This window comes from Scyliorhinus torazame, unplaced genomic scaffold (assembly GCF_047496885.1).
Source record: "Scyliorhinus torazame isolate Kashiwa2021f unplaced genomic scaffold, sScyTor2.1 scaffold_550, whole genome shotgun sequence".
NCBI classification, from domain to species: Eukaryota; Metazoa; Chordata; class Chondrichthyes; order Carcharhiniformes; family Scyliorhinidae; genus Scyliorhinus; species Scyliorhinus torazame.
In genome coordinates this window covers 1-70,000 of record NW_027308277.1, presented here as the reverse complement: position 1 = coordinate 70,000, position 70,000 = coordinate 1, and the positions used below count along the sequence as shown (strand labels likewise).

The 70,000-nt window shown below is 46.1% G+C and overlaps 1 protein-coding gene across 1 annotated transcript; it reads right to left on the bottom strand.

The window, feature by feature from the left end:
* Positions 1-28,527: 28,527 nt before the first annotated feature.
* Positions 28,528-57,497, bottom strand: LOC140406475 (NADH dehydrogenase [ubiquinone] flavoprotein 2, mitochondrial-like). The gene is made up of 7 exons (XM_072494503.1): positions 57,410-57,497; positions 51,805-51,867; positions 50,099-50,215; positions 40,874-41,042; positions 37,608-37,717; positions 36,806-36,882; positions 28,528-28,721 (listed from the first exon to the last, which is right to left on the bottom strand). The coding sequence occupies exons 3-7, from the start codon at positions 50,153-50,155 to the stop codon at positions 28,628-28,630; spliced, it is 507 nt and encodes a 168-aa protein (XP_072350604.1). The 5' UTR covers positions 50,156-50,215; positions 51,805-51,867; positions 57,410-57,497; the 3' UTR covers positions 28,528-28,627.
* Positions 57,498-70,000: the final 12,503 nt, after the last annotated feature.

Genomic DNA, 70,000 nt, shown 5'->3' with positions numbered 1-70,000 from the left:
TTACTTTATTAACAATCCAATGCACAGCAATTTGGTTCTGGAATCCGACTTCTGTTCACCCGTAACAATCCAAGTCTAGGCTGTAGCAAGCCAGATTTTTCCCCCTCACCTGATATTCTCTCACTTTCGGCAGGGTTACTCGTGTAACTATTTATCCTGCGCCCCACCACACCCTGGCACTAAAGTTAATTATACAGTTCCTACCACCATCCAAGTGGGAATTTAATGAGATTTGAGTTTGGTCTGGTTCAATTACTGATGGTTGCTGCACAACATTAGTATTGCATGTAACACGATGTTGAGGGAGAGTATTTTCTCGGACTTGCATAGCAAGTATAAATAGCATTTTGTTTGAGCAGCTGGATAAAACACGAACCAAAATCGGCAATAAACATTAGCTAAATCTCATTACTTGTTTAAAAATGCTTGTGAAAGCATTCCAGTAGGATCTGCTTTTGGTGATCTCTGATCTAATGCTCAAATTATGCTAGTCACAATTTACCTAAATTGACTGCGTTTTCCATTTCGGGTTGTCACGCACTCCATTTATTTTCTACAACCATCTGATGTAGTTAAATGCCAGTAAGAAATCAAGATTTGACCATAGAAAAAGACCAGTTGGCCAATAAGCTGTAAAAACCCTGATACGCCACTTCTGTTTCTAAAGTCAGTGCTTAAAAACTGCACATTTGAATTTTGTTCCATTCTTTGTTAACCTACATTGATTTGGGCCTAGCTTTAAAAGCAATAGATTGAATAGGTGATATTGTTTTTAATTTGTATTGCTTTTAAACTTCATAAACATCTAAAATAGTGTGGACTTGCAGAGAGTGCATGGTATAGAAACCAACCCAATTTTCTCCTTGAGTTTGCACCAGTGTCTGGTTTTCTCCCACAGTCCCAAGATGTACAGGCTAGATGAATTGGCAATGCTAAATTGCCTCTAGTGTCCAAAGGTTAGTTGGGGTCACGGAGATAGAGAGGGGCATGGGCCTGGTTAGGATGCTCTTTCCAATACTGACTCAATGGCCGAATGGGGCTGTTTAGCACAGGGCTAAATCGCTGGCTTTTAAAGCAGACCAATGCAGGCCAGCAGCACGGTTCAATTCCCGTACCAGCCTCCCCGAACAGGTGCAAGAATGTGGCGACTAGGGCTTTTCACAGTAACTTAATTGAAGCCTACTTGTGACAATAAGCGATTTTCATTCATTTCATTTTGCACTGTAGGGCTTCTTTGATTCCAAGTCTCCTATTTTATCTACCTCACCCCAGCCTTTCACCCATCTTTTGTCTCCCTTGCATTTAATGTTTTTTGTTTGAAACCATCTAGGCTATATCACTTCCTGGTATTAATGAATTCTACATTCTAATGAGTAAATACATTTGTAATTTCCCTACTAATTTGCAGCATGTCTTTTTGCCCCCTAGTTTTGGATTTTCCCTCCATTTCTTCTCTTTTTCTAAAGAAGGAAGCTATTCCAATATTTCCAAATAGTTACAATCACTCAGTTCTGACACTATTCTTGTAAATCTCTTTACACTCCGTTTTTATGTATGGAGACCAGAACTGTGCACATTCCTTTACTAAGTGTGGTCTGCCAAGGGTCCAATGCGTAATAAAACATCACTAATATTGAATTTATTCCCTAGAAATAAACCCCAGTACTTCATTAGTGTTTTTAATTGCTTTGCTAATCTGTGATGTGGCTTTTAGTTGGTTCACCTGTATCCCTTGATCCCTTTGCTCTTTTATACCATTAATTTCCTTATTTTTTTTGAAAAGCGATTTGTTTCCTACCAAGTACATCCAAGTTCATTTATCACTTAACTAACTGCATAGAGTCATTTCTAATGTCTTGTATTGCATTCTTATTGCATTCTTCCTAGTTTTAGCTATACCGGATTGGATTTCTTGTCACATGTACAGAGGTACAGTGTACAATTCAGACGGATCATTCCATAATGTATAGATGATAAATACATAGACACAGACATCATTGCCAATTTGATAAGATGAAATCATTAATGTAAATTATGAATGTGGTTCCAGCATTGATTGTTGTGGAACACTGTTTTTCTCTCTCCAAACTGAATAAATGCCATTTACACTTGCTATATTTTTTAAAGCCAAGTCATGTAATGCCTTGATTTGAATGAAGTCCCAAAGCATTTGAGGCAAAATAATTGAAGGACATCAAGCAATGCTGGTAAAAGGTTTGGGGCCACAATGAAAGCAAAATCAAAGGAGTAGGTTTTGAAGGAGGGAAGCGAGGAGGGAGGCATGGAATGCAGGGAGCCTTCCGGAGTGTAGAACAGAAGCCTCATTGTCAGCCATGCCATCTAGGGTGACTGCTAAATAAATGAATAAAACGACAATAGTCAGAAGTGGAAGGTATTCTAAAATAGTTTTCATTTGTATACCTTCACTTCTTGGATTACAACTTGCATAATGAAATGTTGCATTCAGATTAATGTACGGTGGCATTGAACGAAAGAATGCAGAATGGTTGTGCGTTTGCTATGTTTTTGTTTTTAATTAATTTTGGCCACTAGGCAGTGGATCAAATACAGCTGCCTATTTGACTTAGCTTCCTTCCTTTTATCACTGAATACATCTAATGTTGTGAAACATCTGACTAGGAAAGTCCCAGATTGATCCCATTTGCACTGTTTTTAAGTTTTGGAGATACTGAAGGGTTGCATACACTTGCAGAGCCATACCCTGTAGCATGTGGAGATCGGAGATATGGCAGGAAATGGTTTTGAGTTGAAGCAGTTTCTGTCTCATCTGTACACTGCTTTCTTTTGGAAATTTGTTATATCATGACCCATCACTGTTTAATAAAGCCCACTTCAGTTGGTGCAATTTTAGATCCCAGTTTTAAATACAATAAATATGTTCCCAGTTCTGAATTTTTTTTCATTATTTCACACTGGGTCACAAGCTTTTTTAAAAAATGTATTGATATTTTTCAGTCTGGGTCATCTCCGGTCCTCTCAAAGGCCAGGTTATTTTCACAAAGCTGTATTCTGTTTTTATGATTTCTGTAGCCTGATAAAGAGTTCTGTATTAGCACTTCTAATGCTCCTCCATCTGAATTGATTTATATGAAGTACTGTATGTACCGGTGTAATAGGATTCCATTGGTGTTTTTGTGCTATCAACCCACTTAGTTGCTTCTGTTCCACTCTATGCCCAATTTCCTCTATATCCAATGTCCTCCAAACGTACTTGAACGCTTTTAGGCAATCCTTTGTCCAACCAAAAGGTTGCTCTAGTTATAAATAATCAACATGTTAAATTGATCAAACTGCAACAGTCTTTCAGTTACTGTTGATATACGTTTTTTGCACGTCGAATACTTTTCATATGCTAGTTCACATTGCCCATTTGTAGATGTACCTTTTTAAAAAAAAAAAAAAAAATGTTTTTATTCAAGGTTTTTTCAATTTTTTCAAAACACTCCAAAAAGGAAAATAATACAAAGAAAACAGGGCAATATGCAAACAAAACAACTTAACCCTCCAAATGATTAACAATTTAACACCCATCTCAAAGCAAAGGGGGCATGCGCCCCTTACAACAAAAATAAATCCCCCCGCCCCCCCGGTTGCTGCTGACCTCCACCTAATGTTCCGCGAGGAAGTCAAGGAACGGTTGCCCACCGCCTGGAGAACCCCTGCAAGGACCCTCGCAAGGCAAACTTATCTTCTCCAACTTAAGAAACCCCGCCATGTCGTTGACCCAAGCCTCTTTACGCTTTGGGGCTTCGCATCTCCACATTAACCAGAGCCTTCTCCGGGCTACCAAGGAGGCCAAGGCCAGAACTCCGGCCTCTTTCGACTCCTGCACTGCCGGATCGTCCGATACCCAAAATATCGCTATCCCCCAGCTTGGTTTTACCCGAGTATCTAAGACCTTGGACATAGCCTTTGCGAAGCCCTTCCAAAATTCCGTAAGCGCCGGGCATGTCCAAAAGATATGGGCGTGGTTTGCTGGGCTCCCTGAACACCTCACACACCTGTCCTCTACCCCAAAAAACTTACTCATCCTCGCCCCTGTCATATGTGCCCTGTGCACCACTTTAAACTGGATCAGGCTGAGCCTGGCGCAAGATGAGGACAAATTGACCCTGCCCAGGGCGTCAGCCCACAGGCCCTCATCCAGCTCCTCCTCCCACTTGCCCCTTCAGCTCCTCCACCGAGGCTTCCTCTGCCTCCTGCAGCTCCTGGTATATCTCCGATATCTTACCCTCCCCGACCCACACGCCCTGAACCACCCTGTCCTGTATCCTCCGGGCAGGCAGCAGTGGAATTCCCCTACCTGCTTTCTCACGAACGCCCGAACCTGCATATACCTAAAGGCATTTTCCGGCGGTAACCCAAATTTCTCCTCCAGCGCCCTCAGACTGGCGAAAGTCCCATCAACGAATAAATCCCCCATCCTTTTAATTCCTGCCCGGTGCCAGCTTAGGAACCCACCATCTATCCTACCTGGAATGAACCTATGGTTGTCCCGTATCGGAGCCCAGACTGAGGCCTCTACCTCCCCCCTATGCTGTCTCCACTGCCCCAAAATCCTCAATGTGCCCCCCCCCCCCCCACTGCGCTCCAAGAACAGCCACTTAACCCTTGGGGTCTTATTTGCCCACATAAATTCCATAATGCTCCTGTTTACCTGCTTAAAGAAGGCCTTGGGGATGAGAATGGGCAGGCACTGAAAGACAAACAGGAACCTAGGGGGGGACCGTCTTCTTAACGGACTGCACCCTACCCGCCAGGGAGAGTGCAACATGTCCCACCTCCTGAAGTCTTCCTCCATTTGGTCCTCCAGCCGTGCCAGATTGAGCTTATGCAAGACCTCCCAACTCTTGGCCACCTGGATACCCAAATACCTAAAACTCCTCTCCACCATCTTGAGTGGCAGCTCCTCCAACCTCCTTTTCCTGGCCCCTCGCATGCACCACAAACCGCTCGATCTTCCCCACGTTGAGCTTATATCCCGAGAAGTCTCCAAACTCCCTAAGGATCTGCATGACCTCCCCCATCCCCTCCATCGGATCCGAAATGTACAGCAGCAGGTCATCCGCATATAGTGAGACACGGTGCTCCCCCTCCCCCCCGAACCAACCCCCTCCAGTTTCTGGACTCCCTCAACGCCATGGCCAGCGGCTCAATCGCCAGGGCAAAGAGCAGGGGAGACCAAGGGCACCCCTGCCTCGTTCCACGGTACAACCTAAAATACCCTGACCGCAGCCGGTTCATCGATACACATGCCACCGGGGCCTGGTACAGCAATTTAACCCACCCTATGAACTCCTCCCCGAACCCAAATCTGCCTAACACCTCCCACAGGTACTCCCACTCCATCCGGTCAAAGGCTTTCTCCGCGTCCATTGCCGCTACCACTTCTGCATCCCCCTCCTCCGAGGGCATCATAATCACATTCAGGAGCCTCCGCACGTTCGTGTTCAGCAGCCTGCCCTTCACAAGCCCCGTCTGGTCCTCATGTATCACTCCCGGGACTCAATCCTAGTGGCCAAGATTTTTGCCAACAGCTTGGCATCCACATTGAAGAGCAAAAATCGGCCTATAAGAGCCATACTGCAGCGGATCCTTATCGTCGGGGGAAGGATTCCCTTTTCCTTTGCCTCATTAAAGGTTCTCAGCAACAACGGGCCCACCAGCCCCGAGAACTTCCTGTAGAACTCAACCGGGAACCCATCTGGCGCCGGGGGCTTGCCCGCCTGCATACTCCTCAACCCCTTAACTAGCTCCTCCATCTCGATCGGAGCCTTCTACAGGCCCCAAACCCTCTACCCGCCCTTCCTCCACCCTTGGGAACCTCAGTTGGTCCAGGAACTGCCCCCCCCCCCCCCCCCCCCCCCCCCGCCCTCGGGGTTCTGACTTGTACAACTTACTATAAAAGTCCCTAAAGACCTTGTTTATTTTAGCTGGACTCCGCACCGTGTTTCCCCCCTCTATCTCTGACTCTCCCAATCTCCTAGCCGCCTCCCTCCTCCGCAGCTGATGCGCCAACATCCGACTTGCCTTCGCCCCATACTCACACACTGCTCCCTGTACCCTCCTCCACTGGGCCTCAGCTTTCCCCCGTGGTCAGCAAGTCAAACTCTGTTTGGAGGCTCCGGCGCTCCTCCAGCAGCCCCTCTTCGGGGGATTCCTATCCACCCTCAGTATCTCCCCCACTAATCTCTCCCTCTTCATCCTCTGTGAGCCTGATTTAAATTCGCTCCCCACCGCCGCCGCCGACCGTCGTCGTCGTGCGGGGCGTGATCCCAAACCGCAATGGCCGAATACTCCACCCCTCCACTCTCGGGACTAGTGCCCTGCTTACCACAAAAAGTCTGTTCGCGAGTAGGTCTTGTGCACATGGGAGAAGAAGGAGAACTCCCTCGCCCTTGGCCTTGCAAACCTCCACGGATCCACTCCCCCATCTGATCCATAAACCCCCTCAGGACCTAGGCCGCTGCTGGCCTCTTACCCAACCTCCACCTAGACCACATCCGCTTCATGAACCTTGCATCGTCCCAGTTTGGGGCATACACATTCACCAGCACCACCTGGGTCCCCTGCTGCCTGCCACTCACCATCACATATCGACCCCCTTTATCCGCCACAATACCCACCGCCTCAAATGCCACCCGCTTACCAGGATTGCGACCCCCCCCCCCCCCTGTTTTTCACGTCAGCCCAGAGTGAAAACCTGCCCCACCCATCCCTTCCTCAGCCTGGTTTGATCCGCGATCTTCAGGTGCATCTCCTGTAACATGGCTACGTCTGCCTTTAGCCCCCTTTTAAGTGCGCAAACACCCAGGCACGCTTGACCGGCCCATTCAAGCCTCTCTCGTTCCACGTAATCAGCGGGATTGGGGGACTCTTTTCCCCCCCCCCCCGCCGGACTAGCCACCTTTTTTAGGCCAGCCACGTGCCCGCACTCTCCAGCCCCCCAGGCAGAGGCTCCCCGCCCCGACTCTCCCTCTTACCTTCAACTCCCCCTCAGTCAGCACAGCAGCAACCCAGTCCCCGCCCCGGCCAAGCAACTGCTTAACTCCCCTGCTCTCTTTCTCCCCCCCCCCCCCCCATTGCACTCCCGTAAGTCAGCTGACTCCTGCTGACCCCGGCTGCTCCCACTCTGTCTCCGATCCCCCAATTGGATTCTCTCTCAAAGTCTCCAGCCCTCCCCCCACTAAAATGGGGAGGCCAAAGTCCTCTCCTCCCCCCCCCCCCCCCCCCCCCCCATAAACCGATGTGGACACCAAGCCAGTGCTGCCTCGGGCCCCGCCCCCCCTATTCGTAGGAAAAAGCCCGCGCTCCCTTCCTTGGCTGACACCGCCCCCTGTGGCGCCCCTCCTTCCATCTGCAGCCTCACCCCCAATCCCCGAAGGCCCAGGGTCACAGGCCCACACAACCCCAAGAAAACGTGGGGGACAAACCCCCCCCCCCCCCCCCCCCAAACAAGCCCACATAAAGAAAAAACATCGCCCACTCCCAGCATCCCCCATAACATGCTACAAACCATTAATTTGAGTCCAACTTATCATTTTTGATAAAGGTCCACGCCTCATCCGGCATATTAAAATAGTGGTGACGGTCCTGGTACGTAACCCACAGCTGCGCCGGCTGTAACAGCCCGAACTTCACCCCCTTTCCGTGGAGAATTGCCTTGGCCAGGTTGAACCCTGCCCGCTTCTTGGCCAGCTCTACACTCCAGTCCTGATCGATGCGGATTTCGGCATTCTCCCACATACTCCGCTCCTTCTTCGCCCATCGCAGGATTCCCTGTCGGTGAAGCGGTGGAGCCTAATGACCACGGCCCTCGGCGGCTCACTCGCCCTCGGCCTCCTCGCCAGGACCCTGTGCGCCCCATCCAGCTCCAGGGGCCTCAGGAAGACTCCCGCGCACATCAGCGTACTCAGCATCGTAGCCACATACGCCCCAGCATCCAACCCCTCCACTCCCTCAGGGGGACTCAGAATCCGCAGGTTCTTCCTCCCTACCTATTCTCCAGGTCCTCTAACTTCTCCTGCCAATTTTTTATGCAGCGCCTCGTACGCTTCCACTTTGACAGTCAGGCCCAGGATCTCATCCTCCTCATCAGAGGCCTTCTGCTGCGCCTCTTTATCGCTGTCCCCTGCATCTTCTTGGTTTCCACCAGCCTTTCAATCGACGCCTTCATAGGGGCCAACATCTCCGCCTTCAATTCTGCAAAGCAGCTTCTCAAAACTCCTGCTGCTCTGAGACCACTGAGCCCACGCTGCCTGGTCCCTGCCCGCCGCCATCTTGCTTTCTAGCGCCGGTTCTCCTCTCTTCTCTAGTGCCACTTTTTTGACCGCTCCGCTCCTGGTCCACTCCATACAGTGCTGGGGGAACCTCACTGCTTCTTCCCACACCGGGAATCGTCGTCCAAGTGCCGTCTGTTCTCGGCGGGAGCTGCTGACCGTGCGACCTACCCAGGCATAGCCGCAACCGGAAGTAGATGTACCTTTTTAATCAATCATGGGATGTGGTGCCATCGGCAAGATCAATATTTATTATTCATCCCTAATTACGTTTGGCTCCACCTTGGACCACTGAAATCTGAGTTGCAAGTACTTCCACTGCTGTTGGTTTGGGAGTTTGAAATGCAGCATTTCAAGGGATGGTAAATCTAAAAGCATATCTTTGGGATACTTGGCCCTAGCATTTGGCCACACATTGTTTGTGTTTTAAATATGGATCTCCTCCAAATGGGTGGAATAAAACCAGTTATCTCGGCCAGTTAGCTTAACATCTGTCATTGGGGAACATGAGTCCATTATAAAGGATGTGAAATACGTAATATTATCAAGCAAAGTCAGCATAGCTTCATGAAAGGGTAATCGTGCATGACAAATTTATTAAGAATTCTTGCGATAGTAACAAGCAGGATAGATAAAGAGGAACCAGTAGATCTGATATTATTAAATAGTCTTTTGTGCAGTATGAGCCCATATACTATGGGGTAGTATATTGGCATGGTAGAGGATTCGCTAACTGATAGAAGACAGAGTTGGGATAAGGGGGACATTTTCAGGATGGCAACCTGTAATTAGTTGAGTGCCACAGGGATTGTACTGGGACCACAACTATTCACAATATATATTAATGACTTGAACAAAGAACAAAGAAATGTACAGCACAGGAACAGGCCCTTCGGCCCTCCAAGCCCGTGCCGACCATGCTGCCCGACTAAACTACAATCTTCTACACTTCCTGGGTCCGTATCCTTCTATTCCCATCCTATTCATATATTTGTCAAGATGCCCCTTAAATGTCCCTATCATCCCTGCTTCCACTACCTCCTCCGGTAGCGAGTTCCAGGCACTCACTACCCTCTGCGTAAAAAAACTTGCCTCGTACATCTACACTAAACCTTGCCCCTCTCACCTTAAACCTATGCCCCCTAGTAATTGACCCCTCTACCCTGGGGAAAAGCCTCTGACTATCCACTCTGTCTATGCCCCTCATAATTTTGTATACCTCTATCAGGTCTCCCCTCAACCTCCTTCGTTCCAGTGAGAACACAAACGTTCCAGTGAGATTTGTGGGCAGCACGGTAGCATAGTGGTTAGCACAATTGCTTCACAGCTCCAGGGTCCCAGGTTCAATTCCGGCTTGGGTCACTGTCTGTGCGGAGTCTGCACATCCTCCCCGTGTGTGCGTGGGTTTCCTCCGGGTGCTCCGGTTTCCTCCCACAGTCCAAAGATGTGCAGGTTAGGTGGATTGGCCACGCTAAATTGCCCATAGTGTTGGGTGGGGTTACTGGGTTATGGGGATAGGGTGGAGGTGTTGACCTTGGGTGGTGTGCTCTTTCCAAGAGCTGGTGCAGACTCGATGGGCCGAATGGCCTCCTTCTGCACTGTAAATTCTATGATAATCTAATTCTATGAAACAAACCGAGTTTATTCAACCGCTCCTCATAGCTAATGCCCTCCATACCAGGCAACATTCTGGTAAATCTCTTCTACACCCTCTCTAAAGCCTCCACATCCTTCTGGTAGTGTGGCGACCAGAATTGAACACTATACTCCAGGTGTGGCCTAACTAAGGTTCTGTACAGCTGCAACATGACTTGCCAATTCTTATACTCAATGCCCCGGCCAATGAAGGCAAGCATGCCGTATGCCTTCTTGACTACCTTCTCCACCTGTGTTGCCCCTTTCAATGACCTGTGGACCTGTACTCCTAGATCTCTTTGACTTTCAATACTCTTGAGGGTTCTACTTGGATGAGGGAAGTGAATGTTTTACTATTGCCAAGTCTGTGGATGACACACAAATAGGTTGCAAGGCAAATGGTGAAGATGACAAGAGTCTACAGAGGGATATAGACCTGTTACGTGAGTGGGCAAAAACTTTCAGATGGAATATAATGCCAGAAAATGTCACTGTATGCACTTTGGTAGGAAAGATAAAGGAGCTGAATATTATTTGAATATAGAGAGGCTACAGCATAGGGATTTGCGGGTCCTCATGCATAGATCACAAAGCTAATATACAAGTTTAGCAGGTAATGGGGAAGGCAGTTGGAATGTTGGCCTTTATTTCAAGAGAAATGAACTGTGAAAACAAGAAATGAGAACATGATTCTGGGGGGGGGGGAACTCAGCAGGTATGGCAGCATCTGTAAGGAGAGAAAGCAGAGTTAAGGACACCATGTTAACTCTGCTTTCTCTCCTAATAGATGCTAGCAGACCTGAGTTTTTCAGTATCCTGTTGTTTCAGGTTCCAGCATCTGTAGTATTTTACTTACTATAAAAATAGGTACCAAAGAAATCCTACAATGCAGAGGAGGCCATTTGGCCCTTCGAGTCTATAACAAAAGAGTACCATACCTAGGCCCATTGCCCTGTAACTGGAGCATCCAAAGGAAACCCACCCAGACACTGGGAGGGCGGCAGAGTGGTTAGCACTGCTGTCTCACAGCACTAGGGACCCTGGGTTCAATTCCAGACTTGAGTGACTGTCTGTGTGGAGTTTGCACTTTCTCCTTGTGTCTGTGTGGGTTTGCTCCGGTTTCCTCCCGCAGTCCAAAGATGTGCAGGTTAGGTGGGGTTACAGGGGAAGTGGTAGGGTGCTCTTTCAGAGGGCCAGTGCAGATTCAATGGGCCAAATAGTTTCCTGCAGTGTAGGGATTCTATGGAAGTGCAAGATTTTTCATCAGTAAGGGAATTAAAGGTTATGGAGGTAAAACGGGAAAGTGGAGTTGAGGGTTATCATAAGATCAGTCAGGATTTCATTGAATGGCGGAGCAGATCGATGGGCCAAATGTAGTCTTCTGCGCCTATGTCTTATGATCGTTGTTTACAAAAATTAGCAATCTGAAATGATCCTATGACATTTAAAATTAATGTGAATTTAAAATATGACATGACTTTTCATGTAGCTGTTTAAGAATTAATCTAAAAGTCGCGATCCTGATCAATAAGGTGTTTGAGGTAGGTAGAATAGTCTTGGATGTGGGAGGTCAGTACATTATGGTCAGTGGGAAACTGGAGGGGGTGCAGGTGGTATTAGTAAATGTGTATGCGCCAAATTGGGATGATGTGGAGTTTATAAAGAGGACGCTGGGGAAGATACCGGACCTGGACTCGCACAGGTTGGTCATGGGAGGGCCCAGCAGTTATTGACCCTGGCTTGGACCGGTCAACCTCGAAAAAGGGCAAGGTGCCAGTAATGGCAAAGGAACTAAAAGGGTTAATTGGGGGGGGGGGGGGGGGGGGGTGTGGGGGGTGTGTCCATGGAGATTTGGGCAGCCGAGGGTGAAGGAGTTCTCTTTCTACTCACACATGCATAAAGTGCACTCCTGGATTGATATCTTTATTTTGAGCAGGGCCTTACTGGCAGGGTTGGTGGACACTGGGTACTCGGCAATCACAATCTCAGACCATGCTCCGCACTGGGTTGACCTGCAGGTTAGTAAAGACAGTAACCAGCGTTCGCACTGGAGGTTAGATGTGGAACTTTTGGCTGACAAAGGGGTTGTGCGAGCTGCTGAGGAAATGTATTCGGAGCTACCTGCAGGTCAACGACACGGGGGAAATTTCAGCAGCCGTGGTCTGGGAAGCACTGAAGGCGGTGGTCAGACGGGAGCTGATCTCGATATGGGCCCATAGGGAAAAGGTGGACAGGGCAGAGACGGACCGACTGGTAAAGGAGTTACTACAGATTGACAGGAGGTATGCGGAGACCCCAGAGGCAGGGCTTTTAAGGGAACGGCGGAGGCTACAGGCGGAGTTCGGTTTGTTAACCACAGGGAGGGCGGTGGAGCAGCTGAGAAAGGTGAGGGGGGCGATCTATGAGCATGGAGAGGAGGCCAGCAGAATGCTTGCCCAGCAGCTTAGAAAGAGGGAGGCAGCCAGGGAGATGGGGAAAGTAAATGACAGAGGTAGGAACCTGGTTGGCGATTCAGCAGGGGTGAACAAGGCGTTTCGGGATTTCTACAGTCGGCTGTACAGGTCGGAACTCCCTACGGGGCCGGAGGGGATGAGTCACTTCTTGGAGGGGCTGAATTTCCTCCCAAAGGTGGACGGGGAGCTGGTAGAAGGGCTGGGGACCCTGATCAGGTTGGAAAGATAGTGGAGTGTCTGAAGGCCATGCAGTCGGGTAAAGCCCCGGGGCTGGACGGGTACCCAGTGGAGTTTTATAAAAAGTTCTCTGGGATATTGGGGCCGGGGTTGATGAGGATGTTCAGTGAGGCAAAGGAAAGAGGGGTGCTGCTCCCGACTATGTCACAGACAACAATTTCACTGATTCTTAAGCGGGACAAGTACCCGGAGCTGTGTGGGTCCTACAGGCCGATATCCCTGTTGAATGTAGATGCCAAATTGCTGACCAAAACGTTGACCTCCAGGATTGAGGATTGTGTTCCGGACATTATTGGGGAGGACCAGACGGGGTTTTTTTAAGGTAGGCAGTTGGTGGCCAATGTAAGAAGGTTGTTAAACGTGATCGTGATGCCCCCTGGAAGGTAGGGAGATGGAGGTAGTGATCGCAATGGATGCAGAAAAGGCTTTTGATCGGGTAGAATGGAATTATCTATGGGAGGTACTGGGACCGTTTGGATTTGGGCGGGGCTTTATTGACTGGGTCAGGTTGCTGTATCAGGCTCCTGTGGCATGTGTACGGATGAATAGGCCAACATCGGGCTATTTTAGACTGAGACAGGGATGCCCCCTCTCCCCACTGTTGTTCGTGCTAGCTATAGAGCCTCAAGGGGCTAGTCTGGTGGGGGTGGTCTCGCTTAATGCAGACGACCTGCTTCTGTATGTATCGGACCCGATAGAGGGGATGGAAGAAATCATGAGGATTCTAGGGGAATTTGGCCGGTTTTCGGGGTATAAGCTAAATATGGAGAAAAGTGAGATGTTTGTGGTCCAGGCGAGGGGACAGGAGAGGTGATTGGGGGAGCTGCCGTTTAGATTAGTAGGAGGAAGCTTTAGGTACCAAGGCACTCAAGGCGCGGGAATGGGACCGGCTGCATAAATTAAATCTGGCCCAACTAGTAGACCAAATGAAGAGGATGAAGATTTTCGGAGATGGGACGCGCTTCCGTTGTCACTGGCTGGGAGGGTGCTGACGGTGAAGATGACGGTCCTCCCGAGATTCCTGTTTGTATTTCAGTGTCTCCCCATCTTTATTCCGTGGTCCTTTTTTAAACAGGTCAACAAAGTGATCGCTGGCTTTGTTTGGGCGGGCAAGATCCCGCGAGTAAGGAAAGTAATGCTTAAGCGGAGTCGAGGAGAGGGTGGGCTGGTGCTGCCAAATTTTAGTAACTATTACTGGGCGGCGAATATAGCCATGATCAGGAAGTGGGTGGTGGGGGAGGGATCGGCCTGGGAGCGTATGGAGGCGGCTTCATGCAAGAGCACCAGTCAGGGGGCGTTGGTAACTGCGCCTCTTCCATTCCCGCCGGCACGGTACTTCACCAGCCCCGTGGTGGTGGCGGCCCTGAGAGTCTGGGGGCAATGGAGGAGACATGGGAGTAGAGAGAGCATCGGTCTGGTCCCCAATCTGTAATAATCAACGGTTTGCCCTGGGAAGTATGGATGAGGGTTTCGGATATGGCGGAGAGCAGGGATTGAGAGGATGGGGGATATGTTTATAGAGGGGAGCTTTCCGAGTATGAGGGCGCTGGAGGATAAATTTGGGTTGGCGAGGGGAAACAAATTCAGGTATCTGCAGGTGCGGGACTTCCTACGTAAACAGGTGTCAACCTTCCCGCTCCTACCGCTAAGGGGGATTCAGGACATGGTCGTTTCCAGAGGGTGGGTAGGGGAAGGGAGTGTCTCTGACATTTACAAGGAACCTGAAATGAATGAAAATGAAAATCGCTTATTGTCACAAGTAGGCTTCAATGAAGTTACTGTGAAAAGCCCCTAGTCGCCACATTCCGGCGCCTGTTCGGGGAGGCTGTTACGGGAATTGAATCGTGCTGCTGGCCTGCCTTGGTCTGCTTTCAAAGTCAGCGATTTAGCCCTGTGCTAAACAGCCCCGGTGTGCTAAACAGCCCCGGAACCTGTGGGGTCGGAGGTGATGCAGACCGAGGCACTGAAGCGCAAGTGGGAGGAGGAGCTGGGAGTAGAGATAGAGGATGGTCTATGGGCGGACGCGTTGAGTAGAGTCAACATGTCCGCAACATGTGTGCCAGGCTCAGCCTGATACAATTCAAGGTCGTTCATCGGGCTCACATGACAGTTGCCCGGTTGAGCAGATTCTTTGGGGTGGAAGACAGGTGTGCAAAATGTGTGGGATGACCAGCGAACCATGTCCACATGTTCTGGCCATGTCCGAAGCTTCGAGGATTTTGGCAGGGGTTTGCGGACGTCATGTCCTCGGTGTTAAAAACAAGGGTGGCACTGAGTCCAGAGGTGGCGATTTTCAGGGTGTTGGAAAACCCGGGAGTCCAGGAGGAGAAAGAGGCAGATGTTTTGGCCTTTGCTTCCCTGGTAGCCCGGAGACAGATACTATTGGCATGGAGGCACGCAAAGCCCCTGAAGTCGGAGACCTGGCTATCGGACATGGCTAGCTTTCTCTGTGTGGAGAAAATCAAATTCGCTTTGAGAGGGTCACTGTTAGGGTTCGCCAGGAGGTGGCGACCATTCGTCGACTTCTTCGCGGAAAATTAATCGTCAGCAGAAGGGGGGGGGGTTAATTTAGCTTAAGAGTAGGGGGTTAATAAAGGTAGGACCTGTAAGGAGAGAGGTGGGACCTGTAAGGAGAGAGACGGGGACTTCTGGTTGCGGCTATGCCGAGCTAAGTCGCACGTTCGGCAGCTCCCGCTTGGAACGGACCTTTGGGCTCTTTTCTGGGCCCCCAACTGAATTTCTTCGACATTTCCTGGTGTGGGAAGAAGACTGCAACGTTCCCCCGACAGTGTATGGCTTGGACCAGGAGCGGGGCGACTAAAAAAAGTGGTGGTGAAGCCAAAGGAAGTGCGAGGGAAGAAGAGCAAGATGGCGACGGGCGGGGACCAGGCAGCGTGGATGCAGTGGGCGCAGGAGGTTATCCAGCGCTGCTTCAGGGAGCTCAAAGCGGACCTGCTGGAGCCGATGAAGGCTTCTATTGATAAGTTGCTGGAGACCCAGACGGCCCAGGGGGTGGCGATCCGAGAGGTCCGACAAAAGATCTCAGATAATGAGGACGAGATCTTGGGCCGAGCGGTAAAGGTGGAGGCGCACGAGGCGCTCCACAAGAAATGGCAGGAACGGTTCGAGGAGATGGAGAATCGGTCGAGGCGGAAGAATCTGCGGATCCTGGGCCGCCCGGAGAGGCTAGAGGGGTCGGACGTGGGGGCCTATGTGGTCACCATGTTAAACTTGCTGATGTGAGCGGGGTCCTTCCAGGGGCCCCTGGAGCTGGAAGGGGCCCATAGAATGCTGGCGAGGAGGCCCAAGGCTAACGAGCCGCCACGGGCGGTGTTGGTGCGGTTTCATCGGTTCGCTGATCGGGAGTGCGTACTCAGCTGGGCCAAGAAAGAGAGGAGCAGCAGGTGGGAGAACGGGTTGGTTCGAATATATCAGGACTGGAGCGCTGAGGTGGCGAAGAACAGGGCCGGGTACAACCGGGCGAAGGCTATGCTGCACAGGAAGGGAAGTTTGGCATGTTGCAGCCGGCGCGACTGTGGGTCACCTACAAGGACCGGCACTATTATTTTGAATCCCCGGAGGAGGCATGGGCCTTTGTTCAGGCCGAGAAGCTGGACACAAACTGAGGGTCGGGTGTGGGGATGGTTGGGGATTCATAGAATCATAGAATTTACAGTGCAGAAGGAGGCCATTCGGCCCATCGAGTCTGCACCGGCTCTTGGAAAGAGCACCCCACCCAAGGTCCACACCTCCACCCTATCCCCATAACCCAGTAACCCCACCCAACACTAAGGGCAATTTTGGACACTATGGGCAATTTTTTTTTTTTTTTAGCATGGCCAATCCACCTAACTCGCACATCTTTGGACTGTGGGAGGAAACCGGAGCACCCGGAGGAAACCCACGCACACACGGGGAGGATGTGCAGACTCCGCACAGACAGTGACCCAAGCCGGAATCGAACCTAGGACCCTGGAGCTGTGAAGCATTTGTGCTATCCACAATGCTACCGTGCTGCCCTTGTGTTGCTGTTGTTGTGTTACATTTTGAGGGGGGGTGGGGTTCTTTGTTGTTCAGTTTTGGTTCGGTTAGGGTGGGTTGGGCGCTGTTTTGGTTGGGTCTGTCGGGTGGGCTCTTGGAGGAGGGCAAGTAAACGGAGTAGGGGGTGGATGGCCGGTAAGGGGGGATGGGGCCCTGCAGGGGAGGGTGAGGCCCCAGTCGGGAGTGAGGGGACTGGCCCTGTAAAAGGAGCTGCGACAGAGGAGGCGGGGCTGGGCAGGTGGAAAGCGCGGGCTTTTTCCCGCGCTGAAGGCTGGTGGGGAAGCGGGGTTTTTTTCACGCGCTTGGGACGGAAGGGGGAAGCGGAGAACCTGCTGGTGGGTAATGGAGGGGGAGGGGAAGTCCCACAATGGGAGGAGTCGAAGGAGAGGCGGGAGCGACCGGGGTCAGCAGGAGTCAGCTGACTTGTGGGAGTGCAATGGGGGGAGCAATGCAGCTAGGAGGGGTCCTAGCTGAGGTGCGGGGGGGGGGGGGGGGGGGGTAGGGGGGTAGGGGGAGAACCGGGTTGCTGCTGGTATGGTCAAGGGGGGGCTGGAGCGAGTAGAGGGTGTTGGGATGGGGGTCTGCCGCCGTGGGGACCAGGCCGGGCGTGGGTGCATGGCTAGCCGAGGAGGGGTTGTGGCTAATCGGCAGGGGAGGGGGGGGGGGGGGGGGGGGGGGGCGGGTAGCCCCCTGATCCGGCTGATAACCTGGAACGTAAGGGGGCTGAACGGGCCGGTTAAGTGGGCCCAGGTGTTCGCACACCTGAAGGCGGATGTGGTCATGCTCCAGGAGACACACCTGAAGGTGGCAGACCAGGTAAGATTGAGGAAGGGGTGGATAGGCCAGGTGTTTCATTCGGGGCTGGATGCCAAAAATCGGGGGGGGTGGCGATCTTGGTGGGAAAGAGGGTGTCGTTCGAGACGTCGAGCATTGTGACAGACAATGGCGGCAGGTACGTAATGGTAAGTGGTAAGCTGCAAGGGAAAAGGGTGGTGCTGATCAACGTGTACGCCCCGAACTGGGACGATGCAGGTTTTATGCGGCACATGTTGGGTCGGATCCCGGACTTGGAAGTGGGGGGCCTGATAATGGGGGGGGGGACTTTAACAAGGTGTTGGATTTGGCACTGGATCACTCCATGTCTAGGACGGGTAGGAGGCCGGCGGCGGGTAAAGTGCTGAGGGGGTTTATGGACCAGATGGGAGTGGTGGAGCCTTGGAGATTTGCAAGGCCTGGGGCTAGGGAATTTTAATCTTCTCGCACGTTCATAAGGCCTATTCCCGGATCGACTTTTTGTTATGAGCAGGGCGCTGATTGCGAAAGTAGAGGACACCGAGTACTCGGCGATAGCCATTTCGGATCACGCCCCGCATTGGGTAGACCTAGAGCTGGGGAGGAGAGGGACCAGCGCCCGTTGTGGCGCTTGGAGGTGGGGCTGTTGGCGGACGAGGTGGTGAGCGAACGGGTCCGAAGAAGCATAGAGGGATACCTGGAGGCAAATGATAACGGGGAGGTCCGAGTGGGGATGGTCTGGGAGGCGCTGAAGGCGGTGGTTAGGGGAGAGCTGATCTCCATTTGGGCCCACAAGGAGAAGAGAGAGCAGAGGGAGAGGCTGGTGGGGGAGATGGTGAGGGTAGACAGGAGGTATGCGGAGGTGCCGGAGGAGGGACTGTTGAGGAAGAGGCGCAGCCTCCAGGCCGAATTCGACCTGTTGACCACCAGGAAGGCGAAGGCGGAGGCGCAGTGGAGAAAGGCCCAGGGGGTGATTTAAGAATATGGGGGAAAAGGCAAGTCGGATGCTGGCGCATCAGCTTCGGAAGCGGGATGCAGCTAGGGAGATTGGGGGAATTAAGGATAAGGGAGGGGGAGGGGGAGGGGAGTGTGGTGCGGAGTGGGGTTGGCATCAATGGAGTCTTCAGGGACTTTTATGAGGAACCGTATCGGTCCGAGCCCCCACTGGAGGGAGGGTTGGGCCGCTTTCTGGACCAACTGAAGTTCCCGACGGTGGAGGAGGGACTGGTGGCGGGATTAGGGGCCCCGATTGGTTTGGAAGAGCTGGCCAAAGGGATAGGGAGCATGCAGGCGGGGAAGGCACCGGGGCCGGACGGTTTCCCAGTCGAATTTTACAAAAAATATGTGGACCTGTTGGGCCCGTTGCTGGTTAGGACCTTCAATGAGGCAAGGGAGGGGGGGGCGTTGCCCCTGACGATATCCCAGGCACTGATCTCCTTGATGCTGAAGCGGGACAAGGATCCCCTGCAGTGTGGGTCTTGCAGGCCAATTTCATTGTTAAATGTAGATGCCAAGGTGCTGGCAAAGGTCTTAGCCAAGAGAATTGAGGATTGTGTGCCGCAGGTCATCCACGAAGACCAGACGGGGTTCGTGAAGGAGAGGCAGTTGAAGGCGAATGTGTGGAAGCTCCTGAACGTTGTTATGATGCCGGCGAGGGAGGGGGAGGCGGAGATAGTGGCGGCGATGGACGCTGAGATAGGGTAGAGTGGGGGTACTTGTGGGAAGTGCTGAAGAGGTTCAGGTTTGGGGAGGGGTTCATCAGGTGGGTTAGGCTGTTGTACGAGGTCCCGATGGCGAATGTGGCCACGAATAAGAGGAGGTCGGAGTACTTTTGGTTGCATCCCCTGGGTTCAATCCCCCCCCTGCTCTTTGCGCTGGCGATTGAACCCCTGGCTATGGCACTGAGGGAGTCGAGGAACTGGAGGGGGCTGGTGCGGGGTGGGGAGGAGCATAGGGTGACGCTCTATGCGGACAACCTGCTGCTATATGTGGCGGACCCGGTGGGGGGAATGCCGGAGGTATTGAGGATCCTCAGGGAGTTCGGGGATTTCTCAGTGTACAAGCTCAACATGGGGAAGAGCGAGTTGTTTGTGGTTCACCCAGGGGACCAGGAGAGGGGGATTGGCGAGCTCCCACTAAAAAGGGCGGCGAGGAGCTTCAGGTATTTGGGGGTCCAGGTGGCCAAGAGCTGGGGGGCCCTGCTTAGACTTAATTTCAAGAGGCTGGTGGAGCAAATGGAGGAGGAGTTTAAGAGGTGGGACGCGTTGCCGCTGTCCCTGGCGGGTAGGGTGCAGTCAGTCAAGATGACGGTGCTCCCAAGGTTTGTGTTCCTGTTCCAGTGCCTCCCCATTCTTATCCCGAAGGCCTTTAGGCGGATCAACAGGAGCATAACGGGGTTTGTGTGGGCGCGAGGGACTCCGAGGGTGGTAAGTGTGTTCCTAGAGCGGAGTAGGGGTGGGGGGGGGCTGGCGCTGCCCAACCTCTGTGGGTACTACTGGGCCGCCAATGCGGCAATGGTGCGCAAGTGAGTGATGGAGGGGGAGGGGGCGGCATGGAAGAAGTTGGAGACGGTGTCTTGTGAGGGTACGAGTTTGGAGGCGCTGGCAACTGCGCCGCTGCCGCTCCCTCCAATGAGGTATACCACGAGCCCGGTGGTGGCAGCTGCCCTCAAACTTTGGGGGCAATGGAGGCGGCACAGGGGGGGGAAATGGGGGCCTCGGTGTGGACCCCGATATGGGGGAACCACTGGTTTGTCCCAGGGAGAATAGATGGAGGGTTTTCAGGGTGGCACAGGGCAGGGATAAGAAGGTTGGGGGACCTGTTTGTGGATGGGAAGTTCGCGAGCCTAGGTGAGCTGGAAGAGAAATACGGGCTGCCCCCGGGAAACGCCTTTAGGTATCTACAGGTAAGGGCGTTTGCCAGGCGCCAAGTGGTGGAATTCCTGCTGCTGCCGCCACGCACAGTACAGGACAGGGTGCTCTCGGGGGCGTGGGTTGGAGAGGGGAAGATCTCGGCAACATACCAGGTGATGCAGGAGGATGTGGAGGCCTTGATGGAAGTGCTGAAAGGTGAGTTGGGGGAGGAGATCGAAGAGGGGACGTGGGCAGGTGCCCTAGGGAGTGCGAACTCTTCCTCTTCGTGTGCGAGGCTCAGCCTCATAGTTTAAGGTGCTGCACAGGGCACACATGACCGGGACAAGGATGAGCCGGTTTTTTGGGGGTGAGGACAGGTGTGTTAGGTGCTCAGGGAGCCCAGCAAACCACACCCATATGTTCTTGGCATGCCCAGCGCTGGAGGAATTTTGGAAGGGCGTAGCGAGGATGGTGTCGAGGGTGGTAGGATCCAGGGTCAAACCGGGCTGTGGGCTCGCAATATTTGGGGTTTTCAGAGGAGCCGGGAGTGCAAGAGGCGAAAGAGGCCGGTATTCTGGCCTTTGCGTCCCAGGTAGCCCGGCGAAGGATTCTTCTTCAGTGGAAGGATGCGAGGCCCCCAAGCGTGGAATCCTGGCTCAATGATATGGCGGGGTTTATTAAATTGGAGAGGGTGAAATTTGCCTTCAGGGGATCGGTGCAAGGGTTCTTCAGGCGGTGGCAACCGATCTTGGACTTCCTGGCAGAACGATAGACATTGGTCAATGGCAGCAGCAGCTCGGGGGGGGGGTTCTATTTTATTTTTGTTTGTCTATACTGAGGGATCTGAGGGGGTGTGTATGTTTGCTATGTGTTTCGGCAGGTGTTAATATATTATTTATGTAAAGGGGGGAGGGGGCAATGGGTTGTTTTGTTTTGTATTGTATTTAATTCTATTGGATTCCTTTTACATTTTGTTGTTGATATTTTGTGAAAATGTTAATAAAAATTATTTTGTTTTAAAAAGGACGGCTTTTGCACTGTTTATAGTTTCATGTACATTGTTTATTTTGTTGTTGTTACAATACCAAAACTACCTCAATAAAATGTTTATTTAAAAAAAAAAAGAATTAATCTAAAACCCAGCATTAGGAATTATTTGGAGTCAAGAAATCTTTTCCACAGGCCACGTGTCCCCTGTTGATTAGGTAGTCAGCATTTTATAGAATGTTAACGGTGCTGGGAACCATGTGAGCAGCTATTTTAATTAGATTCCTAGCCCCTTGCGTTTTTGCTGTTAAACCTGTTTTCCATAGCTCTGTGGTATACTTGGAGAGTTTTATCTTAGTTGCTGAACAACCTGATCCAAAAATGTATCATGCCCCCCCTCCCCAAAATTAAGACCCTCATTTGGGTTAGAAAGGTTGTGTTTCGGTGTGGCAGAGAATTGGTGTGATGTCAGAGGACTGGAGAGAATGTACCTCCTCCTTCAAAGATGTAAGGATAAGCTCAGCAACTGTACGCCAGTCAGTTTGACTTTTGTGATGGGAAACCCTTTAGAAATGATAATTGGGACATTAACTGTTACTGGGACACTATGCAAGAAACAGATTTTGATGGAATGAACCCTAAAATGTGCATATACATGGGTGATACATTTACAATCTTTGAATCTCCAGCCACATGCAAGAATTTTCTTTCAATTTTATATATTCCATCCCATACTCGAGATGAACCAATCAAAGATACTCCTGTTGATGAACTAGTTGAGATGTACCAATGGTTTCTCCGCCAGTTTACCCTAAACCTACCATTATTGGTTAATCTACTGGTTGGTTTAGGGGCTCGCTTAGCACGGCTAAATAGCTGGGTTTTAAAGCAGACCCAGGCAGGCCAGCAGCGCGGGTTCAATTCCCGTACCAACCTCCCCGAACAGGTGCCGACTAGGGGCTTTTCACGGTAACTTCATTTGAAGCCTACTTGTGACAATAAGCAAATTTCATTTCAATTCATTTTCATTTCAGGTGGGGATTTATGTAGTTTGTTCGGCCTTTTCAGCAATCTTGTAAATAACTATTTGCTCACTTTGCATATAGGTCATAAGAGCTATTCTGCAGATCATTGTTCACTATGCATCAGATAAACTTACAAATGGGCCACAGCAAACCACTTCCAGACCCAAAGTGCCTGCTCCACCCTAAAAAACCCTGGAAACCTGAAGCAGCTCAAATAAGGCAGCACGATAGCACAGTGGATATCACCATTGCTTCACAGCTCCAGGGTCCCAGGTTCGATTCCCGGCTTGGGTCACCGTCTGTGTGGAGTTTGCATGTTCTCACTGTGTCTGCATGGGTTTCCTCCGGGTGTTCCGGTTTCCTCCCACAAGTCCCGAAAGGTGTTATTAGATAATTTGGACATTCTGAATTCTCCCTCCGTGTACCTGAACAGGTGGCGGAATGTGGCAACAAGGGTTTTTAATACAGTAACTTCATTGCAGTGTTAATGTAAGCCTACTTGTGACAATGATAAAGATTATGTAAGATGCTCAGTCATGCTCATAATGTGGCTCATTTATACAAATGTAAATTCATATGCAGGGATCTATTCTCCAAGCAATTCATACTTGGGGACCTTTTCTCCGCAAGCAAATGATATGTTCAAGCCTTGTGCCTCTTCTGATTTGCCGGGGAGCCTATAGTTTCCTGTTGCTTTCTTCTTGCCAACATCTTGGCCAATTAGTCGATGTGCATCCTTTTGTCCTGTTGAAATTTGGCATTCTTGCCTTTGTCCTGATGGGCGCAAGACAAAAAGCTTTGGCAACTTCATTTCCGCAATATTCAAGTTGTGTACTGCCAAGTAACTTTTAAACTTGTGCTTTTTGAGGTTAGAGAGTTGATGAGGGTAATGTGATTGTGGTGTACATAAGCTTCCAAAAGGTTTTTGATAAAGTGCCACTTAATTGGCATGTCAGCACACCATTGACGTAAAGGGTCAGGAGCAACATGGATTCAAAGTTGGTTGAGTGACATGAAACCACAATAGTCAATGGTTGTATTTTGGACTAGAGGAAGATGCATAGTGGGGTTCTCCAGCATTTGCTGTTAAGATCCCCTGTGGTATATATTAATGGCCTACTTAGATGTACAGTGCACAATTTGAAAATTTGCAGGGGACAAAACCTGGTTGCATTTTGAACATAGGTTTGTGTGGAATGGATGGACAGCTCCGTGCACAGTGCAGGTTATGTACCTCCGTATAAAATGTGCCGAAATTATTGAATGTGTCAAGGCAGGTTGAAAAGTTCAGAAGGAGCCAAAAACCTGAAGCAAACTGGAGGCAGGGGTGTGTAAGATTAGGCAAGAATGTTTTAATATTTGCAGATAATCTTCACTTCTGGAACAACAGCATTCCTTCCTATGCTTCTACTGTAGAAATATATTTGACTCCAAGATCAGCTTCTAACCACAAAGCCACATCACTAAGCTGCCAATTTCTACCTCCAGCATTGTCCAACTCTGCCGCAGCTTTTCTGTTACTGGAACCTTCATCTATGCATTTGTTAATTTGGTTATTCCAATAAACCACTGGCCAGTCTCCCACATTCTACCCGCCCATAAACATGCTGCCCTTGTCCTAACTTGCACCATCAAGTTGACTGGCTCCTGGTTAAGCAACACCTCAATTTTCAAATTCTCAACCTTGTTTCCAAGAATTCTTTCCTAAACTTAACCACCTCTTCAAAATCTACCTCTTAGACCTGGTCATCTACCCTAATGTAGTGTCAAACATTGGTACCCCGTGAAGATTAATAGACATGTGAATACATCGGAAGACAACAACATCTGCACTCTACTGATTTTCTGACTGCATAGTTAGCAATGAATGAGACCAAATGCCCTAAAATGTTCGTGTAGATTTTGAATCATGTCTTAAATGTGACACCAATTGATTTTTAAAAGTCAGTTCACATTTTCGAAGTAGAAATCTAGAATGATGCCATAGCTTGGATTATCAAAAATGTTTACAATCCCATTATAAAATATCTGTTTGGCAAAGATGTCAAATTGAGTCAATGACATTGACAGCTTCAATTAACACGATGCATCTGAATTTATACAATGTTCCCTTGAGTGGGAAATTGACTTACAAACTGAAACAAAGGTCCACACCAGGTTTGGCACCACTTCTGTGCCATCTGCAACTCTACATTGTGGCGACAAGTTTTTGAGTAAAGTCTGGGGACAGAAATTCTGAAGTCATATAAATCTTATATTGCTGTGAATCGCCTGTAATTCACCAGTGATTGAAAATCATTGCTGTAATGCTGTTCCAGGTTTTAAAATTTTGTTTTAAGAAATAAATTCTTCACATGCCCACCTTCTTAATTTTGCTGAGTTATACTTGGTAACTGTACAGCAGTGGTGTTGCTCTTTTTAACCCCGATTAGGCTGCTACTACTCGTATGGGCTCAAGAATCTGGAATGCAGCAAAATTGGGAATATAATTTTTTCCAAGCTTTAAATATATGCTCCTATGGGTTATTAGATTTATCGAATTAGATCTAGCTCTTGGGGCTAAAGGGATGCGGGAGGAAGGCAGGATCAGGGTATTCATCTTGATGATCAGCTATGATAATGAATGGCGGAGCAGACTCAAAGGGCCGAATGGCCTCCCGCTCCTATTTGTGTTATTATAATTTGACATTTATGGTGATGTACAAGTAGGGAAATCAAGAAATAAGATTTGTTAACTATCACGTGCCATGGGTGGCACAGTGATTAGCACTGCTGCCTAGGGCGCTGAGGACCCAGATTCGATTCCAGCCCCGGGTCAATGTGTGGCGTATGCACATTCTCCCCATGTCTGCTTGGGCCTCACCTCCACAACCCAAAGATGTGCAGAGTAAGTGGATTGGCCAGGCTAAATTGCCCCTTAAAATTGGGTACAATAAATTTAAAAATCATGTGCCATATCTGATGTTCCTAATATGAATAGTTTCCCTAACCTGTGCTTGTACTGTATCTACTCCGAGATATAAGCCCAAAAATGAACTGGTCTAGCCATATTAATACTGTGACTACCAGAGCAAGTCAAAGGCTAGGAATTCTATGGCGAGTAACTCGCTTTCTGACCGCAGGACCCCTCCCAACCATCTACAAGGCGCAAGTCAGGAGTATAATGGAAGACTCCCCACTTGTCTGGATGATAGCAGCTCCAACAACACTCGAAGGTTGACACCATCCAGAACAAAGCAGCCCACTTGATTGCTACCCCTTCCACAATCTCTCCACCACTGACAAACAGGGCAGCCATGTGCACCATCTATAAGATGCACTGCAATAACTTGCCAAGGTTCCTTCGACAACACCTTCCAAACCTATGACTGCTACCATCCAGAAGGACAAGCGGGGGAACACTAGCTGGTGGTTCCCCTCCAAGTCACTCACCACCCCGATTTGGAAATATATCGCCATCCCTTCACTCGCTGGGGCAAAATCCTGAAATTATCTCCTGAACAGCACAGTGGGAGTACTGGCACCTCGGGGACTGCAGTGGTTAAGAAGGCAGTTCACCACCACCTTCTGAAGGGCAACTTGGGATTGGCAATAAATGCTGGCCTAACCAGAGACGCCCACATCCCGTAAACAAATTTAAAAACGTTTAAGTATATCTCAAATTTTCTTATTTCCAAAAACATAAGGAAAAGTACAGTTAAATAGCCTCACTTAGCTTCTGTTTAGTGAATTTTAAGTGGATTAAATTCATAATTCTAAGAAGGATGGAAAGGGCAGAAATATTTAACAAGTCTTCAACAAATCAGTTTGCACAATTTTCTATTTGATGCCCTTTGCCTATAAAAGAACATGACGTGTGTATTAAACTCAGCCGTAAGTAGATGATCATAAAGCTCCAGCTAATTTTATTTTAAATGTTAACATGATCTGGTCAGAATCATGTTTTCTAAAATACACTCTAGATTACTCCTCCTTTCAGAAGGAAAGGCATTGGGGCACAAGGAAAAATATTCAAATCCCTGTACTTTTGGAATAGCTTCACACAATTAGAAGGAAAAAAAAATCTTAGTTGTCCACCTGGATCTTTCAATTCGTTCTTGGAATATGTTGTTTGCTGGTAAGGCCAGAATTTATTGGCCATCCCTAGTTACTGTGGTGGTGGGCTGCCACCTTAAACCACTGATTATTTTGAATGGTGACCCAGCAAGCCAGAGGGCAGATGTTGATGTGGGGCTGAAATCATCTACACCAGACCTGATTAAATGTTTACATTTCCAGACTTGCTTTATGCAGAGCTCAGATTCTCAAACTGTTGGTGCCATTTGAAGTTTTCTGGAATATTAGTCCAGTATTAATCACCACTGCTATACTGTTGAAATTCAAAGTATTTCGTGGACGTAGAATCTACAGTGCATCTTGTAGATGGGACACACTGCTACATGTATGGGGGGGAAGTTTAAGGTGGTGGGTAGGAATGGCAATCTAGCAGTCAATTTTGTTTTGAGTGGTGAGCCCCAGGATGTGTGGCATGTTTTGGATAAGCAGCAGTTATTCACCATATGATACTCCACCTCCAACTTGCATTTATGCATTAGAGCTGAACGCTGCAATAATCTGCAAACCACTTCTCTGCGTGGTAGGACGATATTGACAAAGCAGCAGTTTGTGGAGCCTTGGACACTACTGACAAACCTTTACTCTGGGTCTGGGCTCCAAATTAATCATTATTTATGTTAGATATAATTTCAGCAGTGGGGATTGTTTCCCACTGCCCTGAAACTTACAAGGGATGCTTGAAGCAGAGTGGCCCTGACAGCATTGATAAGTGCTGCTTGATACAATGTAAATAAAATGTCACCACAGTCCCAGAGGATCATAGGCTGCTGTCTCCTGAGAGAGAGCTGACTGGTGGTGATTTAATCTGGATTGGGTAAGGCAACGCTCAGCTGGTATAGGAACTGAACCCATACTGTTGTCACTCTGCATCCCAAACCAGATCTCACATCTTCAGTGTCGAGTGATGGGTAGTAATTGACTTGATCTCCTTTTGCCTTGCACCATCATCCCTTTTCATTTAATCTCCTGCCTTTTGCTCATCAGCAATATTCCATTTTGGGCTTGAGGGGCCAGTTGTAATGCTATTTGAGGAATTTTATGCACCCCCATTACCTGTAAACCCACCAGTAGGGAAATGTAAAATTCTGCCCAGGATTCTTCCCATTTTGATTTTCTCCTTGTCCATGGTCTTCCTGCTTACATTTGTGACTGACGTGGACTTCTAATCCCTCAACAACCCCGACCATAATAGCCTTTGGACACTCACGGCTTCTTTCTTGAATATAGGTGCAACTAGTTTACATCAGTTCCTTGTGATAATGTCCTCGTACCAACCATCTGAAACTGCTTCAAGGACCTTCCCTCCATTGTAAAGTCAATTTGAGTTCAGCAGTCCATTGATGAATGGCACATACTTTTCCATTCAAAATTAACATGTGTGCCTACAAGTGTCAGGCAATGACCATCTCCAGGAGTCCAAATGCTTCCTAGACTTTAAAATGGCATTACTATTGCTGAATTCCCCACCAGCATTTTACTATTTGAAGGTTTACTATTTTAGAAACATTTGGACCAATCCCAAATGTCAGATTTCCTCATGTGCAGATTGAATTTTTTATTTAACTTTTTTTTTTTTTTTGCAGCCTCCATTTAATGTCAAAACACTGCTTGCTGTCCTGTGGAAATATATTCAATAAGAACCAATGCTTCACTGTTCAGTACTCAACAATAGAATTGGCAGTCTAAAGTCAAAGGATCCACACATTTAATTTTTGTCCAACAATTGTATTGAAACTAGTGGGTGCCAAAAGTAGCTACACTCATACGATGTTTGTGTAATGAAGAAATTAATTTTTTCCAGCTGAGAGATCTGTTTCAACACACTTCATTGATGGAAGGGCTGTGCTAGAATTAAGTTACATGGGGAGAAGGACAACTAACAGTAGAGTGCCTGAAATAAGGGGGAGATCCAAAGCAGTAGGAACATTTATTCAGGGTAGGTGGAAGAAACCACCAGATTTTGGGGTCCTTATTTTGCAACTTTCTGTCAAGCTGAAAATGTTCTGGAAATGAGAGAAAACTACATCCAGCTTTGAGTTCTGTGATTCATGAGTGGAAATAAAATTGTTTGTATTTAATAAAACAAACGTTTAAGATGGTATGAACATTTTTATATACATTTATACCTTGTGTACACACAGAGAACACCATAATTTCAAGACATTGATCATGTAGCTGGAACAAGCTGGTTAAAGACCTGGCTGCATTCCAAAACCTGGTCCCTTGGGTGGTTCTAATAGTGAAGTTAAACCTTTAGCAGGCTCACAAGAAAAACGTCCATTCCTAGAAAGGACAAAAGATAAACTGAGTCAATATGTTCAAATACTATGCAGTAAGGTTAGTTTTAGTAAAACACGCACCATTCTTCAGTAAAGTATATGCTTGCATAGAGTAGTACAGACATTGGTACTGCCTATCACAGGGCTAAGCCTCAATTTCAAATGTTAAAAAAATATGCATTTTTCCTGAATATTTTGTAACATTGATTAGTACACCAACAATTTGCATTTATGATGCCTTTAATTTGGTGAAAAATCTCTAGGTATTTAACAGGAATTTGAAACAAAATCTACAGCCAATGTGGAGATATTAGGTGGCCAAAAACCTGTCCATGAGGTGGGTTTTAAGGGAGCATCTTAATGAAGAGGTAGAGAAACGAACCAAAGACTCTGGCTTTGACCATCCCAGTATTTAATTGGGAGGAAATTTCTGCTCTTGTAGCACTGCTGTCTCACAGCACCAGGGACCTGGGTGACTGTGTGGAGTTTGCACTTTCTCCCTGTGTCTGCGTGGGTTTCCTCCGACAGCCTAAAGATGTGCAGCTTAGGTGGATTGGCCATGCTAAATTGCACCCTTAAGATTAGGTGGCTTTGTGGCAAGGGAGTGGGCCTGGATAGGATGCTCTTTCAGAGGGTCGGTGCAGACCCAATGGGCAGAATGGCCTCCTGATCTGTAGATATTCTATAGTGGGCAAAGAGGAGAAGAATGAGGAGAGATAGCAGTGAGCAGTGGAGACTGGATTAGATATTTTTAAAGCTGAGTTATATAGAGTCAAAGGGTATAAGAGGGTAGACAGGAAGGTATTTACGGCCACAATCATATTTGAGGGGAGAGGGGGGGGGGTTGAATGGCTCTAGTTGCTTCCTACTAGTTTCCTCCCACAAGTTCCACAAGACGTGCTGTTAGGTAATTTGGACATTCTGAATTCTCCCTCGATGTACTCGAGGGGCCGGTATGTGGTTACTAGGGGCTTTTCATAGAAACTTCATTGTAGTGTTAATATTTATGTCCTGCTCCGAATACATGTTTTGTATGTATTTCCTGTATTAGAATAACAGAGCTACAGGTGCACTTGTGAAGATTTCTGTACAGATTTATTAGCAGACCAACTTTAGCTTTAGTGCCCCCAAACAGCAGATTATTTGAAATTTACTTCCTTTCCAACAAGCTTTCCTCTGGCACCAGTTGGTGGCCTCTGGCTCTCTAAATGTCTATTTTGGGAATACAGCTAAGCAATGGCTTGCAGATGAATTCCAGGAATTAAGAGCTCTGGGCCTCAAAGATTTTACACTCGCCACCCTAAACTCGTTGAGAATTAAAACAGATTAAACAAATGCTACGTTTATAGGTTTCCTAATGGTTAACAAAACTTTTTTTCACAACAGCACAGTTTGCACAATTTTCACCACCCCGTGCATCATATCTGCTTATTCAGCATTAACCATCGATAATCAGGAAATAGTTCAAACCATTTGCCATTGCATTGGTGCAAATTATAAAGCATTGCATACAACTCAAGTATGCCAATCATTTTGCACTTTGATCAAGTTATTCTATGCTTGCAAGTAGGACTTCTATTTTGAAATCAGTTGTTTTTCCCACATGGAGAAGAAGTTTGAACAAGTCAAAATTACTTTAAAAAGCCCCCAGAACTCTTGCACTGCTGCATATCCTCTTGCTGAGCTCGACACCCTCCAAGTCAGTTTTAGAATTACTGAAAATGTGTTTGAAAAATGACCCGAATACATGAACATGGTTGACAATGCTCCCTACTGCTGAAATTAATTTTCAGGTACTCTTAATTTTTATAGCAGCAATTCTGTTCTTCGCATGCAGCAAGTAGACAATTTGCGTCCATACAAATATGTCCATTATAAACGATAGGACTAACTCCCTTCAGGTCTGAACCTTGTTATTCACATGACTGAATAAGGCAAAACTGATTTAACTGAAACTTTGGAACAAAGTGTGTGCTTCAAATAGTGAACAAAACTGACTTGTTACAAGTTCATCTGGTTTATTTACAGTACATGGAACCAAATTTATACAGGCCTACGTTAGAATGGATGAGACTGATTTACATAAATCTCTAAATATAAAATGTGGGTTTATGAAACGTGACCCAGGTTGTCATTGGTTAATTTAAAGCTAGCAAGTAAAACAGCTGCTGGGACATTGTTCAGACATGCAGCTGCCTGTCTTAAATACTGAAATGCAACAGAAGTTGTTTAATGTAACTGCCCCATCCCATGTCTGTGACAGGAAAACAAGATGGAAATTAAAATGTCACTGTAGCTGCTGTTGGTTTTTAATGACCCTTCACGGGTTTTTAAAAATTGAGACAATTTCAAAACTAATTAATAGATTTGTAATACAGGAGAAACACTTGCAGGATTTTATTAAATTTCATTACAACCATATTTCTTTTTTTCTCAATGCTACAAGGATTAAAAACATCCTTTTTAACAAGGTCAAATTCTCCTTCCCCTGCACTGCAGAAAGAGCACGAGAGAAGAATATCAGTAATAATCTCCTTCATCAAAAACAGAGCATTGGTTGTCCAGACTGACATGAATATAATCTCATACACCCAAACCTAAATTACCATCTTTAGGGGAATAAAAAGGGGGGGGGGGGGGGGGGGGGGGGTGGAGAGGAGGGAAAAGAGAGTGGAGAGAGAAGAATGCAGAAATTCTCTCATCGGGCCTGGCTTAGAGTTTTGCACTTCCCTTAAACTAATTCTGTCTGCAGACCTGTTTCAGCCTAGTGGCTTTGCCATTCAGGCTTCAATTAAAATGCAACCCTGATCCATCTGATGCAATACATCTTCGGCAGGTGCACTTTCTTAGAACTACGCATCTAAAATTACTCCAGGATAGAATTCCCTCGTGTGAAAGGTCTGCACCGACCGTAGGCCCTATTTTTGTAACCCCATCTAATCTACACATCATTTTTTTCTATAAATTTAGAGTATCCAATTATTTGTTTCCTAATTAAGGTGCAATTAAGCATAGCCTATCCTGCCGATCTTTGGATTGTGGGGGTGAAACCCACGCAGGCAAGGGGAGAATGTGCAAACTCCACACGGACAGTGACTCAGGGCTGGATTCCAACCCGGGTCCTCAGCGGTGTAGGCAGCAGTGCTAGCCACTGTGCTGCGTCCTAGCCCTAACCCCAACATTTTTGACATCCGAAAATCCCTTCCAAAACCCGCTCAACCTCGGACATGCCCAAAACATGCACATGATTTGCCGGCCTCCCTGCACACCCCTGGAAAGAACAGACTCATCCTGGATGCCATCCATGTGGGCCCTTTACACCATCTTAAATTGGACAAGGCCTAATCTTGCACACGACAATGACGCATTCACCCTCCACAGAGCTTCACTCCATACTCCAGCCCCCAAAGCCCCCTCCAACTTACACCTAACCTTCTTCACGGGAGCAGTCTCCCTCTTCAACAGCTCGCCATATATATCCGCAACTTTGCCCTCGATCTCAACCTTGGACAGAAGCTTATCCTGTGGCACTGGGGGCAGCATCGGAAACAACAGCACCTCCTTTCTCATGAAGTCCCCAACCTGAACCCTTAGGCAACTGATATGTCCCCTCCAACTCCTTCCGGCCTGTAAACTTTCCTCCCACAAACAAATCCCTAAAATATTCTATCCCCACTTGCCACCATCCCCGGAACCTCGCATCCAACCACGGCAGAGCAAACCTTTGATTATTGCAAATCAGCGCACACAAAGGCATGCCTTTCAATCCAAAGTGCTGTCGACATTGGTTCCAAACCTTTGGTGCTGAACCACAAGACTCGTGGCATACGTGACCAGGAAGAATGGAAGAGTCACCAACAACAGTGCCCTCAGGCTGGTCCTCTTATAAGAGGCTGCCACCATCCGCCCCCACCGCCCATTTCCTAACCATTGCAATATTTGCTGCCCAGAAGTAGTTCGACAAGCTCAGCAATGCTACCCCCCCCCCACAAGAAAGTGCCAACCCACGGAGCCTTTCCTACCCACACAAACCTCAAGACCATCTCATTAACCTTTCTAAAAAGGACTTGGGCACAAAAATCCGGAGGTTTTGAAACCGTCATCTTTACAGTCTGACCCAACCCGTCAATTACAATGGCAACACACCCCACCCTCTTAAAGTCTGCCTTTATTCACTCCACCAGACATGGCAAGTTCAACTTATGCAGCTGGGCCCAACTCTGTGCCATCTGTATCCCAAGGTAGCGAGAGTTCACCCGTAACAACCGAAGCAGAAGTTTCCCCCAACATCCGCTCGTCCCATGCATTAATTGGGTATATCTCGCTTTCCTCCATATTCTGCTTATACTCCGAAAAGCGGCCAAAATCCCCATGATCCTATCAAAGCTCCCGAAAGGGTCCGAAATATTCAGCAGAAGATCATCCGCATACAAAGAAACTCGGTACTTGACTCACCCAACCCCACTTAATACCCCCCTCCACTCCCTCCTGCAGAGATAGCAGTCACCCATGCCTTGTCCCCCCGGTCCAACCCAAAATAATCCAAACTGACCTTGTTCATCTGAACACTTGCTTTACACGCCTATACAACAAGTGAACCCAATCCACAAACCTTTGCCCAAACCGGAACCGCCCAACACCTCAAACAAATTTGCCCATTCGACCCAGTCGAATGCCTCCGTATCGATTGCTACAACCACTTCCACTTCTCGGACCTCCGAGTGCATCATTATAACATTAAACAACCACTGTACGTGCGCCGACAACTGCAGCCCCTTCACAAACGCCGCCTGGTCCTCACTTATCACTCTGGCACACAATCCTCTACTTGCGTCGCCAGCAACCTCCACCAACAACTTTGTATCTACATTGTACAGCGAGATCGGGCGGTACGATCCACACTGCTCCAGGTCCTTGTCCTTTAAAATGAGCGATACCGAAGCCTGAGAAGCGTGGCGGGGTAAGCTCCCCCCTCACCATCAACATCCCCACTAGCAGGGGCCCCAATTCCAACCTGAACTTGTTCTAGAACTCAAATAGGAACCCATCCAGACCTGGGGCCTTCCCCACCTGCATCAATCACACGCAATCCATTACCTCCCTCAGCCCGATTAGGGTCCCCAGCCTCTGCACCTTTGCCTCCTCAACCCTCGGAAATTTCAAGCCGTCCAAAAACCACCTCATCACTTTGTCCCCCACCGGAGGCTCTGAATTATACAATCTCCAGTTAAAAGCCTCAAAACCCTGTTCACGCTCTTCAGTTAGATATCCCCATGCCCCTATCGTCTCGCACCCTTCCAATTTCCCTTGCCACCACCTGCCTCCTCAACTCAACTCCTGCTAGCTTTCTCCCCTTATTCAAATACAGCCCTACTGGCTCCACACAATTGTCTGAAGACTCTGCCTCTCAGAAAATCAAGATCATTCCAATTTGGGGCATATACATTCACTAGAACCACCAGCGTGCCCTCCAGCTTCTCTCACCATCACAAACCTACCCCCTCCCCTACTGTCTCGAACATCTTCACCACATACTGTGGTCTGCGTTCTCTCAATTCCTTCAGTCAGCCCCACGTAGATACATAGAAGATAGGAGCAGGAGGAGGCCTTTCGGCCCTTCAAGCCTGCTCCTCCATTCATAGGATCATAGAATTTACATTGGCAGAAAGCCATTCGGCACATCGAGTCTGCACCGGCTCTTGGAAAGAGCATCCACTTCAGCCCACACCTCCACCCCATCCCAGTAATCCCACTTAACCCAAGGGCAATTTAGCATGGCCAATCCACATCTTTGGGCTGTGGGAGGAAACTGGAGCACCCGGAAGAGACCCACGCAGACACGGGGAGAACGTGCAGACTCCGCACAGACAGTGGCCCAAGCCAGAATCGAACCTGGGACCCTGGAGCTGTGAAGCAATTGTGCTAACCACTGTGCTACCTTGCCGCATTCATTCATGGGAGGCATGGTAGCACAGTGGTTAGCACATGGGTTTCCTCCGGGTGCTCCAGTTTCCTCCCACAGTCCAAAGATGTGCAGATTAGGTGGATTTGCCATGCTAAATTGCCCTTAGTGTCCAAAAAGGTGGGGTGGGGTTTCATAGAATTTACAGTGCAGAAGGAGGCCATTCGGCCCATCGAGTCTGCACTGGCTCTTGGAAAGAGCACCCTACCCAAGGTCAACACCTCCACCCTATCCCCATAACCCAGTAACCCCACCCAACACTAAGGGCAATTTTGGACACGAAGGGCAATTTATCATGGACAATCCACCTAACCTGCACATCTTTGGGCTGTGGGTTACGGGGATACGGTGGAGGTGTGGGCTTGGGTAGGGTGCTCTTTCCAAGAGCTGGTGTAGACTCAATGGGCCGAATGGCCTCCTTCTGCACTGTAAATTCTATGATCACGATAATAGCTGATCATCCAATTCAATAGTCTAATCCTGCTTTCTCCCTATACCATTCTCCCCCAAGTGCTATATCGAGCCACTTCTTGAATATATTCAATGATTTAGCATCAACTACTTCCTGTGGTAATGAATTCCACAGGCTCACCACTCTTTGGGTGAAGAAATGTCTCCTCATCTCTGTCCGAAATGGTTTACCCTGAATCCTCAGACTGTGACCCCTGGTTCTGGACCCACCCACCATCGGGAACATCTTCCCTGCATCTACCTTGTCTAGTCCTGTTAGAATTTTATAAGTCTCTATGAGATCCCCACCCATTTTTCTGAACTCCAGAACAATCCCAACCTAATCAATCTCTCCTCATATGACAGTCCCGCCATCCCTGGAATCTGTCTGGTAAACCTTCGCTGCACTCCCTCGAGAGCAAGAACAACCTTCCTCAGAAAAGGAGACCAAAACTGCACACAATACTCCAGGTGTGGCCTCACCAAGGCCAGCAACACATCCCTGCTTCTATACCCAAAACCTCGCGCAATGAAGGCCAACATACCATTAGCCTTCTTTACTGCCTGCTGAACCTGCATGCTTACCTTCAGCGACTGGTACACAAGGACACCCAGGTCCCGCTGCACACTCCCCTCTCCCAATTACTAACCATTCAGGTAGATGTGCCTTCCTGTTCTTGCTTCCAAAGTGAATATTATCTACACTTATCCAAATTATACTGCATCTGCCATTGATTCGCCCAACCTGTCCAGATCATGCTGTAGGATCCCTGCATCCTCGTCACAATTCACCCTCCCACCTAACTTGGCATCATCAGCAAACTTTGAGATGTTATCATTAATATATATTGTGAATAGCTGGGATCCCAGCACCGATCCCTGTGGCATCCCATGTTACTGCCTGCCAATTTAAAAAGGACCCATTAATTCCTACTTTTTGTTTCCTCTCTGCCAACCAGTTTTCTATCCACCTCAATACATTTCTCCAAATCCCATGCACTTTAATTTTGAACAATAATCTCTTATGCGGGACTTTGTCAAACGCCTTCTGAAAGTCCAAATATCCCACAATCTGCGGGTTCTGCCTCCTGGGACGATTCTCCAGGTCCGCCACCTTCTCCCAGCACCTCTTGTGGCTCTCCTCCAGGAGCACCATCTCTGTCTTCAATGAGGCCCGCCAATCCTCATACCCACCTGCCACCTCCCTGTACCTCCAGCCTCTGCTCCAGTCTCTCGATAGCTGCTCCAAGTAGCTCCACCACCATTGCTAGGTCCTCGAAGGCCTCCTGCCTCTGCTGCTGGAACTTTGCATTCAGAAAGTCCACCAGTTGCTCAGTAGACCACTGGGCGAGCAATGCCACCCCAGATCCCTCCACCATCTTTTCCTCTGTCGCACCTCGAATAACCTCTCGGCCAAGATGCTGCCTCTTGTTCATTACACTCCTTGTCTGGTAAGCCATAAACCGACCCCACCGATGGAGCACGACCATTTCTCTGCGTTTAAGTATCTCACACCAGCAATAACCCCTTAAATAGGGTGAACAAGGACCAAGCAATTCCACCTCGAGCGAGAGCCACCAAATGTGCAATCACTCATTCCATGGCTGCCACCGGAAGTCGCCTTCCAAATGAATAAAACATATTGCATTTTTACAGTATTCTTGCATTCTATTTACCTTGGGCCAGGTTTGGGAATTTTGCCAGCTTTCAATTCATCAATTATTCCTTCCATATCTTTTGCCGTTAGATCTTCCTGAAATGCAATTACATTAATATCCATATGAAATTATACAATGTACTGTTTTTAATGTAAATGTAGCACCTCCCCATATAGTTTAACAAAGTAGAGAAGGAACACCCACTATGGTAGCAAAGCTAAAAATAAAAAAACAATACGGTTCAATTCCTGGTTCACTGAGTTAGCTGACGTCAGCCAGGGTTCCCGATCACTAGTAGAAAGTACAAGTGGGAAGATTAGGCAAGAAGAGGAGCTGCTGCTCTGCTTGCCAACTTTTACCGTATTGACAATAAGAATGGCCCTTGGGGAAAGGGTAAATGTTGACAAACTGTATAAATCTAATTCACTAATGTATAAAGCACATTTAGTTCATATAAAAAATTACGTATATAAATTCCAAATTATAAATCAGTTAACAGTTGCAACTAGACAAATTGAGCAAGATTTGTATTTAAAGCTGTACAATCAAAAATGAGTGCCAAGAGCTGGATAGAGAGCGTATTGTCTATTAAATGGCAACCATTTCAACTTCCTTCAATTATAAAATAATCATCTGCTATGGACCAAATTTTAAAATGACCTTTATTGCCATTTAAGGTTGAATAGTAATTTGAAATTAGATTTAGTGTTGAAACTATTTCCAGTATAGATTATGGTAAAGATGTCTGGAGTGTTGTTAAAATTGTCCTATTGTAGCATATAACAGCATAAAACAATGACAATCCATTTCAAAGACTTACATAATAGTTGTCATTAATTTGCACCATTGGTGCATTGACACAGGCACCCAGACACTCTACCTCTGAGACAGTGAAAAGCTCATCAGGTGTAGTTTCTCCAATAGAGATACCTAAAGATGAAAAGAACTTAATTGAAAATACAGCTTCACTTTTAGAGACTCGTCAGAACCAAACCTGACTGGATTCAGTTGTTTCCAAGTATCTTTTTAAAAAATCCTTCAAATGGTTTCGATACCTTGCTTCCATTACAATACAGTTTTAGAAAAGGCACTTTTTAAAAAAGATACAACCATGATCAACAAATAAAATTTATATTGGGCCTCTGTACCAGATTCAATATTTAAAAAGCAGCTTGACAAATGTTTTACCATAAAACAATATGTTGCCTTTAACATAGAACATTGCACAATTTACAGTGGGATTAAAGATACCAGAATCAAGAAAATTTATTTCAACAAGGATTTATAGTTTATCTACTCAATAAACAAATGTATGTTTACATGTCCAGTACCAACTGGAATTTGGGTTAATAATTTCAATGGTGGCGATCAAGGCTTAAATCAAATTTATGTTCCCTGCTGCATTTTCTTTAGCTGCGCTGGTCCATTTGGCATAGTGAGGGGAGAATAATTTTCTAAATATCAATAAAGAGCACCCTGAAGACAGAAAACACAATTCTTCTGGTACTTTCTTTACCAAAGGAAAATAAGGTTAGGATTCTACTATAAATTGAGAGAATGCAGCTACACGTTATGATACGCTATAGATAGATAACCTGCAACAAAAACAGAAAATGCTTTGACAAAGAATCATCCAGTGTCAAAACGATACATTCCTTCTGTTTGTTTCAGATTCCAGCATCTGCAGTCATTTGCTTTTATCAGTTAGTTAACCTGCTTATCACTTTTGAGTGATGGTCATGAGTTGTGGTTAGCAGCTTGCATGAGGTACAATTCATACCCCGAAGGTATTCATACATTTGAGTCATCAAACAGGAAGATTTTCTGCAATTTGATCTGCAACAGCTTTGGGTTAATGCTCAGCTAGGGTTTGAGTTAGAATGGGAAGGGAGCTAACAGTTGGAATAGTAGCCTCAAAAAAACGATTGGGTTTTATAAAAAGTACAAATCTACCTACATGTGAGTCGTGATCAAATTTAAGTAAGACTGTATAATTTAAGTAGGACTGTATTCTCTAGATCAGAGGTTATTGGGATCCAATCAAGTTTGAAAATATAAGTTGATTATTTTCACTGGCCCATGAAGGATTTGAATTAGTACAAAAAAACAAAGGGGGCGCTAAGATAAATGTTAATATGATACTTCTTAGATTGTTTCCACCAGTAGCCACTGCAGCTGAGTCGGAGCCACTGAAACTGAGTCAATCATGGTAACTAAAGAAGTCGATAAACAATAAAAGAATACCATAGCTCTATATACCAGCAACTGATATTAACTGGCCATTACATGAATTCTCATTTTATGAAATGCACAATGAATAAGCACTCTGACAAGGCAAGACACAGGTTGTACACATTAATGGACATCAATTTGGACAGAAGAATCTATAGCTTCCTACGCTGGAATTATGAAAATAAATATGCAACTTGTTTCCTCTCAATATCAGTTCTAAGACAGAAGACTACTTCTCTAGCTTAACCTCTGAACTTGTTTATTCAGGTTTTAAAATATAGTCACATTGTTTCTGCTGGTTATGCATGACAGGCCAATATTTCACACAGACCACCCCAACCTCAGGGCACTGTTCTGGCAAGACAATCAGATCCTTGTTCAATGAGTTATAAATCGGAGGGTTACAAATTAGGGAATAATCCTAGACTGTGGCACACAATTGACCTCATTAATTATGCCAAACTATCTACTGACTAATATTGAATGAAGCCAATCTATTGGTGGACACTTGCCAATTATTGTGAACATTCTACTTAACTAGTTTTCACTACTGGACATAACTTCAATAACTTTCATAAATAAGCAACATTGATCCAAACACGTGTCTAATTATCATTTGAGATTGCGGATTTACTACTAGTTAAAAAAAAACCCCACAATGTAGCCATTGGGCGTTACCACTCGTGTAGGACCACAATGCAGCCATTGGGTGTTAACCACTTGTTGTGTAGGAGAAGAGTTGAGAAATTACATCCAACCTACTCAAAAATCTGTTATCACAGGATACTTGTATTTTTATTTATAAATTTAGAGTACCCAACTCTTTTTTTTCCCAATTAAGGGGCAATTTAGCGTGGCCATTCCACCTACCCTGCACATCTTTGGGTTGTGGGGGCGAAACCCATGCATGCATGGGGAGAATGTGCAAACTCCACACGGACAGTGACCCGGGATCAAACCCAGGTCCTCGACACCGTGAGACAGCAGTGCTAACCACTCTGCCACCGTGCTGCCCCATCACAGGATACTTGTTAATCCTAACTTTCATCAGAAGCATTTTCAGAATTTGAATCTGGCATCTGCTGAGTACGAAACCAACTTTTACCTAACAAGAAATGCTAGAGTTGAGAGAACCGAATAAACAATTTTTTGATTTCTTGTTAGCTTTGCTCGTTAGAAGCTTTCTCACCCGACTCAAAGCTTGTAGTTTCAAGTTCCACTCAGAACTTGTGCAGTGAAGGAATGCTGTGTTGTTAAACCAAGATCCTTGCTGCCTATTGAGCTGGATATAGATCATATGGCATACTGTAGAAGTGCCTTAGTTTAGACCAATATTTAACCTGGAATCAAGAGTACCAAAACAGAATTATTGGACTTTAATCTCACTGCTGTTGTGTGTAAAATGGTTGCGGTTTCTACCTACAAGACAACAATGATTACATATCAAAAGTATTTAATTGGTTGTGAAGTACTTTGTGATGTTCTGGAGACATGAAACGGTACTGCAAAGAAATAGCTTTGAAAATTATAGGAACATTAAATGATGGAATAAGTTATTGGAGCATTAAATGGTGGAATATTTTGTTTTTAAAGTCCCTATTTAATCATAATTTTGACAGAGCATACTTACAAATACGTCCAATAAATGCAGGGTACTAATCACTTGTAGTTTCTCTTCAGTAAACTAAGCCATAATCACAAAATCAATACTAGAATATTTTTGTACACTAACGTTAGCTTTCATAGTATTTAATTTTTTTTAAAATTCAGGATTTTCCAGCAACATTGATACTTTAATAAAAGGATTTTCCCATTTCAGTAAACGACTATGGAGTATCCAGATTTTCTGCTTACCAAGCTTTTTCGTGATACATGTTACAATGCTGTCAGAGTCACGGAGCATGCACGGTGTGGTTGTGCAGATCTGAATGTGGAACTTTCCCACTGGCTTGCGGTTAAACATAGTGTAAAATGTTGCTACTTCATATACCCTCATAGCAGGCATATTCAGAAGCTCACCAACCTTTTAAAGAAAAAGACATTATAGAAAGTGATTTGAAGATTTAGCTTCCTAGAATAGACGCTAATGAAACAAACTGCAAATTCTTCAACTTCCCATCAATTCAGCCCAGCAGTTTCAAATAACTATATTTGAATGAATGAAATGTATGCAATTGATGAGATATCCAGTACATGTTAACATTAACATAACATTATCCCACCTTCTTACAGCACAAGTGAAAGCCCAAAGAAAAGCTATATTTCTTGAAACTATGAAAAGACACAATGAAGTCTTCTGTTTAAAAAACATCTTCAACTAACTGAATACATTCTTGTGACTGAGGAGGATCTTTACACAGGAAAAACTAACCGCTTACATTTGTGTAGCTGGACCATTATTGTATAACGGCCCTCCATAACATCTTTGTTTTTGTACTCTGTATCTAGGTCATTAACTTAAAAGCAGTGAGCCTAGTACTGATCCATGGAGAGCTCCACACCGTTCTCCAGACCAATAAACAACATTTACCACTAGTTTCCTGCCTTAGGCCAATTTTGTATTTCTGCACACTAGGCTGGTTCGTAGGATGAAGGGGTTGTCTTATGAGAAAAGGGTTGAGCAGGTTGGGCCTTTTCTCATTTGGAATTTAGAAGAATGAGAGGTAAACTGATTGAAACAGATAAGAGTCTGAGGGTAAACCCTGTTTCTGTCTTCACAAATACTGCCAGACCTGTCGAGTTTATCCACCATTTTCTGTTTTTATTTAAGATTCTGAGGGAACTTGACAGGGTAGATATGGAGAGGATGTTTCCTCTTGTGGTAAATTTAGAACTAGGAGGCACAGTTTAAAAATAAGGGGCCTCCCACTGAAGACAGATGACGAGAATTTTTTTTTCTGAGGGTTGTTCATCTTTGAAATTTTCTGTCACACACAAAGCAGAAGAGGCTTGGTCATTGAATATGCTCAGATTTTTTATTTACCGGGGGGGGGGGGGGGGGGGGGGGGGGGTAGGATTATGACCTGGCATGAACTGCCTGAAATTGGTGGAAGCAAATACAATATTGACACTCAGAAGGGAATTGAATATATTCCTAAACAAAACATTTAAGAACATGGGGACAGAGCATGGTTGTGGGACTAATTTGGCTAGGTCTTCCAAACAGCCAACACAGCTACAATGAACTAAACGACCATCTTCTATGTGCTATGATTTTATTATATTTTCTCTTGTATTTCAATGGGAAGAGGGTGTACTGGTAAACTAGGGCAATGGTGCACATAACTACCAAATCTGGATGAGATAAGCTGAATTGATCCTTTGGTCCTTTCCTGTGTTTAATGTGCTAAACATTATATTATTTCAGACCAGAAACTGCATCAATATCCTAGTTTGACCATATCTGAGGATCTGTTAAGAATTGGGGAAAATTAAGATTTAAAAAATGAAACTGGGATCAAATGTAATAAAAAGGGGAACTGATAAGGGCAGGTTTTGATATGCGGATTAATTTTTTAAATAATCTTTATTGTCACAAGTAGGCTTACAGTAACACTGTAATGAAGTTACAGCGAAAAGCCCCTAGTCGCCACATTCCGGCACCTGTTCCTGTACACAAAGGGAGAATTCTGAATGTCTAACTCACCTAACAGCACGTCTTTCGGGACTTGTGGGCGGAAACCCATAGACAAGGGGAGAATATGCAGACTCCACACAGACAGTGACCCAAGCTGGGAATCGGGCCTGGGACCTTGGCGCTGTGAAGCAACAGTGCTAACCACTGTGCTACCGTATTAGCATACCAGTGAGAAAGCCACTTTGTCAGCCTCCCTGAAGGCAGCGAGGGATCGAATGCGAGGGCTTATGTGACGGGCATGTTGGAGAAGTTGATGGGGGCTGAGGCGTTCCCTCGGCCCCTGGAAGTGGATAGAGCGCAGAGCCCTCGTGAAGAAGCCCCGAGCGAACGAGCCGCTGAGGGTGATGGTGGTATGCTTTCACTGATTCCTGGACAAGGAACACGTTCTGCGGTGGGCCAAGAAGGAATGGAGCAGCAAGTGGGAGAATTGTGAGCAGCACATTTATCAGGACCTGGGCGCGGATTTGGCCAAGAGGTGAGCTGGGTTTAATCAGGCAAAAACGGCCCTCTTTAAGAAGGGGGTGAAGTTCGGGATGTTGTACCCAGCCCGTCTGTGGGTCACACATGATGAACGGGACTTCTACTTTGAAACACCAGACGAAGTATGGACTTTTATTAAAGAAAAGGGGCTGGAGGCGAACAAAAAGCCACTGAAGCCTTGGAGAGTACTGTGGTGGTGATTTGTTGTGCTGAGCTGTATATAAGTATAAATAGTGTTATGTGTAATAAGGGGCTGTTTAGATGGCTAACGGTAACTTTGTCTTGCAATGAGCTAGTTAGGGGGGGGGGGTGATCTTTGGGGCTGGTTCTGTTTATGGGTGGCTTTTTTTTCTAAAGTGGCTGTTCACTGTTTATTCTCTGTTTACTGGGGAATGTGATGCTTTTAATATGTTTGTCCAAGTTTTGGGGGGGGGGGGGCGGGGGAGACAGACCGCTTGGTGCCATGGGCGGGCGCTATCAAGTCAGCATGTGTTAGTTGACTCACGGAAGCACAGTGGGGGGGCGAGCAGGTGTTAAGCTGGAGCTTGACTTGGGGGGTTGGGTTTTTAGTGTTTAGTGGGGGAGGGGGAGCTACTTTGCTGACAGGGGAGGAACTGTTACTGGGGGACAAATGGGAGGTCGGGAACGAATGCCCGAAGGGGGGGCTCGAGGAGGCGAGCTAGAGGCTGGCCTAAAAAGGGTAGACGAGATTGAGAAAGGGGTGGGTTAGCCAAGTATTCCACTCAGGGCTGGACTCAAAGACCAGCGGGGGGGGGGGGGGGGGGGGGTAACGATCTTGATCAATAAACGAGAGGCATTTGAGGCAGGGAGAATCGTGTCAGACAAGGGGGGGTAGGTACATAACGGTGAATGCGAAGCTAGAGGGGGTGCGAGTGGTACTCGTGAACATATATGCTTCGAATTGGGACGATGCGGAATTTATGAGGCGGGCGTTAGGTAAGATCCCAGACATAGAGTCACATAACCTGATCATGGGAGGAGATTTTAACACAGTCACTGATCCGGAATTGGACCGGTCAAAATCCAGGACAGGGAGGAGGCCGGCTGCGGCAAAGGAATTGAAGGGGTTTATGGAACCGGGGGGGGGGGGGGGGGGGAGTAGACCCATGGAGGTTTGCACGGCCAAGGACGAAGGAGTTTTCTTTTTTCTCACATGTCCACAAGGTATACTCTTTGCATTGACTTTTTTGTCTGAGCAGGGCGCTAATACCGGGGGTGGTGGATACTGAGTACTCGGCAATCGCAGTGTCGGATCATGCCCCACATTGGCTGGACCTATGGGTTTGTGTGGAGAGAGTGCAACGCTCGCTGTGGAGACTGGATGTGGGGTTGCTAGCAGACAAAGTGATCTGTGGGCAAATGAACAAGTCCATCCAGAACTACCTGGAAACAAATGACATAGGGGAGGTCTCTGCAGCGACGGTTTGGGAAGCTATGAAGGCAGCGGTCAGAGGGGAATTAATCTCGATACGGGCCTACAGAGAAAAGGCGGAACGGACTGAGAGGGATATGTTAGTGGAGGAGATACTCCAGGCGGACAGGAGATACTCGTCGGCCCCGGCGGAGGTTACAGGCGGAGTTTGGGCTGTTGACCACAGGGAAAGCGGTAGAACAGTTGAGGAAGGCAAGGGGGGACGATTTAGGAGTACGGGGAAAAGGAAAGCAGAATGTTAGTGCACCAACTCAGGAAAAGGGAGGTGGCCAGGGAGATAGGTGAAGTAAAGTAAAGAGTAGAGGCGGGAATACTGTCCTGGACCCAGTGGGGGTGAATGAGGTGTTTATGGACTTTTATAGTAAATTATATGAGTCGGAACTCCCGGCTGGGGTGGAGGGGATGAGGCAGTTTTTGGATCTGGTTTCCGGGGGCAGATGAGGATCTGGTGGAAGAGCTGGGAGCCCCAATTGAGATTGAGGAAATAATCGAGGGGCTGGAGGGCATGCAGTCGAGCAAGGCCCTTGGGCCTGACGACTACCCGCTGGAATTCTAGAAGAAGTTTTCAGAGATATTGAGCCCACTGCTGGTGAGGACATTTTAACGAAGCAAGAGAGAAGGGAGTCCTCCCCCCAACAATGTCGCAGGCCTCGATTTCATTGCTCCTGAAACACGGGAAGGATCAGGAGCAATGCGGGTCATACAGGCCAATTTCTCTACTGAATGCGGATGCCAAACTGCTGGCTAAGATACTAGCCACAAGGATAGAGGACTGTGTCCCAGGGGTGATAGGGGAAAACCAGACAGGATTTGTAAAGGGCAAGCAACTCAAGGCCAATGTTCGAAGGCTTTTGAATGTTATTATGATGCCCTCAGAAGGAGAGGAGGTGGAGGTGGTAGTAGCGATGGATGCGGAGAAGGCTTTTGATCGGGTGGAGTGGAATTACCTGTGGGAGGTGCTGGGAAGGGCTTTATTGACTGGGTGCGGTTGCTCTATCAGGCACCAGTAGCGAGTGTGCGCACGAACCGGCTGAGGTCGGGGTATTTTAAACTACAATGAGGGACGAGGCAACGGTGCCCCCTCTCCCCGTTATTGTTTGCTCTGGCCATAGAGCCATTGGCCATGGCAATAAGAGCCTCTAGGAACTGGAAAGGTCTGGTTCAGGGGGGGCTTTACGCAGATGACCTGCTCTTGTATATTGCAGACCCGTTGGAGGGGATGGGGAAGTAATGTGAATCCTGGGGGAATTTGGCAATTTTTCGGGGTATCAATTGAACATGGGGAAAAGAGAGATGTTCGCGATCCAGGCAAGAGGACAGAAGAGACTGGGAGAGCTGCTGCTTAGAATGGTAGGAAAGTGCTTTCGGTATCTGGGAATCCAGGTGGCCCGGGAATGGGAGGAACTGCACAAGTTAAACCTATCCCGGCTAGTAGAACAAATGGAAGGGACCTTTAAGAGATGGGACATGCTCCCGCTATCACTGGCGGGAAGGGTACAGACCGTGAAAATGATGGCCCTTCCCAGATTTCTGTTTGTCTTTCACTGCCTCCCCATCTTCATCCTAAAGGCCTTTTTCAAGCGGGTTATTTCGGGCTGTGTGGGGGCGGGTAAAACTCCGCGAGTGAAGAAAGTGTTGCTGGAGCGCAGTCGGGGAGGGTGGGTTGGCGCTGCCGAACTTCTGCAATTACTACTGGGCTGCTAATATAGCCATGATTAGGAAGTGGGTAGTGGTAAAGGAGTCGGTGTGGAAGCGGATTGAGATGGCGTCATGCAAAGACACAAGTTTGGGAGCACTGATAACGGCACCTCTTCCATTCTCGCCGGCCCGATACTCCACAGGACCAGTGGTGGTGGCGGCTCTGAGAATCTGGGGGCAGAGGAGGAGGTACAAGAGAATGGAGGGAGCATTGATTTGGACCCCGATTTATAATAACTATCGGTTTGTACCGAGTAGGCTGGACGGAGAGTTCCGGAGATGGCAAAGGGCAGGAATTAGAAGGATGGGGGATCGATTCATAGACGGGAGTTTCCCCAGCTTGAAAGCCTTGGAGAATAAATTTGAATTGTCAGCAGGGAATGGGTTTAGTTATTTGCAGGTGAGAGACTTCCTGAGAAAGCAGGTTCCGGCCTTTCCGCTGCTGCCGCCACGGGGGGATACAGGATAGAGTAGTCTCCAGGACCTGAGTGGGAGAGGTGAAGGTATCGGATATTTACCAGGAGCTTTCGGAGGCAGAGGAAACTCCGGTGGAGGAGCTTAAGGGCAAGTGGGAGGACGAGCTTGGAGGAGAGATAGAGGGGGGTCTGTGGGTGGATAGCCTAAGCAGGGTTAATACATCCTCATCATGTGCCAGGCTTAGCCTGATACAATTCAAGGTAGTCCACCGGGCACACATGTCAGTGGCTAGGATGAACAAGTTTTTCGGGGTAGAGGACAGGTGTGCGAGGTGCGCGGGAAGCCCAGCAAATCATGTCCACATGTTTTGGGTATGCCCGAAGCTTAGAGGGTTTTGGCAGGGTTTTGCTAAGGCAATGTCCACGGTACTAAAAATACGGGTGGTGCCGAGACCAGAGGTAGCGATCTTTGGAGTGTCGGAAGAGCCGGGTGTTCAGGGGGCAATAGAGGCTGATGTCTTGGCCTTTGCCTCCCTGGTAGCCCGGAGACGGATCTTGTTAATGTGGAGGGACTCGAAGCCCCCGAGTGTAGAGACCTGGGTTAGTGAGATGGCTGGGTTTCTCAGTCTCGAGAAGATAAAGTTTGCCTTAAGAGGGTCAATGGTAGGGCAGCATGGTGGTGCAGTGGTTAGCATCGTTGCCTCATGGCATTGAGTTCCCAGGTTCGATCCCGGCCCTGGGTCACTGCCCTTGTGGAGTTTGCACATTCTCCCCGTGTCTGCGTGAGTTTCACCCCCACAACCCAAAGAAGTGCAGGGTAGGTCGATTGGCCGCGCTAAATTACCCCTTAATTGGAAAAAATGAATTGGGTATTCTAAATTTATTTTTTAAAAAGGGGAAAAAAAAAAAAGAGGGTCAATAATGGTTGGGTTCACCCGAAGGTGGCAGCCATTTGCTGACTTTCTCTGGGAAAATTAAAATGTCAGCAGATGCAGTATTCCGGGGGGGGGGGGGGGGGGGGGGAAAGAGGGCCAGATTGCTGTTTTATGTTTGGGGGGTGTGAAGACTGGGATGGGGGTGGAAATGTTTACTGTACCATGTTTATGTCATATTATTATAAAAATTTTCAAATACCTTAATAAACATTTTTTTTTTCAAAAAAGGGGGGATCTCAAGAGTTCAGGAAATGTAGGTCGTTGGGAGCAAAGGGGTATCCTCATGTAATACTGTGTGTACAGCCATCAGTTGCTAAGTGTACTGTCGTAGTGTATTATAGTCCTTGTGTTTTTATTGTACGTTAATAAATATTGAGGTGGCACAATGGTCAGCACTGCTGCCTTACGGCGCAGAGGACCCGGGTTCTATCCCGGCCCGGGTCACTGTGGAGTTTGTATATGCTCCCCTTATCTGCTTGGGTCTCACCCCACAACCCAAAAATGTTCCTGGTAAGTGAATTGGCCACGCTACGTTGGCCACACTAAATTGTCCATCAATTGGAAAAAACATAATTGGGTACTCTACAAATTTTTTTTAAAGTGAATAAATATTCTTTATTAATGGATTACAAAATGACTGGACTATTCCTCTCTCCCTGGTTTGCATATCTTTTCTCACAGTATACCAAATTGAAATTATACACCAATAAGGAAGAGTGTTCCATGTTGCCTTTGCATTTGACATCAGCGAGGTTCATAACAGAATCAAATTCATGTTTATCTTTAAAAAATTTTTTTTAGAGTATCCAATTCTTTTTTTCCCCAATTGAGGAGCAATTTAGCATGGCCAGTTCACCTACCTACTCTGCACATCTTTGTATAGTGGGGGTGAGACCCACGCAGACGCTGGGAGAATGTGTAAACTCCACACAGATAGTGACCCGGGGCCGGGATCAAACCCAGATCCTCGGCCCATGAGGCAGCAGTGCTAACGCTGTGCTGCCTCGAATTCATATTTATCACCAGAAAAGGAAAATTGATTTTACATGAATATTGAACTTAAAATCTGAAAATATGCCTGACATTTTTACTATTGGTTGCCAGTCACAATCACGTTGCTTATTTCAGTGAATGTTTTTGTCCCCAGTGTCTCCGACAGTTAATATCAAACGTGTAGCTCAAAATAACATGGATGCAGTCGAGTGAGTTGAAAAGCATCAGAGCAAAATTGCATTTAAGTGGAACGGACAACCAACAAAAGCATGCCTGATTAGATCTGAACTGCTGCAACACACAACAGATGGCTGACAACACAATGCTTTATTTATACAGTATTCCTGAAATCAAGATTGTTTCTCAGTCACTCCACAAGACCATCAGATCAATCTCTGTAGTAAGTCACCATTTTGAAGGTGCCACCCTTTATCAAAGGAATATTATGTAGTATTTTTTGAAGTAGGTGAAGGAAACAGACTGCATTATTGAAAAAAAACGATGAAAACACCAAGATTCAAAAACACATAGCAGATGGTCAGAATTGCAAAATTGAGTCATTCATATGGTGGCAATATGGTGAGTTTGGCTCCCTCTCAATAATTCTGAAAACACCATCTGATCAATCAAGGTACAGCATTGGACAGTTTAAAGGCCTCCCAAATTACGTTTTGATGGGTCATTGGTTTGTGAGTCATATTACAATGAACAAACAAAATTACCTACACAGAATTTTTTCCCCCTCTTTTCATATACATTATAAACTGTATATAAAATCATAATTATGCCTTTTAAAATTGTGACTAGGGAATTAAAAAAATTGTGGACCAAGAAACATTTTCTTTCCATCCAGCAAATTGAGTTTAATTTTCATGACAGCCATACATCTTCATTCACCTGAGGAAGGAGCAGCGCTCCGAAAGCTAGTGACATCGAAACAAACCTGTTGGACTTTAACCTGGTGTTGTAAGACTTCGTACTATACATCCAAATGTATGGGGCACATAGAACCCTTAATTTCAGGATGTGGGTGACCCTGGCATAGTAATATATATTGCTCTTTCTTAATTGCTCTTGAACTGCTACAATCCCTATAGTGATGATGCTCACAATGGCATACAGTAAAAGATTTCCAAAACTTTGACCCAACAGTAGTGAAAGAACAGTTATGTATATATCCAGGTCAGGAGGATCAGAATGGGGGTATCTTACCCGATTTGCCATCGCAGCTCCAATTATGACTCTGCAGAATGCAAAGTACAGAAAGAAAGCAAGACCCCTGTATGCAGATTAGGGAGTTGGAAAGAAAACTGCTAAGGAGTTATCCACATGGCACCCTTGTAAAGGTCCTGCAGATTCACGTTGGCAAACATATGCTTACACAGAGTGTGAAGCAAGGTTTTTTTAAAATAGGATTATAAAAATCTCTTTACGCATGTCAAACTTTTGATTATGGTCATTACTTACCTTATTCATGGCAGAGATAGGTAGCCAACCATGTTGTCTCTGAGCCAGATCTAGCATTGGGATTGCAGCAGCTGATTTATGCCCTTCTGGATAACTACTGAGAATAACATCTATCCGCTGAAAAAATGAATATAAAAAAGAAAATTACATTCAAAGTGTACTGACAAATCTTTATGATTTTAGTCAACCAACCAGTTTGGAGGCAGTTAGAACATAGGCACGCACAGTTCTACAGAAGGCAAGATGGGCTTCAAGTCACAATCCACAACACTATTGACTTCCCAAATGTTGCTGCATTATTAGAGGGAGAGCGGGTAGAGGCACTTGCATTTCTTGACCTCGGTGTCCCAAAGCATTTCTGAGCCAATATAAAAATAGAATAAGTGGAAGGGGGAAAAGTAATGTTTTGCACTAACAGCATGAATGCACCAAACCTATAGCACAAAATGTAACACCTTAATAATTAATACCACCCAAAGTTTAACAACATAGATTGGGTATGTATGAACATTTAATACATTTTATTCCATTCCAAGTTTCACAGCCAATTAATTACTTTTTAAGAGCAGTTAGTTAAGTTAACCTAGATATATGAAGATTCTTCTACTTTCCAAACAGAAAATGGGTCCATACATTTTCCCAATCACACTGGCTCCCACAGACAGCAGGTCATTTGGCTAACCCGCATTGACTGTTATTAGCAGTGCTCAGATTGAGCACTATCAACCTGAAAGTGTGAAGACCAGGAGATCAGAAGCCTAACCAAGAAGGGGTTGTCGGCAGCACCAAAGAATCCACGATGAGCAAGGGCATAGCACCCAGCTTGAAGCATGGGAGCAGACCTCCAAAAATTGTTAGAATTTTATCCACAAAATGACTTTACACAAGAGCCATACACCCACTTTTAATCCTAGTGATTTAAATTTCCAATCTTGCATGAGTCGTAATTGACCATAATTAGGGTGGGAGTGATAATGTAGCAGTCCTGGCTCATTTTACTGCAGCTGAAAACGCCGCAGAAATGATACAATGTGAAGACACGGGTTAGGATGCAGAATAATGGCTGCAAGCGCACATGCAGAATTTCCAGCTTCAGTATTCTGTATGGAGACTCTCCAAAGACGGCAAACATGGAATAGCACTCTTAATGCAAAACAGTCAACTTTACACAAGATAAATAGGCCAGGTCTGGCTGTAAGTCGGACAGCTTTTAAGGGTTTGGTTTTGGCTTTCAGCTTTACAATAGGAATTTCCCTAAAAAACACAACAGCTTTATTTGGCACTTAACTGGACAGCAGCAACCTTTCCCAAAGTGGAGGATTCCAGAGGCAGATCCTGCTTGCCCACAGTTTCCGGCCAGAGTCCAGCAGCTCTTTATTGTCCAGCAGCCCCACTGGGGAGACAATGGCTGTTGCTGGTACTACACCTACCGAAGGCCTTGGATCAACGAAGAACCCAGACCATAAACGAGTGGTGACAAAGGGGAGTCGCTGGTGAGGGGGGTCCAGCAGCAAGGGCAGGGAGGTCAGCTGGCCACATCTTCCCGATACCGGGCCCCTTGATCAGCCACAGCGTAATGCCAGCGTGGGGTTCAATCCCCATTCCAGCTATTTTAATATTTAACATTGCAAACAATTCATTGAATTATCCAAAAATTACTTATTGGTGAAACTTCCAAAAGAAAACAAGTGCCACGGTGCACTTACCTTATAATTTTCTGGTGTGAAATCAAATGGTGTATCTGGATTGTTAGTGGGTGTATCTCTATGCTTAAATGGAAAAAATAAGTTTTAACATATGCTGAAAGCAATTCACTTCTCAATACAACAATAACTCAGACCTTTAAAGTACCATTTAGTGTTTTAAAGGATCTTCAATGAAGCAAACATACCAGACATCAAGCACTGGTGAAAGGAGGATTGGAGTAGTAAAGGTGTACAAAGGAGCAGATTTTGAGAAGATTTAAGATGGAGTGAAGTAGCAAGATGGAGGGGCTTATGGACTACATTCTAGAACGCAGCAGATATAGCTGAAGACGTTGGAGCAGAGGGAAAGGAGATGCAAAGGAGGCCAAACAGCCGAGTATAAATGTGCGCATGAACAGAATAAGGAGGTCGCTGAGGTAGTGAGGGGTAAGGCAATGGAAGATTGTTGATGGAGGACAAGGATTTTAGAAATTTTGCATTTTACAGGAGGCAATGAATATTGATGACACCAATTGTTTCTTCTTTCAAAAACATATCTTGCTAAATTAATTTACAGGATGAGGGTGTCGCTGGCTGGGCCAGCATTTATTGTCCCTTTCAGAGGGGTTTTGAGAGTCTACCACATTACTGTGGGTCTGGAGTAACATGTAGGCTAAACCAGGTAAGGATGGCAGGTTTCCTTCCCTAAATAACATTAGTGAACCAGATGTGTTTTTATAACAATGGTTTCATGGTTATTGTCAAAGACTTTTCTTTCTAGATTTTTTAAAATTGAATTCAAATTCCGCCATCTGCGATGGTGCCAGAACTTGCCCTGGGTTTCTGGTTTACTAGTCCAGTGACAATACTGCTGTGCCCTGCCTCCCCACTACATAACAGCTCAAATCTGACATTACATAAAGTGCAATATAGTTATATTTCTTTCAGTGAGGTGCCTCACTACAGTTACAAGTTATATTCATCATTTACATTTCATGTCAAACATTCTCTTTTGCATACTGTCCAAGGAGTTTTACATGGGTCCAGACTCCTGGTGCACGACAGTGAGAGGGTCTTAAAATTTGGCCTTTCATTATGGAGTCTTTGTGGCAGCTATCCAAAGTTTTAGTGTGTCATTCAGTTAGTAGTCCTGGACTTTGGTTGCGTTATTCTGCAACTCTCTGTTGTGTACTGAAAGACCATGTTTCGGGCAGACTAAAGATCATCTTTCACCAGATTGATGGTCCTCCTGTAGCAGTTCATGTTTATCTTAGTGTGCATCCCTGGGAACAGCCTGTAGAGCATAGAATCCTTTATTACAGAGCTACTCTGGATAAATCTCAACAAAAACCACTGCCTCTCTTCCCAGATTTGCTTTAGGGGCTGTTTAGCACAGGGCTAAAATCGCTGGCTTTGAAAGCAGACCAAGGCAGGCCAGCAGCACAGTTCAATTCCCATAACAGCCTCCCCGGTCAGGCGCCGGAATGTGGCGACTAGGGGCTTTTCACAGTAACTTCATTTGAAGCCTACTTGTGACAATAAATGATTTTCATTTCATTTCATCTTTTCATTTACAAAGGCACATTTCAGGAGGTGGGCGACTGCAACTTCCCTATTGCAGCCGTGCTGAGACCTCAGTTATGCATGAAGAATCTAATCGGGAGGGACCTTCTCACCATCAGCCAAGCTACATCTGGGGGCTTGCTTGAAAGTTCTGGCAATGAAGAATTCTGTCAAAGGAATTTGAATCCACTTGGGGAACCATCAGACTGGATGCACCATGTACTTACCACCTCAGGGTGTGGAGAATGTTACTATGGACCTCTGCTGGATGGATTTGTGGTCAAAGGTGTTTTCAATGTGGGATAGGTGGCGTGGTTCAGTCCAACTGAGCAAAGTATTCCACAGCAATGTGGCTAGACCTATCCTCCACAACATCAGGGACATGTAGATCTCAGGAGACAATGACATTGGTACTTACATACTACCCAACGCTTAACGAAACTGCACACAAAGTGGCCATGAAGTTAAAAAAAATAATAAATTTAAATTACCCAATTCATCCCCCCACTAATTAATGGGCAATTTAGCATGGCCAATCCACCTACCCTGCACATTTTTGGGTTGTGGGGGTGTGACCCACGCAGACATGGGGAGCAAACTCTACATGAACAGTGACCCAGGGCTGGGATCGAACCTGGGTCCTCGGCACCATGAGGCAGCAATGCTAACCACTGCTCCACCGCGCCGCCCCCAAGTGGCCATGAAATTGAGAGTGACATTCCCCCTTTTATCTTTACACAGTTCCCTTTAGACTGAATTTAATGTATTTACCAAAGATACCACCATAAACCCTGTAGAAACTATAGCAGGGTTAGAATGGTTTCATCTTCTCAACATCTTAGTTCAAGACTTAAAACAATGCATTTCCATTTAGCAGTCTGAAGTCTTTCTACTCATCAGTAATGATTTTCAGACCATAAGGTTGCATACTTTAGTTAATTTGATAGTGATTATGATTCCAACCCAAATCTTATATTTTTTTGCCAAGATGTATGCTGTTCTCAGAAATATCCTGAAAGTCAGAGTAATGCAAGTTCATAGATCATTTTTTTCCTAGATACAATTCTTACAGGCACCTAGAATGAATTTCAAAAATATTTTTTTATGCCATTGAAATGACTTTTACATTTTTCTTTACATGAAATCACATGCAATGTGACTGCTCTAAACACAACAGCTGAAATATTTCAATTCCATAGAATTAAATTACCCGTAGTGTCCATAAGGGTTGGGAGGAGTTATTGGGTTGCGGGGAAAAGGTGGAAGTGAGGGATTAATGTGGGTCGGTGCAGACTCGATGGGCCGAATGGCCTCCTTCTGCACTGTATGTTCTATGTAATCTATGTAATCACTACAGTGCAGGAGGTCATTTGGCCCATCAAGTGTTCACCGACTCTCCAAAAAAGCACCTCATCTCGACCCACTCCCCGCCTTATCCCCATAACCCCACTTAACCTGCGCATCTTTGGACACTAAGGGCAATTTTGCATGACCAGTCCATCTAATCAACACATTTCTAAAAATAAATTTAGAGTACCCAATTATTTTTTTTTCCAATTCAGGGGCAATTTAGCGTGGTCAATCCACCTAACCTGCACATCTTTGGGTTGTGGGAGTGAAACCCACGTAGACAGGGGAGAATGTGCAAACTCCACAAGGACAGTGACCCAGGGCCGGGATTCAAACCTGGGTCCTCAGTGCCGCAGTCCCAGTGCTAACCACTGCCCCAATCTACACATTTTTTGACTGGGAGGAAACCTGAGCACCCACTAGAAACTCATGCAGACAGTCACCCAAGGTTGCAATTGAATCCTGGGCCCTGGCACTAAGACTGTGAGTCAGCAGTGCTAACCACTGTGCCACAGGGCTGGTTTAGCACAGGGCTAAATCGCTGGCTTTGAAAGCAGACCAAGGCAGGCCAGCAGCACGGTTCAATTCCCGTGCCAGCCTCCCGAACAGGCGCCGGAATGTGGCGACTAGGGGCTTTTCACAGTAACTTCATTTGAAGCCTACTTGTGACAATATGCGATTTTGATTTCATTCATTCACCCAGTTAAGCGATCATTCATAGCTTGCTAATATACCGTGTACCAAAGCATATTGAAAAACCGTTTCAACCCATGGATGCCAAATAGTTAAATCTCCCAAGTAACCGCAATACATGCATTTGCTGAACTTGACATTTTATCAAAACCGGTTTCTTGTATTCTGCTCACATATTTACAATAATCAAGCATTACTTATGGAAAGTTAAACCATACGGCAGACATTGCAGAATTAATCACAACATTTCCCAAAACAATGTTGAGTGGAAGGTCAAAACAGTGATCTCAATGACAGGTGAACTCTCTTCTCAAATTCACCCAATTAGTGGTCTCACACAAGTCTCGAGGATACTCGAGTGTGCGGTAGACTCCTGTCTGAGCATACCCCCACTCGGACGGAATTTTGCATTGGCCCCAGGCCCCCCTCGATGCCAGAACCCCACAATCTGAGTCGCCTCACAGAAAAGCCCTCCATGCCCTTTAGCATGGTGCAGACGGTTTTCTGTATAGGCTGCTGCTGCACACCTTTCAACTCCTTGCGTTGCTGCCGTGTTCCAGCAGCAGAGGTCCCCGGTGGAGGGCTGTCTACACGTGAGTATTACCCCTCACCATCGGGGACTTGGGGTAGAGGTTGTTGTGCACAGCAGTCCCAGTTGCTTCTGTGGTTATATTTGCTGTCAGGTGTCCCTGGAAAGAGAACACGCAGTGCCTGCTGGCATCATTGAGGCCTTCCATGCCTGGTGGGCACCGCAGGGACTGGAGTGCATTATCGACCCCTTGAATCAAATTTTGTTTGATGTTTTAAGTTTCCTTTGAGATTCTGTTTACTTTGATGCAGGTTCCCCTTAAGGAACTGCATTTTTAATTTAACCCAGTTTGTTGATTTAGCTTATTTGGTTAATGCAAAGAAGCACAACCTTGGGGTGGGGGAGGGGCGGTGGGAAGAGAAGGAGGCAGTGGCATAGTGGTATTGTCACTGGACTAATAATCCAGAGACCCAGGATAATGCTCTGGGTTCGAATCCCACCAGGGCAGATGGTGAAATTTGAATTCAATGAAAATCTGGAATTAAAGGTGTATTGATGACCATGAAGCTTGTCCCAGACCCACACAGTGATGTGGTTGACTCTTAACTCCCCCCACTAAAATGGCCTAATAAGCCACTAAATTCAAGGGCAATTAGGAATGGGCAACAAATGCTGCCCAGCCAAGGAGGTCCACATCGCAAGAACAAATATTTCAAAAAAATCACTCAACATAGACAATGGTGCTGCTCACGTATGAAACGAAAAATGAAAGAAAATCACTTGTCACAAGTAGGCTTCAAATGAACTTACTGTGAAAAGTCCCTAGTCGTCACATTCTGGGAGCGCCTGTTCGAGGAGGCTGGTACGGGAATTGAATCGTGCTGCTGGCCTGCCTTGGTCTGCTTTCAAAGCCAGCGATTTAGCCCTGTGCTAAACCAGCCCCAGTATTCATTCGGATGTGGGTTGAATATACCTTATCTGCATTTACTCTACTCTGGCACAAGATTAAGACTTTCAACCTATTAACTTAAGTACCGGAGTTCAAACACTGACACCAGAAGTAAAAGCAGGGTTGTAACCATTGTAGTATCAGGTTAATCATAGGATCCCTACAGTGCAGAGGGAGACCATTCGGCCCATAGAGTATGCACTGACCCTCTGAAAGATCACCCTACCTAATCCCAATCCCCGCCCTATCCCCAGAACTCCACATAACCTTTGGACACTAAGGGGCAAATTAGCATGGCCAATCTACCTAACCATTGGACTGTGGGAGTAAACTGGAGCACCCGGAGGAAACCCACGCAGACACAGGGAGTAAATGCAAACTCCACACAGTCACCCATCGCCGGAATTGAACGCAGGTCCCTGTCGCTGTGAGGTAGCAGTGCTAACCACTGTGCTGCCTCAACTGAAATTATCCTAATTGAATTAATTTAAGATTACGTTTAAAAAAAATACATTTTCCTATATTGTTCACCAATTACTTACCACAAACGAGGCTGCACCACTTCCTCCTGCACATTGAACAGTCCTTTGTATATGACGGATCTGTCTCAGCTAGAATGCAAGAATCAAAAGGTTAAAATTCTCAAACCAATACCAGGGACAGACGCAATTTTCTATTGTGCTAAATAACAAATGGAAATGTGTTTTTAGATCACTTTTTAAGTAGCTGATCCAAAACTATTACTAACGGTAAACGGTCTGTTCTCAGGGGTCGCTTGTTGATATAATTAAAACTAGTTAGAGCCATAAATGATGAAGTTGAAAGTGTTTTAAAATATTTTGTATTGCAGACAATACAAATCCACAGATCATTTAATTATTCAAATATTAGCAAGCATTCAAAAGAGATTACATAGCTTGGTTTACCATTTGTGGGGTGGGAAAAGGTAGTATTGTAAATTGCCAATAATATTGCAAAAAGTATAGAGAAATAATCTTGATCCTTCAATTTTGAAAGGTGTTAGCCCAAGGTGATTAAAGTCAGGTCCTCATTTATTATGCGACTAAAGTGATGAAACATGGTAGCTGCAATTGTTCAAAGTAGCACGAGTGAAAGTATGGAAACAGTTCCCTCATTAAATTATGAAAGGAAGTCTCAAGATAAGGAATGAACGGAAAGAAAAATAAAGGTGATGTAGTGTATTATGGTGTTGTGAGGATGCCTAGTTTAAAAAAAAAACCGAATGGAACATATGGCACAGCGGTTAGCACTGCCGCGTCACAGCGCCAGGGACCCAGGTTCCACTCCGATCTTGGGTGACTGTCTGGAGTTTGGACATTCTCCCCTTGCCTGCATGGGTTCCCTCCGGATGCTCTGGTTTCCTCCTAGTTCAAAGATGTGCAGTTTAGGTGAATTGGCCATGCTAAATTGTTGCAGTGTCCAAAGATTGGGTGGGACAGGGGAGTTTGGCAAGGTGGGGAGCCTTTTCAGAGGATTGGTAGATGGGCCGAATGGCCTCCTTCTGCACTGTAGGAATTCTATGATTCTAAACAGCTTCTTCACTAGAAGCTGATGTGGGCAGACTGGGAGGTGGGGGAGTGCAGAGGGCTGTCTATACATTAAAGCCTCACATTTAATACCTTCAATCATAAAACGATTGTTCACATTGAGCTTGTGACAACTGGTTCCTGAAATGGCATTTCAGAAAGTGCATCTTTGAAAATCCTCTTAAAACAAAGGATGGTAACATTACCAACTCATGTCCAATCTAGTGATGGCGAACATTTATTTTACTTAGGTTTACATTTATTGTCACGTGTACTGAGGTACAGTGAAAAGTACTGTTCTGCATACAGTCAAGACAGATCATTTCATACATGAAAAACATAGGACATACGATAAATACACAATGTAAATACATAGACATAGGGCGAATCATGTTTTTAAAGATATATACAGTTTTACAGTATGAGAGTTATTTATAAGGATAAAAACTGCTGCGAGTGTCTACAAGAGCACTTCAGTTTCAGAGCTATTTTCTTTTCATTAAAATAAGACAAGACTTCAACTAGTTGGCAAGATCTTGTGAACACTGGCAACACCCCTGAAATGGCATTTGATGCCCATATCCAAGAACACAATTGTTTTAAATACAATCCTTCAGCCAAAGAATGCCAGATACCTTCAGTGAAAAAAAAATCACCTCAAATTCTCTCTAATCTTTCAGCCAATTACTTTAAATCTATTTCTCCTGGTCACGGACCTCTCTGCAAAGAAAATAGATCCTTCCTATCCACAATATCAGTGCACTTCAATTCAATGCCCCCTCACCCTCAATTCTATAGAAAGCAACCCCAGTAAATTGCCTTTCAAAAAAATATTACATTAAACAATACAGGAAGAGTAGCACTGCAATTTTCATCTCCCAATATTGCCTATTCCTTCTGTCTCTAAATTCAAATCAAGCCTTGATTCTCAGTGTTGAATGGTAACCCTGGAATTAAGAACACTTTTGATTCTTAACTGAGCAATGCACCCACCAGCTGAGCCCTTATTCATTAAAACTAAGAATCTAGTCAGGTGAAATCAAGCAACTGTCTTTTTCATCAGCTAATGAAATCTATTATTCATCCAAATGCATTGAAAATGATTTAACAGCAGGTTCGTACAGGTGCTTAACTGCCAGTGATAACTCCAAGGTCAACTAAATAAATGAGTTGGTGCTCCCATAGTTGATTTGGTTGCTGTAGAAACAACCACACAATTAAAATGGCACAATTCTGGCATCTGTGGAGTGGAAATTGATGGAGGAGATACAAATACAAAATTAGGCTTTATTTACACACCATAACTGATCTACAACAATCACAATTCTGTTGGAAAAAGTCAGAATTATACTGCAGAGAGAGTCAGTCTATTGAATCCATGCCAGCTCTTTAAAAGAGCTACTCAATTAGTCCCACCTGCCTGCCCTACGATACTTTTCCTTTAAGCATTTTTCAATTCCCTTTTTAAAAAATAAATTTAGAGTACCCAATTAATTATTTTTTCCAATTAAGGGGCAATTTAGCGTGGCCAATCCACCTAACCTGCACATCTTTGGGTTGTGGGGGCGAAACCCACGTAATCACGGGGAGAATGTACAAACTCCACACGGACAGTGACCCAGAGCCAGGATTCAAACCTGGGACCTCGGTACCATGAGACAGCAATGCTAACCACTGCGCCACCGTGCTGCCCATCAATTCCCTTTTTAAAGTTATTTTTGAATTTGCATCCATCACCTTTTCAGACAGTGGCTCCAGATCCTAACAACCAACTCACTGCATCATTTTGTTGCGCCTTGTAATACTTGATAATAGTATTATATTCCTTGGGGTTTTGTACAGTGTGAATTAATGTTTATGAATTTTTAAGTTAGCCATTTTTTAAAAAATAGTCAATTTGAATTTCTGTTGGATAATTAACAATTAAGGTAATTGGGGGAGGGAAGCAGGAAGGCAGTTACTTGTAACAACCACATTTAAACTAAGTTTACAACTTCGATGTGGTCTTGGGTCTAAATTTCTTTGCTTTGAAGGAAAAGTTAAAGAGTTCGATAGTTTTAACTTTGAATGATGACACATTATGTTTCAATAAACATGCATTGCTTTAATTGATCTGTCCTGGAAGGAAACATTTATTTTCTGATATTAGGGCAGGAAGTGTTTTTAACATTTGTTCTTAATGGTTTTAATATTTGTTCATGTGAATGATAGGAACTATTGTGTGATCATGTGTACAGAGTGTCTGGACCCAGGAATCATGCGAACTATTGACACGAGGACATTGTTTATACGTTGGCAATCTAACTAAAGAATATAACATTTGTTCACAGTGAAATGTGAACTTCCAGGGCCTAGTAAGAGATAGGGCTGACTCTCAGCTTACAACCCATGAAGGTGGTAACACTCACCAATGAAGAATTCTGAGTAATTTTAGCTATTTTCAAATAAGGAATAATGAGAAGTGGGAATAACAGTTGGAAAATTAGTATCTTTGTTCGCACTCTTTTACCATTGCTTCAATGGTATACTTCTTCTAAGAACTAGTTCATATTTTTGAGACAGAAGAAATCAGACTTCGCCTATACCGCCAGAATCCTAAGCCTTTGAAGGGTAAAGTATTTTGAGGCTGCCTTCACTGCTTAAGTACATTTTACATAAATTCCGCTTACTTGGGCGGTATGGTGGCACAGTCTTTAGCACTGTTGCCTCACTGCACTGAGGACCCGAGTTCAATCCTGGCCCCGATTTCTCGAGGAATTAAGGGCTATGGAGAGAGAGCGGGTAAATGGAGTTGAAATCAGCCATGATTGAATGGTGGAGTGGACTCGATGGGCCGAATGGCGTTCCACTCCAATGTCTTATGGAGTCACAGTCCGTGTGGAATTTGCACATTCTCCCGGACTCTGCGTGGGTCTCACCCCCACAACCCAAAAAGATGCGCAGGGTAGGTGAATTGGCCATGCTAAATTGTCCCTTAATTGGAAAAATCAGGTACTCTTAAATTAAAAAAATAATAATTCTGCTTACTTAACGAATACTAGTCGTTCGTACCTTGTTAGGTCAAGCACAAATGAGAACCCCTTTGCTTTGGATTAAACATTTGGAACTCGTAACTTAAAACAAAAAAGGTTTTATACTTTGAAACCCTCAAATTTTACAGCCTCCTTGCATAAACTCTGGTCCCTAATCAGCCCTGTTCCACTATCACAGCTTGGTATGGCAACGGTTTGGCACAAGGCAGTAAGAATCTACAGAGTTGTGAACACACGTGAACCCGCCTCCCATCCATTGATTCTGTCTACACCTCCCTCTGCCTTGGGAAAGCAGACAGGAAAATCAAAGACCCCTCCCACCTGGGTTATGCTCTCTTCCAATAGGCAGAAGATGCAAAAGTTTGAGAACACGCACCAAAAGATTCAAAAACAGCTTCTTCCCTGCTGTTACCAGACTCCTGAATGGCCCTCCAATAGACTGAACTGATCTTTCTAAGCTTCTTCTCTACAGTTGTAGCATTATATTCCGTATGCTGCATCCGATGAATTGTGTTTATGTATTTCATAGAATTTACAGTGCAGAAGGAGGCCATTTGGCCCATCGAGTCCCACAATTTACATTGTGTATGTACACCATGTTTAATAGGGCGTCACATGGCATTGCTGCCTCACGGCACCGAGGACCCAGGTTCGATCCTGGCCCCGAGTCATTGTCCGTGTGGCGTTTGCACATTCTCCGTGTCTGCAAGGGTCTCACCCCCACAACCCAAAATAGGAGAAAAATAATTGGGTATCCAAATTTATTTTTAAAAATTTATAGTATGTTCTTTGTATTCATGCGTGGAGTGATCTGCTTGGACTGTACGCAGAACACTTTTCACTGTACCTCAGTGCACGTGACAATAAATAAATCAAATATGCATATAGAAGACTTTTGGAGTCCCATTTTTATTGGCTGCCAGTCTCCTCTCATATGCTCTTATTGTGTTTTCTCTTCCCTGTGAACTTTCTATTTCAGCTTGGTTATCATTTGTATTGTCAATCCACCTTCTACCGTACACACTTTTTCTGTTTCACCTTACTCTCTATTCCTTCCATCATCCAGGGAGCCCTGGCCTTGTCTGGTGGTAACTACCTTTCCCCCTCATGAGAATGTAGCTCCCCTGTACTTTACCCAACTCCTCTTTAAGGCAGCCCATTGTTTAATTACAGTTTTGACGGTCAATCGTTTATTTCCATTTAACTGGAAATCTCACCCCAATTGTTTTTCTCTGGATTGCTCTTTGACCTTTTCCATGGCTAACTGAAACCTTGATCAGCATCCTTAAACATTCCCGTACTGACCACATGGCTCACCTCATTTCCCAGAACCAGATCTGTTATCGCCACAACACCATGCTCCCATGAGGCTGTCTCTTCAGTTCACGGGGAGGTTGTGGCGTAGTGGTATTGTCACTGGACTAGTGATATTTGAAACCCACCAGGGCAGGTGATGGAATTTAAACTCACTATAATATCTGGAATTAAAAGTAAAATGATGACCGTGAAATCATTGCCGATTGTCATAAAAACCCATCTGGTTTACTAATGTCCTTTCGGAAAGGAAATCTGCCATCCTTACCTGGTCTGGCGTACATGTGACTCCAGACCCACAGCAATGTGGTTGACTCTTAAATGCCTTCTGAAATGGCCTAGCAAGCGACTCGGTTGTATTCAACCACGATAAAAACACAAAAAAAACGGAATGAAACCCGACAAACCACCCAGTATTGATCCAGGCACCAGAACTGACAACCGCAACCCGCAAAATCCTTCTTACTAATACCTGAGGGCTTGTGCCAAAGTTGGGAGAGCTATCTCACAGGGTAGTCAAACAACAGTCTGACATAGTCATACTCACAGAATCATACCTTACAGTGTCCCAGACACCACTATCACCATTCCTGGGTATGTCCGTCTCACCAGCAAGACAGACCCAGCAGAGTGTATACAGTCAGGAGAGAGTTGCCCTGGGAGCCCTCAACATCGACTCTGGACCCCATGATGTTTCATGGCTTCAGGTTAAACACGGGCAAGGAAACCTCCTGCTAATTACTACGTACCGGCCACCATCAGCTGATGAAACATTACTCCTCCATGTTGAACACTTGGAGGAAGCACTGAGGGTGGCATGGGCACAGAACATAATCTGGGTGGGGTACTTCAATGTCCATCCCAAGAGTGGCTCCTTAGTACCACCACAGACCGAGCTGGCCAGGTTCTAAAGGACACAGCTGCTAGACTGGGACTGTGGTGAGGCAACCAACCAGAGGAATAAACATACTTTTTATGATCATTTATTGTCACAAATTCAAAATGTTAATTCACCCAACAGTACGGCTTTCGGGACTTGTGGGAGGAAACCAGAGCACCCGGTGGAAACCCATGCAGACACGGGGAGAACGTGCAGACTCCGCACGGGAATTGAACCTGGGACCCTGGAGCTGTGAAGCAACAGTGATATCTACTGTGTTACCGTGCCGCCATACTTGACCTTGTCCTCATCAACCTGCCTGCTGATGCATCTAGCCATGACAGTATCGGTAGAAGCAGAGCTGCCAACCTTTCCCAACATAAATCAATATTCCAGATATGAAAAATCAGTATTGTGGCAGTAAAATCCAGATTTGGAACTGATCATCGACTTCAGGAAGCACTGAGGGTGGCATGGGCACAGAATATAATCTGGGTGGGGTACTTCAATGTCCATCCCAAGAGTGGCTCCTGAGTACCACCACAGATCGAGCTGGCCAGGTTCTAAAGGACACAGCTGCTAGACTGGGACTGTGGTTTCCTCCGGGTGCTCTGGTGTCCCCCCCCACCCCCGGTCTACATCAATGGCTCCAAAGTAGAGATGGTCGATAGCTTTATGTTCCTGGGGGTCACCATCACCAACAGTCTGTCCTGGTCCACTCACGTTGATGCAATAGTCAAGAAAGTCCAACGTCTCTCCTTCCTATGGAATTCGGCATGTCTGCATCGACTCACAAACTTCTACAGATGTGCCATAGAGAGCATCTTATCCGGTTGCATTGCAGCCTGGTATGGCAACTGCTCGGCCCAAGATCGCAAGAAACTGCAGAGTGTGGTGAACTCAGCCCAACGCATCACACAAGCTTGTCATCCTCCCATTGATTCTGTCTACACCTCCCGCTGCCTCAGGAAGGCAGACAGCATTGTCAAAGACCACTCACAACCAGGCTTTGCCCTCTTCCAAACACTTCCATCAGGCAGAAGATACAGAAGTCTGAAGACCCGCACATCCAGACCCAGGAACAGCTTCTTCCCCACAGCTACTAGACTCCTCAATGATTCTCCCTTAGACTGATCTGTTCTCTGTAAGAACACTATTCACGACGCCATAAGACCATAAGACATAGGAGCGGAAGTAAGGCCATTCGGCCCATCGAGTCCACTCCACCATTCAATCATGGCTGATTTCAACTCCATTTACCCGCTCTCTCTCCATAGCCCTTAATTCCTCAAGAAATCAAGAATTTATCAACTTCTGTCTTAAAGACACTCAACGTCCCGGCCTCCACCGCCCTCTGTGGCAATGAATTCCACAGACCCACCACTCTCTGGCTGAAGAAATTTCTCCTCATCTCTGTTCTAAAGTGACTCCCTTTTATTCTAAGGCTGTGCCCGCCCGGGTCCTAGTCTCCCCTGCTAATGGAAACAACTTCCCTACATCCACCCTATCTAAGCCATTCATTATCTTGTAAGTTTCTATTAGATCTCTCCTCAACCTCCTAAACTCCAATGAATATAATCCCAGGATCCTCAGACGTTCATCGTATGTTAGGCCTACCATTCCTGGGATCATCCGTGTGAATCTCCGCTGGACCCGCTCCAGTGCCAGTATGTCCTTCCTGAGGTGTGGGGCCCAAAATTGCTCACAGTATTCTAAATGGGGCCTAACTAATGCTTTATAAAGCTTCAGAAGTACATCCCTGCTTTTATATTCCAAGCCTCTTGAGATAAATGACAACATTGCATTTGCTTTCTTAATTACGGACTCAACCTGCAAGTTTACCTTTAGAGAATCCTGGACTAGGACTCCCAAGTCCCTTTGCACTTCAGCATTATGAATTTTGTCACCGTTTAGAAAATAGTCCATGCCTCTATTCTTTTTTCCAAACTGCAAGACCTCGCACTTGCCCACGTTGAATTACATCAGCCATTTCTTGGACCACTCTCCTAAACTGTCTAAATCTTTCTGCAGCCTCCCCACCTCCTCCATACTACCTGCCCCTCCACATATCTTTGTATCATCGGCAAACTTAGCCAGAATGCCCCCAGTCCCGTCATCTAGATCGTTAATATATAAAGAGAACAGCTGTGGCCCCAACACTGAACCCTGCGGGACACCACTCGTCACCGGTTGCCATTTCGAAAAAGAACCTTTTATCCCAACTCTCTGCCTTCTGCCGGACAGCCAATCGCCAATCCATGTTAGTACCTTGCCTCGAATACCATGGGCCCATATTTTACTCAGCAGTCTCCCGTGAGGCACCTTATCAAAGGCCTTTTGGAAGTCAAGATAGATAACATCCATTGGTCTAACCTATTTGTTATCTCTTCAAAGAACTGTAACAGGTTTGTCAGGCACAACCTCCCCTTACTAAATCCATGCTGACTTGTCCTAATCCGACCCTGCACTTCCAAGAATTTAGAAATCTCATCCTTAACAATGGATTCTAGAATCTTGCCAACAACCGAGGTTCGGCTAATTGGCCTATAATTTTCCATCTTTTTCCTTGTTCCCTTCTTGAACAGGGGGGGTTACAACAGTGATTTTCCAATCCTCTGGGACTTTCCCTGACTCCAGTGACTTTTGAAAGATCATAACTAACGCCTCCACTATTTCTTCAGCTATCTCCTTTAGAACTCTAGGATGTAGCCCATCTGGGCCCGGAGATTTATCAATTTTTAGACCTCTTAGTTTCTTTAGCACTTTCTCCTTTGTGATGGCTACCATATTCAACTCTGCCCCCTGACTCTCCGGAATTGTTGGGATATTACTCATGTCTTCTACTGTGAAGACTGACGCAAAGTACTTATTTAGTTCCTCAGCTATTTCCTTGTCTCCCATCACTAGATTACCAGCATCATTTTGGAGCGGCCCAAATGTCTACTTTTGCCTCCCGTTTGTTTTTAATGTATTTAAAGAAACTTTTACTATCATTCCTAATGTTACTGGCTAGCCTACCTTCATAATTGATCCTCTCTTTCCTTATTTCTCTCTTTGTTATCCTACGTTTGTTTTTGTAGCCTTCCCAATCTTCTGACTTCCCACTGCTCTTTGCCACATTATAGGCTCTCTCTTTTGCTTTGATGCATTCCCTAACTTCCTTTGTCAGCCATGGCCGCCTAATCCCCCCTCTGATACCCTTTCTTTTCTTTGGGATGAACCTCTGTACGGTGTCCTCAATTACTCCCAGAAACTCCTGCCATTGCTGTTCTACTGTCTTTCCCACTAGGCTCTGCTCACAGTCGATTTTCGTCAGTTCCTCCCTCATGCCCCTGTAGTTACCTTTATTTAACTGTGACACCTGTGCCCTATGTTGCTCTTGTTTGGCCTTGCTCCGCACTGTAACCAATCACTATTTGTTGATGCACCACTGTCAATGTACTCTTGATTATTCATTTGTCTACTATGTACGCACTGTGTACGTTCCCTTGGCCGCAGAAAAATACTGTTCACTGTACTTCGGTACATGTGACAATAAATATCAATGAATTTTCATTTCAAAGCAAAAATGCCCACCAAACTGAAGTATATAGCTTTCCACCTTTATTGCACAAATCTAAAACACAAATGGAAAATGCAAATCTAACGCTTCGTACATGTACACCATAATGAGTGGGTGTTTTCAAATTAAGTTTCAAACATTCAGTAAATCTAAGAATGAAAAATGTGAACAAAACATTTGCCTTTTTTACATGAAGTTCAAAATTGTAAGTAGCACTAGTAGATTTGATGTTCAAATTAGGGTTTATGATAGTAAAGGTAAAAGAGCACAAAGAAAAGAATGGCAGGGCAGCACGGTGGCTAGCACTGCTGTCTCACGGCGCCGAGGTCCCAGGTTCGACTCCGGCTCTGGGACACTGTCAGTGTGGAGTTTGCACATTCTCCCCGTGTTTGCGTGGGTTTCGCCCCCACAACCCAGGCTAGGTGGATTGGCCACGCTAAATTGCCCCTTAATTGGAAAAAATTAATTGGGTACTCTAAATTTATATTAAAAAAAGACACGCATGCGCTGTTAGTGTACAGGGCAGAGAGAAGCCGGGGAACTCTGCGTGGGGCCCTGTCACCAAGGAAACCAAATACGCGTTTCGGGAGGTGGCTTGCAAATCAGCTGTCTCCTTTTCCGTATTGCAATGAGAGAAAGCGTACTTCCTTATTCGAATGGATTTCCCGTATAAAATTCAGAAAATCCGTGCTAGTTGCCAACTCCGTAGAAGTGACTACTGCACAGTCCATATGGAAACAAAGTCCCATCTTCCCATTGAGGATACCCTCCATCGTGTTGTGTGGCACTACCACCGTGCTAAATGGGTTAGACTTGGAACAGATCTAACAATTCAAGACTGGGCATCCATGAGGCGCCATGGGCCATCAGCAGCAGCAGAACTGTACCGAAATACAATCTGTAACCTCGTGGCTCAGCATATCCTCTTTGGGAGGGTTTAAACTAATTTGGCTGGGGAATGGGAACCGGATTTGTAGTCCAGCAACTAAGGTAGCCGATATTTAGGACGCCAAAGCGTGTACTGAGGCAGCGGGGAAGGGAACAGTGACAAAGGAGTGTACTTGCAGGCACGGAGATGGGTTGAAGTGTGTATACTTCAACGCAAGAAGCATCAGGAATAAGGTGGGTGAACTTAAGGCATGGATCGGTACTTGGGACTACGATGTGGTGGCCATCACAGAAACTTGGATAGAAGAGGGGCAGAAATGATTGTTGGAGGTCCCTGGTTATAGATGTTTCAATGAGATTAGGGAGGGTGGTAAAAGAGGTGGGGGGGTGGCATTGTTAATTAGAGATAGTGTAACAGCTGCAGAAAGGCAGTTCGAGGAGTATCTGCCTACTGAGGTAGTATGGGTTGAAGTCAGAAATTGGAAAGGAGCAGTCACCTTGTTGGGAGTTTTCTATAGGCCCCCCAATAGTAGCAGAGATGTGGAGGAACAGATTGGGAAACAGATTTTGGAAAGGTGCAGAAGTCACAGGGTAGTAGTCATGGGTGACTTCAACTTCCCAAACATTGAGTGGAAACTCTTTACATCAAATAGTTTGAATGGGGATGGTGTTTGTGCAGTCTGTCCAGGAAGCTTTTCTAACACAGTTTGTAGATTGTCTGACCAGATGGGAGGTCATATTTGATTTGGTACTTGGTAATGAAAATGAAAATCGTTTGTCACAAGTAGGCTTCAAATGAACTTACTGTGAAAAGCCCCTAGTCGCCACATTCCGGCGCCTGTTCGGGGAGGCTGGTACGGGAATTGAACCGTGCTGTTGGCCTGCCTTGGTCTGCTTTACAAGCCAGCGATTTAGCCCAGTGTGCTAAACCAGCCCCTTAATGAACCAGGGCAAGTGGTAGATTTGTTAGTGGGGGAGCATTTTGGAGATAGTGACCACAATTCTGTGACTTTCACTTTAGTAATGGAGAGGACTAGGTGCGTGCAACAGGGCAAGGTTTACAATTGGGGGAAGGGTAAATACGATGTTGTCAGACAAGAATTGAAGTGCATAAGTTGGGAACATAGGCGGTCAGGGAAGGACACAAGTGAAATGTGGAACTTGTTCAAGGAACAGGTACTACGTGTCCTTGATATGTATGTCCCTGTCAGGCAGGGAAGAGATGGTCGAGTGAGGGAACCTTGTTTGACAAGAGAGGTTGAATGTCTTGTTAAGGAGGAAGAAGGAGACTTATGCAAGGATAAGGAAACAAGGTTCAGACAGGGCGCTGGAGGGATACAAGATAGCCAGGAAGGAACTGAAGAAAGGGATTAGGAGAGCTAAGAGAGGGCATGAAAAATCTTTGGCGGGTAGGATCAAGGAAAACCCCAAGGCCTTTTACACATATGTGAGAAATATGAGAATGACTAGAGCGAGGGTAGGTCCGATCAAGAACAGTAGAGGGAGATTGTGTATAGAGTCTGAAGAGATAGGAGAGGTCTTGAACGAGTACTTTTCTTCACTATTTACAAATGAGAGGGGCCATATTGTTGGAGAGGACAGTGTGAAACAGACTGGTAAGCTCGAGGAGATACTTGTTAGGAAGGAAGATGTGTTGGGCATTTTGAAAAACTTGAGGATAGACAAGTACCCCGGGCCTGACGGGAGTCTTACTTCGGCGGTAGGCAAAGTAATGGAAAGGGTACGGAGGGATAGGATTTCTGAGCATCTGGAAAGACACTGCCTGATTAGGGATAGTCAGCACGGATTTGTGAGGGGTAGGTCTTGCCTTACAAGTCTTATTGAATTCTTTGAGGAGGCGACCAAGCATGTGGATGAAGGTAAAGCAGTGGATGTAGTGTACATGGATT

Coding starts and splice junctions, on each gene's coding strand:
- LOC140406475 (XM_072494503.1), bottom strand. CDS start 50,155: ATGCTAGATCTGGCTCAGAGACAACATGGTTGGCTACCTATCTCTGCC. Junction 41,043..50,098: donor CTATCTCTGCCATGAATAAG/GTAAGTAATGAC, acceptor TTTCTTTAAAAG/GTTGGTGAGCTTCTGAATAT. Junction 28,722..36,805: donor ATTCCCAAACCTGGCCCAAG/GTAAATAGAATG, acceptor TGTCCTTTCTAG/GAATGGACGTTTTTCTTGTG.